Below are 72,089 nucleotides of genomic sequence, written 5' to 3'. Positions count from 1 at the left end.
GGGCAATTACCTTTACTTCCTGACTTTCATTGATGATTACTCCAGGCATGCACGGGTATTTCCGCTTAAAGCGAAGTCCGAAGTTTTTACGTGCTTCAAACAATTTCTGGCTATGGCTGAAAATGTCTCGAAATGTACTATTGGCACCCTCCGTTCCGATCGAGGGGGGGAGTATATGTCTCATGAATTCAATGCATTTCTGGCTAGTCGTGGAATATAAAACACCAATGTGCAGTGCCTTATACACCTCAGCAAAATGATGTTGCTGAGAGTTCACTTACGAAAATGGCACGATGTATGGTCAAAAGTCAAGCTTTGCCGCATTCTTTTTGGCTTGAGGCCATCATGTGTGCCACTTATGTACTAAACAGGTGTCCTACGAAAGCTTTGCAGTCTATTACTCCATATGAAGCATGGCATGATAGAAAGCCTTCTATTGAGCACATGCGTATTTTTGGTTGTTTGACATATCCTTTGGTGCCACAAACACGGCACAAAAAATTCGACGATAAGGCTGTCAAATGTATTTTTGTTGGTTATAGTGCTGAAAGCAAAGGTTACAGGTTGTATCATCCGCAAACAAAACATATTTTGGTTTCACGAGATGTAGTGTTTGTGGAAGATTCTGTTCAGCCCTTGTTTTCATGTACTAGAGACAGTAATGTAAGCTCACAAGACATTTATGACACTTTGTTGCCTCTTTTTAGTGGTGGAAATAGAAATGTAATGTAAGCTCACAAGACATTTATGACACTTTGTTGCCTCTTTTTAGTGGTGGAAATACAAATGTAATGTAAGCTCACAAGACATTTATGACACTTTGTTGCCTCTTTTTAGTGGTGGAAATACAAATGTAAGTTCCAATGAGGCAAATGTATAGCCTATGGGGTTTCTGAAAATGTTACAGATCAGCCTATTACTGATGCAAATATACATGATGTACTTGATGAGGAAAGGGCTGAAAATGAGCCGGCTAGAGGTATGCCAACATGGTTGGTGCACACTTTGCGTGACAGTAAATTGGATGCACCTTTGTCTAGTCGTACTCGTTCAGGCTCTTGCCATGCATCTTATCAAATTGTTATGCTTTGGCTGTGTCTAGCTTACATGATGTTGAGGAGCCTCTATCTTTTGATGAAGCACAGAATTCAGAAAATTGGATGGCTGCCATGCAATCAGAATATGATGCACTTATAGAAAATGACACATGGACTTTATGTGGTTTTCCTCCTGGAAAAAAGGCCATTGGTACAAAGTGTGTTTACAAGTTGAAACGCAAGCCAGATGGTGAGATCGATCGCCATAAGGGTCGACTTGTTGCAAAGGGTTATGCACAGCAAAAAGGCATAGGTTATGAAGAGACCTTTGATCCCACTTGTCATAGGACTACTGTGCGTTTTCTATGTGCATTGGCAGCTCATTTTGGTTGGGATGTACATCAATCAAACATTGTTATTGCTTCCTTGAATGGTGACATATTTGAGGAAGTTTATGTAACGCAGCCTCGCGGTTTTGTCAAGAAAGGACAAGAGGACAAAGTGTGCAAATGTAACAAGGCTTTGTATGGGTTGAAGCAATCTCCTCGTGCTTGGTATGAGAAAGCCGACACTCATTTGGTCAAACAAGGCTTTCGCAACAGTGCAACAGAAAGCACATTTTATGTAAAGCGTGACGGTGATGTACTTCTCATTGTTGTTCTTTATGTAGATGATTTGTTGATCACTGGACCAAATGAGAGACATATTGCTGAATTTAAGGCTGACTTGAATGCTACTTTCAAGATGAAAGATTTGGGGTTGTTGCATCATTATTTGGGTATACAGTTTAAGCAATGTGATGGTGGTATTGCCTTGTGTCAAAAAAGTTACATAGAGACATTGCTATGTAAGTTTGGACTTGAGGATTCCAAACCTATTGCCACTCCCATGGAAACATGTTTGAAGTCGAGTCTACATGATGCTGGCGATCCTGCTGATGTTACTCTTTACCAAATTGTTGTTGGCTGCCTCATTTATGTATGCAACATGAGGCCAGATATTTAGTTTGCAGTCTCACAGGTCTGTAGATTTATGCATAGCCCAGGGTCTAAGCATTGGCAGGCTGTCAAGAGGATTTTTTGCTACCTTAGTGGCACTTTACATCTTGGCTTGTTTTATCCCAAGGGGGGATCCTTGCCGCCAGATTTACATGCTTTTTCGGACTCAGATTGGGCTGTTTGTTTTGACACCTGAGTGTCCACAAGTGGTTTTTGTTTCATGCTTGGCAGTTCATGTATATCATGGTTGAGCAAGAAGCAACCTACTGTGGCCACTTCGAGTTGTGAGGCTGAGTACAGGGCAGTCTTCTTAGCTACTGTTGAGTGTGTATGGCTCAGACGCCTTATGGCTGATTTCGGTGTTGGGCAGGACACTGCCAACACTATCTACACTGACAATCAGAGCGCATTGACAGTTGCAAAAAACCCAGTTTTTCATGCTCACACAAAGCACATTGAGGTGCATTACCACTATGTCAGGGAGAGGCTCTCAGCAGGAGAGATCAACTTGGCTTATGTGCCAACACAGGACAACCTTGCAGATCTTTTCACAAAGGCATTGTCTCATGAGAAGCTCGAAGCTTTCCACAAAGCTTTGGGCTTACTCCCCTTTGTGGGCTGATCATGTCCTCAGGGCATGGCACTTCCCTTTACTCATGTGCCAGCTCTTGTTCATCGCATCACTCCAGGGGGGATTTGTTACCATATACATGTGGTAGTGATGTGTGTAAACACGCTAGGACCACCGGGGCATTTTTCCCCTCTTTAGGAGGATTTTGCCCCCGTGCATTGTATATACGCCCATCACTCTAGGGCTTTCTATCTTTCCATTGCACACTAAGTAACACATTCTCTATTGTGTGCTTTGAGCTTCCTTCGTCTTCTCCAAGCTGTGTGTGTTTCTCTGCAACCCTAATTCCAAAAAAATTCACTCTTTTTTATACTGATAATGTTACCATATACATGCGGTAGTGATGTGTGTGAACATACTAGGACCGCCGGGGCATTTATTCCCTCTTTAGGAGGTTTTTTCCCCCGTGCATTGTATATACGCCCATCACTCTAGGGCTATCTATCTTTCCATTGGACACTAAGTTATACACTCTCTATTGTGTGCCTTGAGCTTCCTTCGTCTTCTCCAAGCTGTGTGTGTTTCTCTGCAACCCTAATTCCAACAATTGGTATCAGAGCAAGTCACGTCCTCTCGGGCTTAGTCGCCAGCTACTCCAGTACACGCCTGCTCACTTTCTCCGATTTCAATGAGCTTTGGCGAGCGTTTGCAGGTCGACAAATACTTCGGGTGACCTCATAGAGCTCGGTCTGCTCATATTTTCGATTTGGACTCATTTCGGCCTTCGTTTCCACTACAGGCAGTACCGCACACGCTATTTCATCATTTTGTGCAGAATTTCTGTCAGTGCTGTTTTTTGCATAACAGGTGCCTTATAGTCTTCTACGATTTGTGCTATATAGCACAGGTTGTTCCAGCTCCGTTTCTCCTATTTTCGGGCAGTTTTCACATCAGGTGCAGCATTTACCATGGCTGACAACAACAACACAGATGTGTTCAAGATGTTTGATGCTGAGGACAGGTTGGATGGGTACAACTACCCTATGTGGGTTTATATGATGCAACATGTTCTTGTGTCAAAGAGTGTCTGTAACATTGTGCAGGGCATTGATGTACGTCCTGGTTCTGAGGATGTTGCAGGTCTTGCTGCAAGGATTGCAGCTGTTAGAGTTGTTTTGCCTATGGTAGAACAAGCTCGTTGGGATGTTAAGGATGCGCAGGCTCATGCATTGATTGCGTTGTGTGTGAAGCGCACCATTGTTCCTCACATCCGTTCACAAAATCTGCAAAACAGGCTTGGGATATTCTAGCAGGTATTTATGCAAGTCGCAATGAGGCTAAAATTGCTTTGTTGCGTAAAGAGCTGGAGTCGAAGATTATGCATGAGGAAGATTATATGGACACTTTTCTTGCTAGTGTCAAGGATATCAATGAGCAACTCATTCCTGCAGGTGAAGTCATTTCAGACAATTCCCTAGTGTAGACTGTTCTTGATGCCTTACAAGATTCTTACCAGACTTTTGCTAGTACTTGGAGACTTATGACCCAAGGAAATCTAGAAGTTGTCAAGTTTGATGCATTATGCACATTGTTGTTTCAAGAGTCACTTTCCCGAAAAAACAGGACTAGGCAACGTGCCGTTGAACAGGCTTTTATTGCTTCTCAAAGAAAGGGTGGTAACAGCAATGCAGCCACTTCTTATGGTTCTGCTGCGAGTGGCAAAAATTCTGTTCCTAATGCTTCTGTTGGCAACACTTCGTCTCGCAATTCTGGTGATAAGGGAAAAAAGAAGATGCGTTGCCATTATTGTAAAGCTAATGATCAATTGATCAAGATGTGTCCTAAGTTGAAGGCCAAAGAGGCTAAGAAGAAAGAGGGTGGTTCCACTGCAAATGCTGGTTCTACTACAAATGCAGCCATTGTTGAGTCTTCTGTGAAAGGAGACTGTAATGCTGATGTTGATGTAGAATGGGCTTTTAGCGCAGAGTGCACTTACAATCCTGCTGTCCATGATGCATGCTTGTCAGTTGCTACAGATTCACATGTGTGGTATTTCGATAGTGGTGCTACAAAGCACATTACCTCACATCGTGAATTGTTTACCTCTCTCAAGCCTGTCCCTCATGGGAATTCAGTCACTTGTGCCAACAAGCCTCTTATCCAGTTCAGGGAGTTGGAAAGATTGTGCTTACTACTGCTAATGGCAGTTCTTTCACAGTTGTTGATGCACTTTATGTACCTGGGATCAAGAAGAATCTCTTGTCTGTATCCGCACTTGCTAGACTTGGACTTGTAGTCAAATTTGTGGATGACAGATGTACAGTTCATGATCTCAGTTTTGGTGATGAAATTGTTGCCTCTGGCCTTTTGTGCCGTGGGCTGTATAAGCTCACTTTGTATGACAAGTGTGGACAAAATTTTGCAAATTCAACGGTTATTTTAGATGCAAAACTTCGGCATGCACGTTTTGGTCATCTGAATTTTGTCAGTTTGCTACGCTTGCAGAAATCTGATATGGTTGCTTCTTTGCCGCCTCTTGAAGCACCTGTCAAACATGTTTGTGAAGGCTATATATTGGGTAAGATGCAGCATTCTAAGTTTCCAAAGGATGGTTCAGTTCGGGCCACATGCAGGTTGCAGCTTGTGCATAGTGATGTTTGTTGGCCCATGCAAACTCTGTCCTTGGGCAATTACCTGTACTTCGTGACTTTCATTGATGATTACTGGAGGCATGCATGGGTATTTCCGCTTAAAGTGAAGTCCGAAGTTTTTATGCGCTTCAAACAATTTTTGGCTATGGCTGAAAATGTCTCTAAATGTACTATGGGCACCCTCCGTTTCGATCGAGGGGGGGAGTATATGTCTCATAAATTTAATGTATTTCTGGCTAGTCGTGGGATAAAACACCAATGTACAGTGCCTTATACACCTCAGCAAAATGGTGTTGCTGAGAGGAAAAACAGGTCACTGACGGAAATGGCACGATGTATGGTCAAAAGTCAAGCTTTGCCACATTCTTTTTGGCTTGAGGCCATCATGTGTGCCACTTGTGTACTTAACAGGTGTCCTACGAAAGCTTTGCAGTCTATTACTCCCTATGAATCATGGCATGATAGAAAGCCTTCTATTGAGCACGTGCGTGTTTTTGACTGTTTAGCATATGCTTTGGTGCCACAAGTGCAGCGCAGAAAATTGGATGATAAGGCTGTCAAATGTATTTTTGTTGGTTATAGTGCTGAAAGCAAAGGTATAGGTTGTATCATCCGCAAACAAAACGTATTCACGGGATGTAGTGTTTGTGGAAGATTCTGTTCGGCCCATGTTGTCATGTACTAGAGACAGTAATGTAAGCTCACAGGACATCTATGACACTTTGTTGCCTCTTTTCAGTGGTGGAAATACGAATGTTAGTTCCAATGAGGCAAATGTACAACCTATGGGGGTTTTTGAAAATGTTTTAGATCAGCCTATTACGGATGCGGATGTACATGATGTACTTGATGAGGAAAGGGCTGAAAATGAGCAGGCTAGAGGTATGCCAAAATGGCTGGTGCATACTTTGCGTGACAGTAAATTGGATGCACCTTTGTCTAGTCGTACTCGTTCAACCTCTCGCCATGCATCTTATGCATCACATTGTTATGCTTTGGCTGTGTCTAGTTTACATGATGTTGAGGAGCCTCTGTCTTTTGATGAAGCACATAATTCAGAAAATTGGATGGCTGCCATGCAATCAGAATATGATGCACTTATAGAAAATGACACATGGACTTTATGTGATTTGCCTCCTTGCAAAAAGGCCATTGGTACGAAGTGGGTTTACAAGTTGAAACGCAAACCGGATGGTGAGATTGATCACCGTAAGGCTCGACTTGTTGCAAAGGGTTATGCACAGCAAAAAGGCATAGACTATGAAGAGACTTTTGCTCCCACTTGTCGTATGACTACTGTGCATTTTCTATGTGCATTCGCAGCTCATTTTGGTCTATCATTTGGTAAGCACTATGTGCTTTGCATCGCAAGCAAGGAATTTCTTCATGATGGAAACTTGTAGAATTTTCCATGTCTTTGAGACCTCGCCATTGCCACAAAGGCTAGCCCACCATTGACGAGCAGACTTCTGGAAGTGCATAGCTACATGATGTAGTTTAGAGGAATTTGTGAAGCCCTCGTCTCCAAAGGCCACATCAAATTTCTGGATGAAGGCCAATACTTTTTCGGTAGCACCAAAGGTGCCATCATAGGTGAGAAAAGAGATGCTCTTTCCTCCCTCTTTGAACTTCTTGAGCTTTTGGGACCTTCGCCATGCAGAGTAAGATTTACGATGTCCTCTCCTCTTGTATTCTCAAGGAGAATAGCTATTGCTTTCATCGGAAGAGGAGGAAGGTGAAGAAGAAGGAGAAGAGGATGACCTCTTTCTTGCCATTTTCTTCCTTTGTTTCCTCTCTTCCCTTTCGGAGTGACGAGGAGAAGGATTGTGGGTTAACCGTTTCCTCTTGGGAGGAGGTGGCGATCGTCTAGACTGTTGTCTTTGTGGAGCCACATCTTCAGAGGAACGTAGCGATTTGATTTTTTCTTGTTCTTTGGATTCCTCCTCTCTTATGGGAGAGAGTCTTCTTTTGGGAGTCTCATCAAGAGGCCTCCCAATCTCTCTCTCCTCTTGGAGAGGAAGGGAAATCTCATAAGCACGAAGTTGTTGGGTAATTCAGCTTGCAAAGCAGGGTTGGCCATAGCTTGATGCAGCCTACTAGTAGTAAGGTAATTCACAAACTTGTGGGCATCATCATTAGCACCTTCATGTGTAAAATCAAAGTCATCAATATTCATTCTACTCTCTTGATTATTATCAGCCATGCTAATTAAACTTATGCATAGATTACTTTGTGCTTTGATAACTTAAAAAACCTTAGTTGCTACTCTTCTTTACCTTTGAAAATAACTTCTCAAGCAGCCACACCCGTGGTTTAGACATTGTTGATTGCAAAGACTAGTGGATAGGGTCTAACATTGCTCGCTTGATTATGGTTCCTGTTGAGCTTGCTCATAGCTCAATAATGGTTAAGCCAAAGTCAAGCCCTGAGAGGCTCCATTATTAAGACTATAGTTCCCAACAGTATACCTCAAACTAAGTCCTTCTCAACCAAGAGTATACCTCGAACTAAGACCTTCTCAACCAAGATAATAGATTCTTGTCCCACTTACACTATTTCAATGAGCAGGCCCAACCTTTCATGCAGAACTTAAGGACCTCTCTTCTTAAGCAAGAAAAGAGAAACCAATAACTCTGATACCAATGTAATGAAAATGGCCTATGAGCTTTGAGAATAATGGAATTAAGAGAATTAGAGTGAACCTTTTTGTGAGACTACTTTGAGAACATAGAGGGTGAACTTAATTGGCGGTAGCAACATAACCATAATACTTAATTAACTTGGCATGAGCAATACTTTTGCAAGAGAAAGAGTTAGAGAACTTGACAACATTTGAGGACCGATTTTATGTGGAGCCAGTCTCCCCTCCAATAGGCTTTTGTATTATGGATTCTCCCATCAAGAGAGACTTGGTACAATACAATCTTTGTGTTCCTTGTGACCTAGGTGATGCAATGAACATGGAAAACTTCATGCATCATGAGCATAACATAACCTTTGCAAAAATCATTAACCATCCCCGGCCTCAAACACCTTCAAAGGTGGAGAGAGCTAGCGGGGAATGAGGGTAGGGTAGAGCAAGAAGAAGCATTCATAGGAGAAATAAATAGTTCCTCAATTATCAACACTCTTCTTGCTTAGCATAGCATAATATCATAGTAATGAAGATGAAGAAGATAGCAAGCTTAAGCATTGAAGCATGGCTCTTGGTTGGATTTGCATTCCATAGCCAAGAGTGTTGGTGTAGGCTCTCAACTTCTCAAAAAGATTGGAGAAGGAGATAGAGCTCTTGCACTTTGCACCTCACACAATGAGATTGTGTGTGTGTGTGTGTGTGTGTGTGTGTGGGGGGGGGGGGGGGGGGGGGGGGGGGGGGGTTATACCTCCCCAAGCCAACCACCTCCTTGCTTTGGTCGACCCCCTCTTCTAGCTCAAGATGGAAGCTCATTGGACCCTTGCAAGCCTGGCCAATCACATGCAGAGTGCATATCAAGCAAGCATTCTAGCCTTGGGACAAGTGTCCCCCTCTCCCCTTTGAGAGAGAGGACTTGCTAAATGCATAATCAATTAATTTAATTAACTAAATTATCATTGGACCCCTTGAGAGGCCAACTAATAGTCTTTAGGCACACCATGAGGGCAACATGAAGAGGAACTTGACAAGTGTCCTAGTTGCCTCTTTAGACCGAGCTTGACTTGTGTGAGGGTGTGTGTGTTCTCTCTCTTGCTCCTACAATGAGGGCTCACCCCTCCCTTGAGTAGGGATCATGTTGACTTTTGGGAACACCTTGAACGCTTCAAGCTTGGGGAAGGTTCTCACTATAAGCTCAACTCAAGCGTGGAGAAGGTTCCCGCATCAAGCTCAGCCCTAGCACCTCAATCACCTTAGTTATCAAGCACGACAAGCACCTTAGTCAGCAAGCACAACAAGCACCTCAAGCTTGTGCCGGGTTCCCACCTCAAGCACAGCCCTGGCTTGCCTAAGATCAAAGGGCTTTTTAACACTAACCCTGAGGTCTTTAATGAAGCTAACCCTAAGGTCTTTGAGCTCCATTAGGTAGCATTGCTCTTTGATAGACCAACTCTCATTGGGACCCTTTTACCTTGGCCCCGTGTTAAGATGGATCTTAAGCACATGTCTATATCCTAACCCTTGTTCCCGTTTATTCTCCCACATTAAATGATCAGTTTAATATGAGAAAATCATTTGGGTTGGTTAGATATTAGATCTTATGACAAATTTTTATAAGTAAAATGAAATAAAACTAAGGAGGATAAGTCCCCCAAGCCATCACCCACACCAAGTCAAGGCCATAAGCATCACAAAAAATCCATGAGGCAAAAGAAAGATTAGCTTACACATAAATTGGAGAGCCAACCTGTGAAGGGGATGCAAGTAGCAATGCCATAGTATCGTGTTTGTGAGGAAGAACTCATCCTCCAAATAGTTGTGAGGAGGTTTTTTATGCAACCACCACTACCACCAATTCTCAATATAGCACAAAGCCTTGCAAGTCTTCTTGGAAATAAATGTGAAAATTTTATGCGACCTATCAGATGGGGATTGTCGCATAAGCTTTGATAGGGAACAAGCTTTAGATGCAGAAAGGGAGGCTCTTGTAGGTAGTCCGTGCAGACTACACAAGGTGAAGGTGCTTTAAGGGTTTGCAAAGAGCAAAATGGTGCCTCAAATAAAAGAGAGAAAACTCTAAGGAGCCTTCAAAGCAAAAAGTCGTAAGCAGCTATGTATAGAAGTAAAAGGTGAGGTGTATGTTACTAAGTCCACACATTAGAAAAGTTAGGCGGATAAGCATTAAACGTCATTAACAACAAAGGGTCTAGGATCAAAAAGATACACTTTGTGTACCTCGGATCAAAAAGAACTTTTTGTCTGTACTTGCACTTGCTAGACTTGGTCTTGTCACTCAAATTTATGGATGACATATGTATAGTTCATGATCTCAATCTTGGTAACGAAATTATTGCATCTCGTATTTTGTGTCGTGGGTATAAGCTCACTTTGTATGACAAGTGTGGGTAGAAGTTGCAAATGGAGTCATGGATTCAAAGGTGATTTCAGATGCAAAACTTTGTCATGCACGTTTTGGACATTTGAATTTTGCTAGTTTGCAAAAATCTGATACGGTTGCTTCTTTATCGCCTCGTGAAGCACCTTTGAAGCATGTTTGTGAAGGCTATATTTTGGGTAAGATACAACATTAAAATTTTCCAAAGACTGGTTCAGTAAGGGCTATATGCAGGTTGCAACTTGTGCATAGTGATGTTTGTGGGCCTAGGCCAACTCCGTCCTTAGGAAATCACCTATATACTTCGGGACTTTCCTTGATGATTACTCTAGGCATGCATGGGTGTATCCGCTTAAAGTTAAGGCCAAGTGTTCCATGTGCCTCAAGTAATCTCTGGCTATGGGTGAAGATGTCTCTAAATGTACTATGGGAACCCTCGTTCAAATCGAGGGGGGGGAGTATATGTCTCATGAGTTTAATGCATTTCTGGCTAATCATAGGATACCAATGTACAATGCCATATACATAACAGCAAAATAATGTTGTTGAAACAAAAAATGGGTCGCTTACAAAAATGGCACAATATATAGTCAAGAGTCAAGCTTTTTCACATTAATTTTGGCTTGAGGCCATCATGTGTGCTAATTATGTCCTTAACAGGTGTCCTACAAAAGTTTTGCACTCTATGACTCCTTATGAAGCATGGCTTGATAAGAAGCCGTCTATTGATCACATGCACATTTTTGGATGTTCACCTTATGGTTTGGTGCCACAAACACAGTGCAAAAAATTTGACTATAATGCACTTAAATGCATTTTTTTTTGGTTACAGTACTGAAAGAAAAGGTTACAGATAATACCATCTCCAACCAAAATTTATCTTGGTTTAACAAGATGATGTGTTTGTGGAAGATTTTTGTTCAGCCTTTGCTATCATGTAGTAGAGAGAGTAATGTAGGCTCACATGACATTTATGACACTTTATTGCCTCTTTTTAACGGTGGAAACTCGAATGTAAATTCAAATGAGACAAATGTACATCCTATGGGGGTTTTTGAAAATGCAACATATCAACCTATTACTGATGCAGATGTACATGATGTAATTGATGTGGAAAGAGCTGAGAATGAGAAGGCTAGAGGTATGCCAAAATGGCTAGTGTATACTTTGCATGACAGTAAAATGGATGCACCTATGTCTATTCGTACTCAATCAACCTATTACTGATGCAGATGTACATGACATACTTGATGTGGAAAGAGCTGAGAATGAGGAGGCTAGAGGTATGCCTAAATGGCTAGTGTATACTTTGCATGATTGTAAAATGGATGCACCTATGTCTAGTCGTACTCAATCAGGTTCTTGCCATGCATCTTATGCCTCAGATTGTTATACTTTGGCTATTTCTTGGATGGATGCCATGCGATGAGAATATGATTCACCTACAAAAAATGACACATGGACTTTATGTGATTTGTCTCCTAGAAAAAAGGCCATCCGTATGACGTGCTGAAATGTAAGATGGTGAGATAGATCACTACAAGGCTCGACTTATTGCAAAAGGTTATGCACGTCATAAAGGCATATATTATGAAGAGACTTTTGCTCCCATTTGTTGTATGGCTACTGTTCATTTTCTATGTGCATTGGCAGCTCACTTTGGATGGAATGTGCGTCAATCAGACTTCTTTCTTGAATGGTGATATATTTGAGGAAGTTTATCTAACGAAGCCTCGCGGTATTGTAAAGTATGCAATGTAAGAAAGTTTTATATAGGTTGAAGCAGTTTCCTCGTGCTTAGTATGAGAAAGCTGACACTCATTTGGTTAAACGAGGATTTCGTTTAACAGTCTCATTGAAAGCACTTTGTATGTTAAGCGTGAGGGTGATGTATTTCTCATCATTGTTCTATATATAGATGATTTGCTAATTACTCATCCGAGTGAGACACAAATTGTTGAATTCAATGCTGATTTGAATGCTACTTGAAAGACCTAGGGATTTTGCATCATTACTTGGGCATACAAATTAAGCACTATGATGGTGGTATTGCCTTGTGTCAAACAAGCTACATAGAGACATTACTATGTAAGTTTGGACTTGAGGACTGCAAACCTATTGCTACTCCCATGGAAATAGGTTTTAAATTGAGTCTTCATGATGTTGGTGATCTTGACAATGTCACTCTTGATCAAACTATTGTTATATGACTTATTTAGGTGTGCAATATGAGGCCCGATATTTCGTTTGCACTCATAAGTCAGCAGATTTATGCATAGCCTAGGGTCTAAGCATTGGCAGGTTGTCAAGAGGATTTTTTTGCTATTGAGTGTCACTTTACATCTTGGGTTGTTTTATCCCAAGGGGGATCATTGCCATCGGATTTACATTCATTATCGAACTCGGATTGGGCTGGTTGTTATGACACATGAATGTCCACAAGTAGTTTTTGTTTCATGCTAGGTAGTTCATGCATATCATGGTTGAGCAATTAGAAACCTATGATGGCCACTTCCATTGTAAGGCTAAGTACAGGGCAATCTTCACAGGTACAGCTAAGTGTGTATGGCTCAGATGCCTTATGGCCAATTTGGATGTTGGACAAGACATTGCCAACACCGTCTACAGTGACAGTTAGGGTGCATTGGCAGTTACGAGGAATCTAGTTTTACATGCTCACACAAAGCACATTGAGGTGCATTACCACTATGTCAGAGAGAGACTCTCAGCGGGAGAGATCAGTTTGGCTTATGTGCCGACACAGGACAACCTTGCAGATCTTTTCACAAAGGCATTGCCTTGTAAGAATTTTGAATCTTTCTGCAGAGCTTTGGGCTTACTCCCCTTTGTATATTGATAATGTCCTTCCTATACACTATGTGCTAGCTCTCATTCACAGCATCACTCTTAGGGGGGGGTTGTTACCATACATGAGGTAGTGGAAAACACTTAGGACCGTTGGGGGAATTTTTTTCCTCCCTAGGAGGTTTTTCCCCGGTGCTTTGTATATACGCCCATCATTCTAGGAAAAACTTATCTTTCCATTGTGCCCTAAGCAATATACTCTTTGTTGTGTGCCTTGAGCTTCTTCATCTTCTCCAAGTTGTATGTGTTTCGCTGCAACCCTATTTCTAGCACAGTCCTCAAAGTACTCTTGGCTTTTTACTGGAGAGTGGATGAGGGTGTTGATCAATTTATGCAAAAGGTAATGTACATAAATGAATCTATTTATGCTCAGGGGTTCAATGAAGCTCACCCGGCTCCAATTGTGCATCTTGAAGCCCTAGGTTTCCCACTTCTTAACATGCTTAAAATGTGTCGGCATTCATAAGCTAGAGTTTAGAACCTCATATATAGGTTATATGTGCTATAGTGCATACATTTTTATTTGTTGGTGTTGTTTTGTGGATTTGGATTCAACTTGAAGACTTCGGTTCTATCACATGGCTGAAAGGTCCAAAATAACTCACATAATTCAAAACCCCTTGAAGTTTTCACAAGAATCCAGTGGCAAAGGTGTGTACGGGTGTGTGCAAGGCTTGTTAAGATTGATCCCTCTTGGTAAAGGCTTGTGGTTTTACTTCAGTGGTAGGTTGAGGCTGCACGTATGCAATTACCCAAGCGTGAGAAGGCTCTATATACGTACAAGATCAATGAATATGCACTTCTTGGTCATGCAGCTTTCTGCCAAGTCTCTCTTTTTGCTTGTGCTACTTCTCCATCTCCATCCTCTTTATCTCCCTTTGTAATCTCCAACATGTCATTAGAGCCAAAAGTTTGTGGTTGAGATGTGTATGTTGCCACGTTTTGATTGTCTTCAATGCAAAGTACACACTGCCTAGGTTGTGACTCTTATTTTAGGTGTTTTGTCAAACAACTCCTCATGTCCACTTCACTATCGGTTTGTTAGCACTGATGTTAAGGAGGGAACGTTAGAAATCCCTCCTACTAAAGGCTTGTGGTTTTACTTTAGTGGTAGGTTGAGCATTTCATGCATGCAACCACCCAAGCATGTAAAGGCTTGTCAAAGTCTATGATGCGAAAGTACAAGGGGAGAATGCACGAGAGAGAGAGAGAGAGAGAGAGTTCCCTACACCAACCAACCTTGGAAACGAATCATTGATACATATACAATGGGGGCAATGGCTTTCATATATACCTACCCAAGGAAATGGCCCTATCCAAAATTTGACAAAATAATTGACATAAATATCTAAAAGCCAAAGTAAATATTGCGATCTCATTGGACAGTTGACTCTGTGTGTGTGTGTGTGTGTGTGTGTGTGTGTGTGTGTGTGTGTGTGTGTGTGTGTGTGTGTGTGTGTGTGTGTGTGCACATGCTCCTCCATCGCCACCCTCCCCATCTCCCTATATTATCTCCAAAAAAGCTCATCCAGCATGTTGTTCAACCTTGGAAGCTACGCGAAGATTTTTACATATACCCATGCTTTTGATGTTATCTATCTAGATGGTGGAGAAGCGGAGAGAAGACGCCCAAGGTGCTAGTATGCCAATTCCAAGGCAGATGCAAGGGACTCACATACAATCAGCATGAGTGCATTACAAAAGCCATGTACCAAAAAGAGCTTTTTAGCACTAAACTAGTCTTGCTTGGTGGATGTTTCTATAGAACATCTATTAAACATAGCAAGACATATGCAGATTCACATCAAGCATCTAGCACTGAAATAAACAAGTACAAAGTGCATTGGTGAATTTTCAAAAAAGAATTACCTATATGATGATTGGATACCTCTATAGTTGTTTGTAAAATGGTGGGCACAATTGATCACTTGGTTGTGTATGCTATCGCAACGGCTTTTGTTGTAGATAAACTAAACTTAAGGAAGCATTTGACAAACTCAAAAAATACAAAAAGCATCAACATATTATAAAAAATAAGCTGCACTATCGACCTAATAATCGTGTACGGGAGTCATCCAATTGTCCAAGCCGGAGGACAATGTTTGTGTCAAGCTACATAAAACCAATGTGAATAGTTATACATTTTTTCTTGCAATGAAGTGTCACAGAGTGAAAATGCTAGTTATACAATGCACGTAATGCGAAAGTGCCATAAAAATTTATTGTGGAGAGTTGGAATTGTGGTCTCTCCAAAAAATTTGAGGAACGGAAGTCGTGCCCTGGCCCGTAGGCTTTATGTGTCAGACCAAGCAAATGCATAGGCATGGGAAATTAGATGCAAATAACGAACCTTGCAGTATTGTCGAGATGGATTTATGGGTGCATCTCAATTGATCTTGCTTAAATCTCTGTGTTCATCATTGCCATGCTTCCAGCAAACCTTTCCCGCTTCCGAATATGAGTTTTCCATCTCTTGCCCCTTGTAACTGTGAGAACTGTTTCCAAATCTCTCTCTCTCTCTCTCTCTCTCTCTCTCTCTCTCTCTCTCTCTCTCTCTCTCTCTCTCTCTCTCTCTCTCTCTGTGTGTGTGTGTGTGTGTGTGTGTGTGTGTGTGTGTGTGTGTGTGTGTGTGTGTGTGTGTGTGTGTGTGTGTGTGTGTGTGTGCACATGCTCCTCTATCGCCACCCTCCCCATCTCCCTATATTATCTTCAAAAAAGCTCATCTAGCATGTTGTTCAACCTTGGAAGCTACGCGAAGATTTTTACATATACCAATCTAGTTGAGAAGCTACCACATGCTTTTGATGTTATCTATCTGGATGGTGGAGAAGCGGAGAGAGGACGCCCAAGGGTCTAGCATGCCAATTCCAAGGCAGATGCAAGGGGCTCACATACAATCAGCATAAGTGCATTACAAAAGCCATGTACCAAAAAGAGCTTTTTAGCACTAAACTAGTCTTGCTTGGTGGGTGTTGCTATAGAACATCTATAGAACATAGTAGGACATATGCAAATTCACATCAAGCATCTAGCACTGAAATAAACAAGTACAAAGTACATATATGATGATTGGATACCACTATAGCTATTTGGAAATGGTGGGCGCAGTTGGTCACTTGGTTGTGTATGCTATCGCAACGGCTTTTGTTGTAGATAAACTAAACTTAAGGAAGCATTTGACAAACTCAAAAAATACAAAAGGCATCAACATACTATAAAAAATAAACTGCACTATCGACCTGATAATCGTGTACGAGAGTCATCCAATTCTTCAAACCGGAGGACAATGTTTGTGTCAAGCTACATAAAACCAATGTGAATAGTTAAATATTTTTTCTTGCAATGAAGTGTCGCAGAGTGAAAATGCTAGTTATACAATGCAGGTCATGCGAAAGTGCCATAAAAAATTATGGTGGAGAGATGGAATTGTGGTCTCTCCAAAAATTTTAAGAAACGGAAGTCGTGCTCTGCCCCGTAGGCTTTATGTGTTGGACCAAGCAAATGCATAGGCATGGGAAATTGGATGCAAATAACAAACCTTGCAATATTGTAGAGATGGATTTATGGGTGTATCTCGATTGCTCTCGCTTCGATCTTTGTGTTCATCATTGCCATGCTTCCAGCAAACCTTTCCCGCTTCTCACTATTTGTGAGTTCCCCATCTCTTGCCCCCTGTAACGGTGAGAACTGTCTCCAAATCTCTCTCTCTCTCTCTCTCTCTCTCTCTCTCTCTCTCTCTCTCTCTCTCTCTCTCTCTCTCTCTCTCTCTCTCTCTCTCTCTCTCTCTCTCTCTCTATGCGCACATGCTCCTCTATCGTCACCCTCCCCATCTCCCTATGTTATCTCCAAAAAATCTCATCTAGCATGTTGTTCAACCTTGGAGGCTACGCGAAGATTTTTACATATACCAATCTAGTTAAGAAGCTACCACATGCTTTTGATGTTATCTATCTGGATGGTGGAGAAGCAGAGAGAGGACGCCCAAGGTGCTAGAATGCGAATTCCAAGGCAGATGCAAGGGACTCACATACAATCAGCATGAGTGCATTACAAAAGCCATGTACCAAAAAGAGCTTTTTATCACTAAACTAGTCTTGCTTGGTGGGTGTTGCTATAGAACATCTATAGAACATAGTAGGACATATGCAAATTCACATCAAGCATCTAGCACTGAAACAAACAACTACAAAGTGCATTGGTGAATTTTCAAAAAAGAATTACATATATGATGATTGGATACCTCTATAGCTATTTGTAAAATGGTGGGCGCAGTTGGTCACTTGGTTGTGTATGCTATCGCAACGGCTTTTGTTGTAGATAAACTAAACTTAAGGAAGCATTTCACAAACTCAAAAATACAAAAAGCATCAACATACTGCAAAAAATAAACTGCACTATCGACCTGATAATTGTGTACGGGAGTCATCCAATTTTCCAAGCCGGAGGACAACGTCTGTGTCAAGCTACATAATACCAATGTAAGTAGTTAAATATTTTTTCTTGCAATGAAGTGTCGCAGAGTGAAAATGCTAGTTATACAATGCACGTCATGCGAAGGTGCCATAAAAAATTATGGTGGAGAGTTGGAATTGTGGTCTCTCCAAAAATTTTAAGAAACGGAAGACGGAAGCCATGCCCTGCCCTGTAGGCTTTATGTGTTGGACCAAGCAAATGCATAGGCATGGGAAATTGGATCAAATAACGAACCTTGCAGATGGATTTATGGGTGCATCTCAATTGCTCTCGCTTCGATCTCTGTGTTCATCATTGCCATGCTTTCAGCAAACCTTTCCCGCTTCTCAGTATTTGTGAGTTCCCCATCTCTTGCGCCCTGTAACCCTGAGAACTCTGTGTGTGTGTGTGTGTGTGTGTGTGTGTGTGTGTGTGTGTGTGTGTGTGTGTGTGTGTGTGTGTGTGTGTGTGTGTGTGTGTGTGTGTGTGTGTGTGTGTGTGTGCACATATGCTCCTCTATCGCCACCCTCCCCATCTCCCTATATTATCTTCAAAAAAGCTCATCTAGCATGTTGTTCAACCTTGGAAGCTACGCGAAGATTTTTACATATACCAATCTAGTTGAGAAGCTACCACATGCTTTTGATGTTATCTATCTGGATGGTGGAGAAGCGGAGAGAGGACGCCCAAGGGTCTAGCATGCCAATTCCAAGGCAGATGCAAGGGATTCACATACAAGCAACATGAGTGCATTACAAAAGCCATGTACCAAAAAGAGCTTTTTAGCACTAAACTAGTCTTGCTTGGTGGGTGTTGCTATAGAACATCTATAGAACATAGCAGGACATATGCAGATTCACATCAAGCAGCTAGCACTGAAATAAACAAGTACAAAGTGCATTGGTGAATTTTCAAAAAAGAATTACATATATGATGATTGGATACCTCTATAGCTATTTGTAAAATGGTGGGCGCAGTTGGTCACTTGGTTGTGTATGCTAACTCAAAAAATACAAAAAAGTATCAACATATCATAAAAAATAAACTGCACTATCGACCTGATAATCGTGTACGCAAGTCATCCAATTTTCCAAGCCGGAGGACAATGTCTGTGTCAAGCTACATAAAACCAATGTGAATAGTTAAACATTTTTTCTTGCAATGAAGCGTCGCAGAGTGAAAATGCTAGTCATACAATGCACGTCACGCAAAAGTGCCATAAAAAATTATGGTGGAGGGTTGAAATTGTGGTCTCTCCAAATATTTTAAGAAACGGAAGCCATGCCCTGCCCCGTAAGCTTTATGTGTTGGACCAAGCAAATGCATAGGCATGGAAAATTGGATGCAAATAACGAACCTTGCAGTATTGTCGAGATGGATTTATGGGTGCATCTCGATTGCTCTCGCTTCTATCTCTGTGTTCATCATTGCCATGCTTCCAGCAAACCTTTCCCGCTTCTCACTATTTGTGAGTTCCCCATCTCTTGCCCCCTGGAACCGTGAGAACTGTCTCCAAAACTCTCTCTCTCTCTCTCTCTCTCTCTCTCTCTCTCTCTCTCTCTATCTCTACACGCTTGCTAATGGGCAGCTTTGCTTGTGTAGGGGACCCCACATCATCCATCGTCATTCCTATGTCAGAGCAACCAATGTTGGCTATATTAAGACCTTCAAAACAAGGGACAAGTACTCTTAAGGTTTCACCCCATAGTCACCCTTTTGCGTTGTGAAAAGCATGCATGAGCTACATTCCTCTTAATCCCCCTTGCGCCCGTCTCTGCATTCATCATCGTCATCACTGCCAACATATACATTGTATCTATCCCTACAATCATCGTGCTCTTTATGAGTGTTTCAATCATCATCCTTGTGGATACAATTCCTTCTCTATTCTTTCATGCTCTCTTCGTCTTTCATACCTTCTCTTTAGTCAATCATGTCTACCGCAATATCCATCATCGTGTAGATCATGCCTGTTGCAATCTACATCAGCATCTCTTCTTTGACTTTTCCCATCAAGTTATGGCATTCTCGTTTGGTATCACCGCCACTGCCTTTGTGTTCTCTCTCATCTTTCAACTTAGCCTCATGGTCAAGCTCCTTCTGCGGGTCCTTGAGTTTCCCTCTATTATCATAGCGAGACGAAAAAAAAGCCTAGGGAAGGCTGAGTTTGAATGCTTTCTTCTGCGTTTTTCCTTGTTTGTAATCTTGTTTTTAGGGAGAAGAACAGCATGAATACTAGTGACCAAACATTTGATGGAGTGCTCAGGAAGCTCATCGCCACTCTCTTGGCAAATGTTTCCTGCTTCTCACTCTTTTGGGCGAGATACATGATGAACTCTGCTAAGTACAGCATTGTCGCCCTTCGTGCATTTGCAAATCACCCGTGACTTGGTCTCTGATCTGCCGACTTGATCCACTTAGGCTCCACCCCATGCAACATCCCTCTCCTCTGCACACAAGCGTTCTCATGCCTCAGGTTGCGGCCTGCTCTGGTGGCTTTCATTAAAAATGTAACGATCACAGAAGACGCCAGTTAGTAACAATCTTAATAATAAGTTTTTAATATTACTCCCCCTGTTATGTTAAGAACATCCTACATGGGAAGATATCCAACTTCAGGCTTTACGCCTAAGATGCAAATGTGTTAGCATCTGCTACTTCATCACATAAAAAACCAAGTCTTCTTTCACATGTAAGAATCCCAGCATCTGAGCAGATTCCTAGTTTTAATCTCTTTGCAGGCACATAATCAGCAAGCGATTGAAAGCCTCAGGGGAATGTTTCATCGAGGACCAAAAAGCCCTGTTCATTTTGATGCGACAACCCACGATCATCGATGTTGATCGTACTCGTACCCAATGTTTGGTAGCCCACTTGATGTCAAGGCATCAGCTGTTTCTCAAATGAGCTACTCTAATATTTCAGAGCCAAATAAATTTTAACTATTGAAGCCCATTGGGAAAGGTTGGCCGAGCTCAGGGTAATGCCAAGCAGCAGCGATGGTGGAGACAAGACCACCACCCACAACAACAAATGCAATATCATTCCCTGCAACTCCATCTCAAAGGCCGCAAATTCACATGCTCTTTTAGGGTGCCCGAGAATGCTAAAGCACTTTCCTCCTTCACATTCATTGTACATTAGTTGGTGCTACATGCTTCATTGGTAATCAGCTTACTCACATGTGCATTATGAACCTGAAAAGTTGACAATAAACATCCCACCTTTTTAAAAAAGTGCTCCATAAATATGTAGTTGATTTCGATACCTTTGATACATCTACTTCTGTACTCAATTTGACACCATTTCTTCTATAAGCTACCTTTATTGATGCCTTTGGGAGAGGTATTTCGTCGCAAAGCATTCCACCACAATAGCGCAAATGACTTTCTTGAGAAATTCCGATTATTAGTTTGACTGGACCATTTAGGAGTTCCTGTGACAGTTGCTCGACCATTTTAAAATATATGGATGCCCGATTGAAGTCTTAAGCGCAAAGATGATTATCCTGGCATGGATAGAGCTTACATGCGACCTCATTGTACAATTAAGGTCAATTTGCATTGAACATTGCAATGCTATTGCATTACCTGCCACGTTCATCGGGCTTTTGATTGTCCCTAGAAGTGTACATCCTCTATTCTCCTTGAAAGATGTGCATATCAACTAGCTATACATCATGTTAAGTTTTAGTGCACACACACCATCGCATACAAAAACCTCTCTTTTCTATGGAGTGTAAAATGTCTTCCTCTAGGTCAACAAACATTGATCTTTCCAAGGAAGATAAACAAGTGCGACAACCCACCCGAAACCAGTGCTGACTATAGAGATTGCAAATATGCGAAGTACAGTACAAAGCATTCAGTAGCTTAAAGCCAACATATTCGATCCCTGCGGTGGATGATGAGGTTTATTTACAAAAGAGATGCATCATACTGACACAAAGATCAAACAAGCAAGCAACAGCTATGAAGCCATACTCATGCATTTCAGGGCACACAACGCCAATAAATCAACACCCCTCTCAACATATACGCCCTTAGAAAGCTTTGAAAATTAGACATAGTCCAAAATAAGACAACCAGCTCATTCCTTTTCCCGTCAGCAAGTAATAAATAACCAGACAGGTGCTGACTGAGAAATTTCAAGTATATGCTCCCTGTGCACAATGATTTAAACATCTTATGAAACCGCTGCAGTAGGTTTTTCTAGCTAGATCCTGCAGGCTCAGCTAAATAGGCTGACAAAACCTCACCGATTTACGGCACTAGAAAGAGGTTCGCAATAACAGGTTCGGTTACTGAAAAAAACAACCTACTTCAGGCAAGTTTATTTGGGGTGCGACCACCCACCATATGTCATGAGGCAAAACTCCTAGAGTGAAGACTCAAGTCCTCAATAACCTCTTCTATGCAATTTGTGTCAAGGCACCGCTCGCTCATCAATAATATACACAGACAACGAAAAGTCCTCGTTTCTCGAATGGCTAGGAAAAGCCTGAGCTTTAGCTGTTGATAATTTCCTTATCTTGACAGACTCAAAATCAGAGTTATCAAAATCAACCACAATACATATCACACAAGCATCCTTAATTGGATGACTGACGCCTTGACAGATAGACCCTGTATGCCGCTAGACCAACAACAGCAACCGCTGCACCCACTGCATACAACCAAAAAATCTTGTTAAAAAAGCACCCAAGCAACAAAATTTCATAATTCTTCAGCCCAGGACCTTACCAGAAAGTACTACAAGCGACCTGTTAACCATTTGCTTATAGTGCTGATAATTTCTTCCAGCCTCAGTAACAGGAATGCTCAAATGTGGTCGTTGAGCAGCATCAACAATCCGGCGGAAGATGCTGTTCGAATCTCCTAATTTAATACTCACAGAAATGGGACCCTCCATGCCCATATCCTGACATACCTGGATCCAAAAAACACAGGAAAAAACTCCTTGGAACAGTGAAACTAAGATGATCAGAGTCTTTCCTGTCACTATTAATCAACCATTACAGAATGGAACAGGAAAACTTACCCTTGCTGAATCAGAGATAGCTGCAGCTTGCGGACCCAGATCGTCTTTTGCTGCTACCAGTAGGCAAGGCACCTCAAAACCACTGCTCTCCCCATGAGCAGTAATCTCCAGCAACAGGTCTGATGTTTGTTTCCATGATAGCTCATCAGAGCTGTCAAAAATTTAGGACAAAGCGGTTTAATATTTGATTTTCAAATGAGATCCCATAATCTTCAGGAGGGAAGAACGACATTAATAGTAGTGTAGACAACAGCTGTTTCAGCTGACAGACAGCTTTCTGAAGTAGCATGGAACCATTAGTATAGTAGTGTGTCCCGTGTGTGTCTAAGGGTTTCTCGTTAGTTTACACGGGGGACGGGGCCCGCCGCGGGGGGAGGGGTGGGGGCCGCGGGTAACAGCAGCGAAAATGTGAACAAATAAGTGCACCAGTAGAGCCAGCTGGTGCCTATCTACCAAAGCCTAATCTCCTCAGCTGCCCTTGGAAATACCCTCACATGAACTCTCCTCTGCTGTAAAGAACCCCCTAGGAGCTGCTCTATGCCTCTCAATAATGGGCCTGGACACGACAATGGTAAATATGTTGGTGACGTAATCTGCAAGGGGTAGGAGGGCATCAAGATTTACTAATGTCTATCTCTATCTAGGAGAGTCCCATGAGTTGTAAATTGACGTGTCCTCAGGTCCTGCTGAGTGCTGCTGCCTTCGAAGAAATCTGCCCCCTGCCTCTGAATTGGTCCTGTGCTAGGGCATGTGGAACTCTGTAATAAAGCATGACTGTTCCTATGCAGCTACAGCAAGAATAGCACAAGGCATCTCTAGTCAGCATACTCCAAGAGATATCCAAAGCGCTCTCTAAAGAGAGAAAGATATAGTCCCCATTTCTCATGATATACTAGGGCTCCTTTGTCTTGGGCTCTAATTTGCATATCCACTGCTCTGGGGGTACCAAAGTGCATCTCCCTGTCTCTATCTGCAGCTCATTGGAGGAGGTGCGAAGCTGTCCATGACACATCGAAGGCCGTGCAACATGCGTGAATCCATGTATCTTGGTCGTAAAATACAAAGACCTTCAGTAATGTGAAGATGCTTTTTGTGAAAAACCGTTTTCTTCCACAACTTCTAAGCTTAGGAATCATCATCCACGTCCTCTCTATCTACGTGAGGTCCCATTTGATCACCTCGTGATCTTTGTGATGGTGCACACAAGGAGTATGAAAGGATTGCAATCTGTCCATGGTAAAGCCACGGCTGAAACCAGGCTGACATCAGTGCAAACCAACATCTAGAGTCTTCCCCCATGGCTAGATGTCGAGAAAACATGAGGGCCAATTTAGCATAACAATGACCATGTAGCTCCCATAAGCCCTGTATGTGAGATATGGATCTAGTAAAAATCCCAACCACAATTGGTGAAGCTCCCAAGTCCGCTCAGGCCGCTCAGAAGAAGGGGAAGAGAGGTGGTGGGAGGCGCGGCAGGGTTTTTTCTTTTTTTTTTGTGGGGGTGGGGAGGAGGGGGTAAACCGGCCTGTAGTCTTACTAGAGGACAGTAAACTTCGTCTTTCACCCGATCTAAACCATGTTTAGCTTTACCTGTACTATACGACACAAAGTAACTTCACAAATAAACCTGTGACTGGAATTCACCAATTCAAGACAATCCGCCACTTGGTAGCTAGAGCACTCCCAAGTAAACGACGACACCCTATAGGCCCCAAAGACTGGCGCTGCTAAATCAGCAAAAAACCTCTATTTCCTTGCTGCGAGTTCCTCTATTTCCTTGCTGCGAGTTAGTTAACGAGAAAGAAATATTGATTTTTTTCAAAAGCTAGTATTAAAAAAATCAGCTCTCTAAAAGTATCTCACTTGCACACATGCCCAGAAGAAGAAAAGGGAATATCAGTACAAAATAAGAGGAAAAAATCAGTAATTAGGTGAGTTTTTCATCAAAAATTGTACGAAAATTGAATAGCCCGACAACGATGAGCCTATAGGTGTGCACATGGTCCAATCTGTAGTCAAGCCGGCTCTAATACCATGAAACAAACACATGGGAGGATCTCCCGGCTACCAAGACCGCCTATGGACACACGTCGGACGTACGACCTGATCGCAGCCACCATCCGGTAACACCCCCTTGCTTGGGGCAAGCATCCAAGAATGTAGGCGTGCACCTATGAGACCAGGCATCCCACCTCACCTCACCTCCTCAAGTTGACCTCGTGCACTCCTAGCCTCCTGGGCTAACCACTTGTACTCTGCCAATAGTGGTCAATAACTACAAATGTGACCGGCCATATTGGCTAGGTCCCCTCTAATACCATGAAACAAACACGTGGGAGGATCTCCCGGCTACCCGGACCGCTTGTGGAGACAAGTCAAACCCAGACCTACCATCCACCACAGCAACCATCCAACAGCACCCCCTTGCTAGGGGCGAGCATCCAAGGACGTAGGAGGTACCCTCACTTGAAATCTCAAGGGCCATTGAATCATGGCATCAATCTTTGTTTTGTTTTCGGAGTCGGGTATGGCACGCCCGACCGCTCTCCTCATACACCAGAAAAGTGCACAAGAAGAACGACCAAGACTATGCACCTAGAATCTGAAGGCAGACGCTTTTGTCACTAGTTTCCTCTGGACTACTAGGCCAGAATTATCTACGCTCTTAGGGCCATGACTACTCCCTTGAGAGACCCATTTCGCCAACTTGATTTGGGCATGACAGCCATTCATTGGAGTCCATCATGTGATATGCATGGAGTTAGGTATTGTACCGTCACATGCACATGGCTCTATGTGTCACAAAACGGGAGCGTACACGAGCACTTAAAAATCTGAAAATTAAAATACTTTGCAAATGTGAGAGAAGGGAGAAGATCGACACAGTATTGGGGACCAGAAGATGGGCTGGTCCCCCCCCCCCCATTAAGAGTATTCTTTTATTCAAGGAGAATTCGTATACAAGCACGAGAACCCGAGGAAACCCCTCCGTTCTGTAATCTTAGACCCGAAGGTCGTGCTTTCCCGTAAAGGGCTTGGACACAAGGCCGTTCCTTCCCGTAAGGGACTTAGGCGCGAAGCCGACTTTCCCGTAAGTGACTTAGGCGTGAAGCAATACTTCCCGTGAAGGACCTTCCCGTAAGACGGGAGATTCCTGCAAAACAAACCACACAAACACGCGACAACAATTCGTATGGCGAATCCACAATAGATACCTGTCGCTCTTGCGCGGAAAAAAAAACGACTTCCGTGCTTCGTAGTCTCGCGATCTCTTGCGGCAGAGTCTTCTCTTGCTGACGTTGGTACCCCCTTTGAGTGAGGGCATGTGGTGCTTTTATAGCTCCCTGGCCACGGCACGAATAGCTGCTCACGTAGAGATCGCGTTTTTTCTTTTTTTTTCTTTTTTCTTTTTTTTTTTGCGCTGTTCTACCCGAAATAGGGAGAGAGAATTCGCTGGCTGGTTTTGTTGCTTTATCTTCTAAGTGGCTGCCCACTTATTAAGTGGGTGGCCGGCATATTTTAAAATTGGTCTGAACCTGCCCAAAAACTCAATAAAACCTTTTAAGTTAAAACCAATGCATTTCACAACACTTCCCAGGCGTCCCTGGATGCAACCACATGCACGAATGCAATGCAAACATAGATTCCTTGCGGGAAAGCGTCTGCCTTCCCGCGATTATTCCTGCTTTTCGTAAAAAGCTTCATTGAACCCATCTTTATTCTTGTGCTTGCGTTCTTACGCGTATTTTCTTACTCAGTTCGGATTTCCTCCTTAGCCTACAGAATGCCCCCTTTCTGATGCACCCGTCACCCATCATGTGACGCATCAGGGGCACCCGTAACCCGGCCCTTTCCACCAAACTTACGGAAACTCCTTTGCGATGTTTACCGTCACCCATCAAGTGACACATCAGAGTTGTCCGTTCCTGATGGCATTTTCTGTAGCTACAATCTTTTAACAGTTCTTAGTGTACACATTAAAATATCCTAATTTCATAAAAAGAAATTAATCATTAAAAATAAGAAATAGTCCAATTAGCAACACTATGTGCCACATGGACATGCTACTACTACATCTCCAGAGCCAAGGTGTGCCTGGAGTGTCTAAAAGATTTGGTTCGGACACTTTTTGCCGGACGAGCATGTTTAGACAAGTCCATCGGATAGGCTTTTCCACTTTTGGAATAAATGATTTGAACCGCTGGTGTTACATTGGCATCAACAGCATTAGAATAGGCCTAGCAAAACATGTCGGTCCAATTCCCAAGTCAAATGCATCACCGGTTAGTGAGTTATAAATAATACAGTATCAAGAACTCACTCGTGTGCAAATTGCACATTCCAAGGCAGTCAACTAACTTTCGGGATTCAAGACTATCTTACTCCCTATATAAACAGCCCTACCCTCACTCAGATCTTGGGCACCCCTGCAACAAGTACATCTAGCGTTTTTAGAGGCAAACGCTCTTGCACCCATCTATGGAGTTTTTGGAGTTAATGACCCTCTTCTAGATCTGGCTTTCCTCCTCCTCTGTCACCATACCATCTGTAGACCATTGGCAACCTTCCCACCGCACATTGTCCTCCTCGCCTTGACACCCCAATGCTCTGGCAATGGGCCGAGCAGCACCATTTTCAGAGTTGCATTCGCACTGCATTTTGGCATTTTAGATCTGTGTTTTTGCAGCCAGCATTCAGCCCTTGATTCCACTCACACTGACTTGCAAATCAACCCCAGATCTATCGCATGTTGGCCATCCGCAACACACATCGAGCCAGAGCTCATCAACACACCAAATCAGCCCAGATGAGCTTCATTTCAATGAGTTACCAGCAGTACCATCATCCATAGGGTCGAGTAGAGTCTTGCATTGAGGTATTGCATATGTGTAAATTCCATTTAAACAATTTAAAGCAGGTATTACATCGGGCCTTGAGAGGGTTGGTTAGGACCCCATCAGTGTGTCTTCTTCTAAGCTTAACAGTTCAAGCAGAAGCAAGGGGGCTGCTTGAAGAAGAGGCCTTGTTTCAAGCAAGCGCCCTACTTGGAGCAGAGGGGGAGGCCCTCTCTCAGTAAATACTTGTGGACACTCACCAACACATAGGAAAAGCGCAAAAAAAGGGGCGGAGGGTTTTCTTTGTTTTGCCTCCCCAAGGGGGGAGTGGGAGCCCTCTCAAGGTGGAAGCACAGCACCCCAATCTCCAACAAACATGGCCCCTACGAAGAAGACCTTCGCAACAACACTGACCTCAACCCCAATTGTTGAGCCTCCTATCAAACCACAAACTGTAACAAGCTTGAATACAGCCTGCTATCTGTGATGTTCTAACTTCTGCCACATCATCTAGTTCTGGCCCGAGTGGTCATGCCACATCATCAATTTGTGACATACCCCCTCTTGAAAGAATTGTAATCGTCCTCGATTACGCCTGCAAAATCAGACACAAGCCCAGCACTTGTACAAAGACGACAATATCACATAGACTTCATTCAAATCTAGGACAGTGATTCCTAGCAACGTATTTAGCAATCGCATCTAGATCCACACCGTACCTCACTGATGTCGAATCAACTAATTCTTATTGCGATCATGTCCATAGAATCTCAAGACCGAAATGTTGCAATCATTTCGTCTTTCAAACCTGAACTCAAACACAATCACAGGAGTGAGCACAAAAATTGTAACATTTCGTCTTTCAAACCTGCACTCAAACACAATCACATGAGTGAGCACAAAAATCATATTCATTTCGGGAATTCTCGTGTCGAAGTACTTCTTAGATAAAGTAATCCAATAGAATATTTCAACACATCAATACCCCTCAAATCCAAAGGAAAATCAATGACTTTATTATATCTAGGTAATCTGTGACAAAGGAGCGGAGTGACTCCCCTCTTGTGCGGTCCTGTCTACACCAGATATAACCATGCTTATCTCCAAAATCTCTCGGAATAATCAAAGCTAGACCATAAGTCTCAAGGTAAAGTTCCAATATCTAAGGACTATCTGCCAGGTCCTCCTCCATCCACTTCGCATTCAATGCGGGATAGTTCTTGACTAAGAATCGCCGTTCACTTTACCTTTCTCGTTCCTTTCCTTGTGAGCTAGTATCTGTTCTTGAATGAGAATCTCCTCTCTCTTTGCTACTTCAGGTTGCTCCTCAGGCTCCCTGTCAACTGGCACCTCACCCTTGAAATATTTCAATAGACTCACATAAGAAGTGTCACAAAGTGATGACGTGACTACGGACAGCAAAAACCCTAATTTCTGCCAGAAACCCTAAAATTCCTGCAAACCCTAATTTCTACCAAAAACCCTAATTTTTGAAAATCGTGGAGACTGAAAAAAATTAATAATTTTTTTTTTTAATGAGCGACGCAAATCCTAGCTTTTTGCTACGCAAGGATTTTGGATGAGAGAGAGAGAGAGAGTTGAATTGCTTTATTTTAACTCTCATTGAGGGGGAGAGAGAGAGAGAAATTGCTTTTGCTTTCAAGCTTTTGGGGCTCTGCTTTTGGGCATCCCTTGTAACCTTTAAATTAGTGGTGAGGGCCTCACTTCCCAGAGCATCTGGACGCAGAGTCTGAGAGTGAATCCCGACCCACTCTCTTGTACTTTGAACTGATTAATATAAAAAGAAATACCGAAAGGGGCGCCAGTCTTTGGGGCCAACATCTCTAGGCATGTAACTCTGCCGGACCAGCGCAAATCTATTGTGATCTATGAATTATTTTGAAGTGGTTATTTGGTGCTATCGCGGTTGATTCTTGACTTGGAGTGTCCAAGTCTATTACAGTGGTATCAGAGCACGACCGATTTCTCTTCTACGGGAAATCCAATCCCCAATTTTTTTTCCGCGGCACCTATGGCTTCACGCAAGGATCAGTCAACTCCCTCTGCATCTGGAGATGCAGGTAGGAATCACAATGGAGATTCAGACAGAGAGTATGGCCCGCCTCGGCCTACTCAGGCGGAGCAAAGAGAGATGAAGCGTCGTCAATTGATCGACGATGCAACAAAGATGATGCTCAGTTTTGTGAAGGATCCGAAATTGGCAAAATATATGAGCGAGACTTCTTTTCAAGAAGTGCATGAAGAGTGGCAGAAAAGCACTACACCACCACTGAAACCCGCTCTTAAGAAACTTTTTGATCCCAAACAGTATTCAGAGAAGGAATTAGAAGAGGTGGTTGATGCACGGATTGCTCAGCTTTTTGACGCGCAAAAGAAAGCCAAAAAGCACGACAAAAAGCAAAAGAAAAGCACTGACTTCCCGGAATATTTGGGTCGCCAGTCGACATTTGACAAGGCAAAGAAACAGAAGAAGCGTGTTCGATTTGAAGGAGTACCTAGTTCTTCTTCTTCTTTTTCTGACAGTTCTTCTAGCTCTTCAGATTCGAGCGAAGAAGACAGAAAAGGTAAAAAGCGAAGCAAGAAACAAGGCTTCGGAAAGGGCAAGAAAAAGGCAAAGAAGACTAAATCTCGCCCAGAGACTGACAGTTCTACTGAGGACTCGTCTACAGACAGCTCAGATTCTGATGATGGAAACTTCTACGCGAACAAGAAGAATTTTTACAAAGCCAACCAGTATGACTTTCTCGAACATAAAAGCAAGAAAGTCCGAGAGTTTAAGGAAGGTGGCCACTCGATCAAGTTTGATACTTTTTCAGGATACTCAAATGCTTCAAAGGCTTTGTCTTTTATACAGCAGTTTGACATTGCTTTCGCGGGAGGACACTATTCAGAGCACTCCAAGATTCGGAGAGCTACCTCTTACTTTAAGGGAAATGCTCGTACTTGGTGGTCCACGCTTCTTTTAAACAAGACTGCGTCAGTTAAATGACTGAAATTTAAAAAGCTTTTTATTTCTTCTTCGTTGACGCAAGAATATGAACGAGATGTACGAGCTGCTTGGAACCATCTTCGGATAACCAAGAAAGATACAATCAATGCTTATTGTGAAAGATTCTAGAGCTCTTTTCTACCCGCCTCTTCATTCAAGAAGATCTCGTTCAGAGAACAGATTGAGCGGTTCACCTTGGGTCTACCTACAGAGATCCGAGATCACTGCTTGGAACAAAAGTCAGCTTCTATTCAGGAGTTAGTGAGACATGCGAAGCGGGGCTTTGCCATTCACTCTGGCAGTCTGAGCTACCCCACAAATGAGGCCATGACACAACGAGCCGAACAAACTTTTGGGAATGAAAGTAGAAAGAAAAAGAGCAACCCAGAGAAAAAAAATGCACAACCCAAGCTTACTCCTGAGGAGCAAGCTCGCTTCATTAGAGAGGGGAAGTGCTTTGGATGCGAGGAACATGGACATATCTCCGTGAAGTGCCCTAAAAAGGCACAGAAAGAACAGAATGATAAAGACGAGGACATGCCTGAGAGTTCGAGAGCAACTGAGGAACATGGCAGAAAAGGCAGATAGAAAAGCAAAACTGGTACCACATGGCGTGGGACCTGCACCGAATCTAATGAATGTAAGTACAAACTTTGCCGCTTTTTGGGCAAAGTGAAGGAATCATGAAGCTCTTTTGAAGGAGCCAAGGCAAACTTCTTTTCACTGGGAATTGGCGGCTCGATTTGGAATTACGCCCGACAGACTGACGCCACAGGCGGAGGTAGTTCGATTTGCACTCAGATTGGATGTTGCCATTACACCGAGCATTGGCAAACTTCGTTTGCAATGACAGGGGTGTTCAGGGCACGCGAGTGACGTTCTACTCAGGATCCCTTGGTACCACAAAAACTACGCCGTGGTTGACTACCGGGCCGAGAAAGCGACTTTGATAAATGAAGGGCTTAGAGATTGTACTTGATGAACTTCAGTTTCTTATTCATTCTTTTGGGAAAGAACTGAACGATGGATAAAGGTTGAATATGTTTTGACTTGATCAAAAGAACGCCAAGATTTTTCTCCACACTCATGCCGATTGCTTTTCAGAGGGCCTGAAGATCAAACCATTGATCTGATACCTGGAAGCACGCCACCGAACCGGCCACCTTACCGTGTGAGCCGAGTACAGAATGAAAAGATTATGAACCCAATGAAAGACCTCTTGGAAAAGGGTCTTGTCCAACATAGTACTTCATCGTATTGCTCTCCATTGTTGTTGCATTTGAAGAAAGACGGATCTTGGGCAATGTGCATCGATTATAGCGCTCTCAACAAAATCACCATCAAGAACAGATTTCCGATTCCTAGGATCGATGATATACTCGACAGATTACACGGATCCTCGTGCTTTAGCAAGATTGACTTGAAGAGTGAATATCATCAGATCCGAATCGCGTCGGGAGACGTCTACAAGACAACCTTTCGGACTACTTTTTGGATTATTTGAGTTTTTGGTGATGCCTTTTGGCTTAACCAATGCTCTTGCGACATTTAACCGGATGATGGACAAGATTTTTCGAGAGTACACGCTATTTGTTGGCACTTTTTTTGATGATATCATTGTTTCTCCAAGAATGAGGCAGAACATAGAGATCATCTGCTTCAGAGACTTTTTGGGACACTTTGTCTCAGCAGCAGGAGTGCAAGTGGATTCGGCCAAGATAGACACTATCCGTGATTGGCCCGATTTGAAGAATGTGTTCGTACTACAGGCGGTTCTTTCGAAAGTTTGCAAAGGTTGCTTCCCCTTTGCATATCTTGATACAGAAAGGAGTCCCTTTCTCGTGGGGATCCACAGAGGTGACTGTCTTTCAGACATTGAAAGAGAAATTGACTACAGGACCAGATTTGACTTTGTCGGACTTGCAGAAGTCATTTGAAGTATTTTGTGATGCTTATGGTCGTAGTCTGGGTGCGGTCTTGATGCAAGAAGGCCATGTCATTGCTTACGAGAGCAGATTGTTCTCTAGGCAAGATGACAGCACAGATTTATGAGAGACTTTTGGTGGTTATCCATGCTCTTACTCAATGGCGGCATTACCTACTCGGAGCGGATTTTACTGTCTTTACAGACCATCAGAGTTTGCGCTACTTCTTGCCACAGAAGTAGCTTTCGGAAAAGCAGATGCGGTGGGCGAACATCTTGTCACAGTTTCACTTCCAGATTGTCCATGTGCAGGGACAGAAGAAGGTGATGGCAGATGCTTTGTCTCGAAAGCCGTAAGTTCTGGCTCTTTCCGAGATACATGGTAGATCAGTATACCACAGATACAGATTTTGCAGATATTTTCACACGGATACGGAATGGGGAGACAATAGCTAGATACTCCCTTCGGGAAGGCTACTTGATGAGAAAGACAATGTTGTGTGTTACACAGCCATTGCAAGAAAAGGTTATGACTGAATGCCACTGTCCACCTTTTACAGGTCACCACACCATGAAGGGGTAGAGAGATACTTCTTTTGGCCGAGACTCAAAAAGGATGTGGAAGAGTTTGTGCGCAGTATGCCAGAAGGTCAAGTTTGACAGGCATAAGGCACAGGAATTGTTACAGCCTTTACCCATACCCACCCGCCCCTGGGAATGGATTTCATTTTTGATCTCTCGAGAACACAGAATGATCACGATGATTTTTCGATTACATGGCACGTTTGAGACGATAGTCTCCGACAGAGACCCAGATTTATCAGTCTTAGATTTATGAGATTGTTTTGAAAGGCAATTTGGGAGAACATTGGCACGCGGTTGCAGTTCTCGTCATCGTTCCACTTGTAGACTGACGGGCAATCTGAGATTGCCAATTCAGTGGTTTTAGATTTATTGAAGTCTTGAAGACTTACCTTTGGTGGAATTTGCCTACAATAACAAGATACACTCTTCGACGGGGAAGATGCCATTTGAGATTGTTAAAAGTGCTACGAAGGTTCCATCCTTCCTGAGCACGAAAGATTAGATATTTGAAGCGGATGATTATTCGCGAGATTTGGATACGGCTTTTGCCGAGGTTCGCGAGACTTTGCAGAGTCTAAAGAACGACAAAAAAAGGCAGCGGATCGCCATCGTCGCGACTTGAAACTGAAGGAGGATGATTGGGTGCTCTTATGTTTTGAAAAGGCACGCCTACGAAGAAAAAGGGAAAGGAGAGGCTTTTTCCAAAGCTTAGTATGCGATACTACGGACCTTTCCAGATCATTGAAAAGATAAATGATGTCTCCTTTCGATTGAAACTGCCAGATACTTGGAGGATCCATAATGCATTCCATGTGAGTCTCTTGAAACCTTTTATAGGTGATGTGCCTGACGATGGGGAGCCTAATGAGCAACCCGCAGTGAAAGAAAACGAGGAGATCCTTGTTTCTGAACAGATTTTGGTACATAAGGATACGAAGACTAAAGGTAAAGTCCGAAGGCGGTTCTTGGTTAAGTTCAAGAACTTTCCTGCATTTGATGCGAAGTGGATGGAGGAGGAGGACCTAACAGATACTCCTCGCATCGTGAAACTTTACCTCAATGTTTTGGTTTAGCATAGTCTACTCCAAACAGAACCTAGAAATTCAGCTTGGCCGAAGATCTGGTGCAGTGGGATGCACAAGAGGGGAGTTACTCCGCTCCTTTGTCAACAGATGCCTTGATTTTGATACTAAAGTCACTTGATGTCTCTTTGAGCTTCAGGGATACTGAGAGCTGACAGTATTCTACTGAATGACTTTATGAAATGGAATTCAAGATAATGATACTGATTTGTTCTTGACTTCTTTTGAGTGCAGGAACTGATAGACGAAATGACTACAGCATTTTGGTCTGATTGATCTCGAATAGACATGGTTGCAATAGGGATTAGTCAATCGGGCATCGATGAGGTCCCGATTGGACCTAGATGTGATTGCTAGCTACATTGCCGATAAATCATGGTCTAAGATCCGCATCAATGTTGAATGACATGTGATGTCATGTGATGTCCTGTGATGTCGTGTGATGTGACTGTCGATTTTGTACATGTACTAGATGTGTGTTCCTAGTACGTAGGTACTAACAATCAGTGTCTGCTAAGATGGTTTCTCGCTTTTGTCGGTTTTGCAGGCGTAATCGCGGTCGATTACAATGCTTTCAAGAGGGGGTAATGTCACAAAGTGATGAGTCATGACGTGGCTACGGACAGCAAAAACCCTAATTTTTGCCAAAAGCCCTAAAATTCTTGCAAACCCTAATTTCAGCCAAAAACCCTAATTTTCGAAAATCGCAAAGACTGAAAAAAATAATAATAATTTATTTTTTTTAAATGAGCGACGCAAATCCTAGCTTTTCGCTACGCAAGGATTTTGGATGAGAGAGTTGAATTGCTTTATTTTAACTCTCATTGAGAGAGAGAGAGAGAGAGAATTTGATTTTGCTTTCAAGCTTTTGGGGCTCTGCTTTTGGGCATCCCTTGTAACCTTTAAATTAGTGGTGAGGGCCTCACTTCCAAGAGCATCTGGACGCAGAGTCTGAGAGTGAATCCCGACCCACTCTCTTGTACTTTGAACTGATTAATATAAAAAGAAATACCGAAAGGGGCGCCAATTTTTGGGGCCAATATCTCTAGGCACGGAACTCCGCCGGGCCAGTGCAAATCTATTGTGATCTGTGAATTGTTTTGAAGTGGTTATTTAGTGATGTCGCGGTTGATTCTTGACTTTGAGTGTCCAAGTCTGTTACAAGAAGCATTGTGAATCTTCTAAAATTTGGCAATTTCAGTCCAAAAGATACATCATTTATCTTCTTTTGAATATGGAAAGAGCCATAGTCTCATATTATAAGTTTTAAAAAAGAAGTTCCTTTTCCTTTCGTATTCTTAGGCGTGCCTTCTCAAACCGTAAGAGCACCCCATCATCTTCCTTCAGCTGCAAGTCGCATCGATTCTTGTCGGCTGCCTTCTTATGCCATGCTTGAGACTTCTCAAGAGTCTCGTGCACCTTGACAAAAGCAATATCCAGATCTAGATCATACTGATCTGCTTCAAAATCCTTATCCTGGGTCTAGGGAATTTTCTGACCTACCAGCTGATCCCCTTTCCTTTCCATCCTTGTGCCTTGAGACCTGTGGGTGGCTTCGCTAGCTTCCCCTATCCATTGACACGTTAATCTCAATCATGTCTTTATATTTCCTAAGTAAGATGCCGCCTTTCGCACAGCGGAGTGTTCTGTGAACCGTCCTCCAGAGAAGGCGACGTCAAACTGTTGTACAAACTCAAGGGCTCGATGGGTGTCCTTGTAGCCTAAAAACGTCTCAAACCTGACAGCTTGATTGCCTTCTCTAACTCCTTGGTTTTCTTGTTGATCTGGTCACTATCAAAAGAGGACGAGCTCTCCTCCCCTGAACTGCTAGCTGGCCTTCCATGCCTTCTAGACTTTTTCAAAAGTTTGCTTCAAAAAATGAATCTTATCTTTAGTGCTTAGAAATTTAGAAACCTTCTTAGCACCCTCAAATACTTCAAATGGCGCTTTCCCTGTGTGTTGTTGTGGGCAAACTCTACCAAGGGCAAATATTTTCCCATCAAGTCTCTTTATCCGAAATATAAATCCAAAACCGTTGAATTAGCCATCTCAAATTGCCCATCTGTCTGCGGGTGGAACGAGGACGATAATTGCAATCGTGTGCTAATGTTCCCCCAAATTGCCCTCTGCGGGTGGAATGAGGACGATAATTACAATCGCGTGCTAATGTTCTCCCAAATTGCCCTCCAAAACAAACCACTAAACCGAGGATCTTTGTCCAAAACAATGGACTCAATCAAGCATGCCATATATTCGAAAAATCTTCGAGACACAGTTTCGCCAAATGATCGGAGTTAGCTGTCTGCTTTTACGGAATGAAGTGGGCCTATTTATTGAATTTACCGATGACTGTCCAAATGTCATCATGCCTACGTTGAGTCTTGAGAAGATCAAAAATAAAATCGATGGAAATGCTTTCCCAAGGACGGGAGGGTGTGGGTAAAGGCTGTAGAAATCCTGGTGCCTTATGCTTGTCAAACTTGACCTTTTGGCATACTAAGCAACTACCAACAAACTCGTCCACATCCTTTTTGAGTCTCGGCTAGTAAAAGTAACGCTCAACACCCTTCAAGGTGATATCTATGCTGCGGTGGTTGAAAAAGATGGGACAATGGCACTCTGTCAAAACCTTTTCCCTCAAAGGTTGTAGCCGTCCCGTATGGAAAATGCTGCAATTGTCTCTTCACTCTAAATCGGTGAAAGATATCTGCAAAATCAGGATCTGTGGCATACTTATCTACCATATCCTCGAAGCTTCAATGATGTATCGCGAAAATAGCCAGAACCAAGGGCTTTCTAGACAACGCATTTGCCACTAAATTCCTCTGTCTCTAAACAAGGACTATCTCGAAGTGGAACTGTGACAAGATGTTAGCCCACCTCATTTGCTTTCTCGAAAACTGCTTCTATGACAAGTAGCGTAAACTTGGATGATTTGTAAAGAATGTAAAGTCGGCTCGGTGTAAAAAGTGTCGCCTTTGCGTAAGAGCATGGAGAACTACCAAAAGCTCTTTTTCATAAATCTATGCAACCAACTCAGGACATAAAGACATCCTACTTTCGTAAGCTATGACATGGCCTTCTTGCATCAAGACTGCTCCCAAACTGCGACCACACGCACCGCAATAAACGTCAAAGGGCTTTTGCAAGTCTAATAAAGTCAATATTGTTTCGATTGTCAACTTTTCCTTGAGAGTTTGAAAGGTTGCAGTCTTTGATTGTCCCCAAGTAGAAGGAACCCCTTTCTCATGAACATTCTTCAAATTAAGCCAATCACAAATAGTCTCAATTTTGGTTGGTTTCATTTTACCCCTTTTGATGAGACGATGAAAATTTCGCTCATTCTCGCATTTATAACCAATTTCATGCTTCCGCAGTGCCTGGAAAACTTGCAATAGATGGTGTCTATGTTCTGCTTCATTCTTGAAGAAAACCATAATGTTGTCAAAGAAAGTTGCAAGAAATGATCGGTACCCTCTGAAAATCCTATCCATGATACGATTGAATATAGCCGGAGCATTCGTAAGACCAAAAGGCATCACCAAAAATTCATACAAACCAAAAGTATTCCTGAAACTTTGAAAGTTGTCTTGTAGACGTCTCCAGAGCAATTCGGAGTTGATGATAACCACTCTTCATATCAATTCGGCAAGTAGAACCCTGAAGTCTGTCGAGTATATCATCGATCCTCAGAATGGGAAATTTATTCCGGTTCATTATTTCTTCATGTTGGGCTTGGCTAGGTCGGTAAGATGGCCGATTCGAGATGTACTACTATCGGGAATCAAATCAATCGTGTGATCTTCATGACGTGAAGGAGGCAACTTGCCCTGTAAGCCCTCAAAGAAACAATCATTCTGAGCTTGCAAAAAATCTTGTCATTCCTTTTTCAAGCTCTGACATATTCGACCTTTGATCACCATTCAGTTCTTTCAAGAAAATCGGGTAAACAAAAAAAAAACAAGATTTCATCAAATGGGACGGACTTGACTTTCAGTTTGCCCTTCTTATTCTTCAAGATTACTTTCTCTGCCTTATAATCGATCACGGCACTGTTCTTAAGAAACCTAAGGATTCCTCAGAAAACATCACCCCAAAGGCATGATGTAAAAATCCTCCTGCCGTAAATACCTCTGACAATGCAAACGTAGTTTGCCAACGTTAGGTGTAATAGCAACATCTCGTCAGGGTTTTGCTAGAGCAACCTCGACTTGTGGCCCCATTTCCTTGAGCGTAATTCCAAATCGAGCCGCCAATTCAATTGATGTTGGCCTTGGCTTCTCCATCAAAGAAGTTAAGGGCTTCCTGGTCTCGCACTTTTCCCCATGCTATGCAAAGTTCAGTACTTTCGTTCATCTGATCAAGGTTGGCGGTCCCCACAAAATCTGATACCAGTTCTGCTTTCGTCTTTCTTTTTCTTCCACACTCGGCTACTGCTCTATAACTCTCTGGCTTATCTTCTGGTGGCCCTATGGTTCATCTTCTTTTCAAGCGTTTTGTCCAACTCTTTCTGCAAGTGCAAGTTCCGCTTGTGTGCACTCATGTGTCCTTTCAGCTTTCCTCTTGACCTAAGAGGAGAATCATTGGCCTCACGCCATCTCGAGTAAATCTCATCAGTAATCCTTCAAGTGTTTCACAAATCTTGTGTCTTTGGAGTACTTGATCAATCTTCACACACACGTATCAACCTGCAGGTGATGCTTGTACTTCGTTCTGGTAAACTTCTCCACCAAAAAAGTTGCCCAAGTCTTCATTCATTTCTTCAGTCCCCGCATCGAACTTCAACTTTTCTTTGCCTTTCCGCTTAGAGGTGTTATCTCTATCAGATTCTCCACGAGAACCCATGTGTAATCTGGGATTCTTTATGGCTTATGCACTTTAAGAAAGAGCGATGAAGAAGGGAGCGTGCTCGATGCGCAACATACAAAGGGTGGGAGTGGCTAATAAGTTCAGGGTCGGGACACGAAGATTCTTTCGCAAAAACCTGCATGTGCTGCAAAAAGGATCGGATCCTCCGTAGAAGAAGAATCCTTTTGAGCTCTGATACCACTTTAACAAGCTTGGACACTCCAAGCGAGAAATCAATAGCAGCACACAAACAGAAACTTTAAAATCTCTGAATTTTCATAGAGAGAGAGAGAGAGAGAGAGAGAGAGTCAACATGGCTCGGCATGGTTCCGTGCACAAAGGTATTGGCCGCAAAGTCTGGCGCCCCTTTCGGTATTTCTTTATCATTAAACATTGCAAAGTACAACCCCTGAGGGACCTCTGCTCTCAGACTCTACGTCCGGATGCCCTGCAGAGTGAGGCTCCTGGGCAAAAGCTGCCAACAGAATTTGCGAAAATCCGTATTGCTGCCACATAAGCATGTGTCAGGCTTTCTACAGAAATCTGTACGGCAGTCCACGTCAAAATGTCAACGCCATTTCCGGGCCTGTCTGTACAGCCTGCTGTCCATACTGTTCTGCCACGCCATCTGGTCCTGGCCAGGGTGGTCATGCGACATCATCAGTTTGTGACACAAACCCCTTCGAAAAACTACATCATTAGCGAAATGAAGAAGCTGCAACAGAAGTAACAAGTCTTGAATCTGAACTACTTCGCAAAGAATCTGAAGGGGTTTGTGTACCATATCAGCTACCTCATTACTCTTCCCAACAGAGAATAAAACAATGCCTCTTAGCTTATCCATCTACACCTCTACTAGCATAAATTCGCTTGGACCAATTGCCAAAACCCACCAGAGTGAGAGCTTATCTTGCAGCTACCCTTGAAAGAAAAAGAAAAAGAAAAAGCTATTGGACCATAAGATTGGCAATTAGATAGTCAACTGCAGGATAAACAAAACACAAGGTTTCAATGATGGTGTCATCTGTCTTGCCATAACTCTCAGGTCGCTACAGACTGGAAATAGACATAGGCCTGGATTAACCTTGAAAAGTCCACATCCAACTTTACAGAGGGAAAAGCAAGTTAAAGTTTATTGGTACACATGACTGAAACAAACATATAATATCTGAGACAATGAAGCAAGCATATTTATGAGACCAAAAACATAATGTCACTCCCAACATCCAAACTAAAAACATACATTAACACCAGAATTCAAACCATACCTTCCATTGGCACAGACAGACCATGTGTTAAAACATAAAATGTTGATAAGACAGAAACCTGAGTTTTGAGCCAGAATGAGACTTTAACCTGTCATATACAAAAGCTGCCACATCACAAGAAGCCAAAGCATCCTTCTTAGTCAGAAGCACTGGGACAAGGTCCATTGAAATTTCCCGCAAAATTAACGTTTTCTTTGAGCCCTACAGCATACACAGCACAATACAAGCTCTCAGATAAACTGTGAGGACATTGGCAGAACAGCACAGCATAGCAGCTAAAAATAACTCACCCCTATTGGTTCTACGACGTGCACACTGTATTGCTCTTCTTGTGTATGAGTATACAAATCAACATAAGGCCTGTCAGCACCAGCAAACACAAATTCACAAACTCTAAAATTCAAGGCTCGTATCATAATGGTAGCATTTGATCGGTTGCATGTGCAAAAAGGGATATAAAATGAGTACTTCTGAGAATAACCTGCCAACTAATGCTCGAAGAAGTGCACTTTTGCCAGCCCTTGCTGGTCCAAAAACAAAGCAAGTCAGAACGTTACGTAGAGAACGCTGTCTCTTACGATCTAAACGCCGTCTCCGAGTTATTTGAAAAGCGGTAGAGACATCGCCGGGGTAATTGAGATACAATAAGTGAGCAAGACTCTTTACAGGATCTAGCAAGGTCAGCAAAGCCCACTACAAGACAAGAAAAAAAAAAGCCTCAGACTAGAGAGAGAAATTAAACTAAAGTGACAAAGATCACTCAAACCCATATCTTACATACTGACCTGTGATAAAAATCCATTAAGTGTAAGGCCACCCATAGCATTCTTCTCTGCACAGTCACTGTAGATGGCATCCTCCCATGGACTGAGCACCCAAAACGTATATAAGTTTGTTTTCAAGATCTTTCTTCGTAGAAAAGAACGACAAGCACAAATATCAATATACAGCACAACAAAGAGCTCTCAAAGCAATCAAGATGACTGGACGAGAAGTATTGAACTCATTTTGTGATTGATTTGAGAGTAAACAGAGAAGATTGAGATAGCTTTGTTCAACAACTACAGATCATATGAGAGCGCTAAACAATGACAAAAATGTGAAAATTCCAAGGTTACAGGAAATGGCCATTTTTGGGTCTCTCTTCCCCGTTCCCATTCTAGCTTCACGTTCCGAATGTCCGTTCCATGTTTCAGACATGAGTATCAATGGCATTCCATGCCAGTTGCCGTTCCTCATTCCGATTTCCCATTCCGGGTAACTATGTGTGCAACCTGTACGATAAAGCATGGAGCTTAAGACCAACACAATCACGCATGAAGCACGACGAGGATATAACATGCATCATATTAAACTACATTGTGTCCCTCCCTAACTTGTTTTGAGTGTGAGATGCTACACTAGTTAAGTTGTAGATGGCCCAAAAGACTTCTCTGATAATAATGCTATCGGTGACCCGGCACTCTCTTTGCACACGAGACCCAAATATCAGTGGTCAAAGTATTTATATGCTGAAAAAAAAACAATATAAGACAAACTATGACTAAGCACTAGGATGAAATATATTATACCAGTCAAGAACTTTAGAAGGCAACCGATACAACATAATATAAATAGATGAACAATGAAATACCTTGAAGGAGCAGTAGAGAACAGGTCCTCGACTTCTTGAGGTCGCAATGCCCCATCCTGTAGTGAGACAAAAGGAAAAGTCCACATATCAACAAGTCATTCTGCAGACATGATTACTGAATTTGCTTTCCACCAGCAACGTCATCAGATTCAGAGGTAAAGTGATAAGGTATACGCTAGACGTTGAGAGAAGAGGGAGAAGACTTGCAATCAGATTTGCGAACTAACACTTGAGAGAGATCATCTCCCTAACCATGTATCAAACAACTGAGACAAAACCCACCAGTTTTTTGTACTTTTCTTTTGTCTATGTTGCACGCAGACATGGATAGTTTGTAAAATGATTTAAGAAGACCTATTTAGCCCCTAGCAGGCATTCGAAAGCTACCATTTTTTCTTCATTTGTTTCTTTCCACGTCCAATCCACCAGGGGGGGAAGAGCCAGAAACATCACATAGAACAGAGTTCTATCCAGCACCATAGGGGGAGGATACGAATGCCATCTCAGCCACATAAAGAAACATATGAAACAGATATCCCATTAACAGAGTGAATTCACTGGTCTCTTCGACTACACGTGCACTAAAAGATAGGCAGCTAATAGCCATAAGCTTCAGGCTTGTTTTCTTTCACTCTTACATGACATTTACATTTTGTTCCATGTGCTTTTTAGTCTCATAGGCCACATTGGCCTTTAGAGACCATTTTTATCATAGTTTGCTTGTATCCCATCAAACCAGTGTGTTTATACACCACTACTTGGAGCAAAGACCTGGTTGAAACGATCGAAGCTGCTCCAAACACTCCCAAATGAATAAGCTATGATCAAAAATGAATTAAAACCGGCAGCACCACGTCAAAATCAATGCAAAGTCTTACCCCATCAAGATCATACGCAGAGAAGGCTCGTCTCAAAAAATCGATTGCTTTGTCTGTCAACTCCACGCTCTAGTTACAAGCACCAACCATTTAGCCCCTTGACAAAACTAGAACATCAACTTGAGCGAGAAAATTCATTACCTGATCAGGAGCTCGTTTAAACGAAGGAGTTTGTAAAAGGTCATCTCGCAGTTTAACCTCATCATCATAGCCAAATTTCCTGAGAACTGTCCAAGTCGTCTCTAAGCGACCACGTTCAATAAATAGGGCATGCAGGAATAGAAAACCAGTCAAAGTGAGGCCACTATCATTGACGCCTTCTGGAAGCTTTTCGGCCACAACTTTCTTAACCCCCACCACTTCAGAAGGTTGCAAGGGAGCATTAAAGCATTTGACCTGCACCACCAATCAGGTGAAGAAAAGAGAACTCGGACTATTGATATCCCTCAAAGCAGAACCATAGCAACAAAAACCTCAACCAACCCTAATTCCCAATACTGACCTGAAAATCATTGAGCTCTGCATCACTTAGAGCACCATCTCTGTCATGATCACACAACATAAAAATCCTCTTCAAGGCTCGCACACAGCGAGGCTTCAATGTCTGTGATTCCTGATCAAAAAGAGGTGCCGTGGGATGCAACACTGCTTTCTGGGCATAGTAAAATACTTCAGCAACCTACAATTTACAGAGCAGGGTGTCTCCATAAGCCACGATGGAAGTCGGAACACACATTTCAAAATAAACATCAAAATTAACTGGCATGGTCGGTGGCCAAGTATTTGGTGTGAGAGAGTCTGTGTATGGTTGTCTCTTTGCAGCATCAATAGTGCAATGACAAAAGCCAGTCCCAAAAAGGATGAGGCAAAAAGATTTAACCAACAAGTGGAATACAACGGACTTAATAAGAAACCTTACAAAGGACTTAATAAGAAAGCTGGAGATTGCAAGGTAGTGCAGATACAGTTGTATACTCTTATTAAATGTTATTTTCACACTTGTGAACGTTCTCTTGCACCCCTAGAAAGTTAATTCAGTTGACTAGGTTCATGGAGAACATGCAAGTACAAAACCTAGCTACATCTAGGAACGTTTCTTTAGCACTAAGCACAGAAGTTCATTGATCACCTTGACTTGACCATAGACTATGGGGTGGCTCAAGTGGAATCAATTGTGCAAAGCGCAAATAACATCTGCTTGCAAACACTTGTTTTTCTCTTGCCAATAGATAGGGAGACAATGGATATGAGTTTTTCTTGACAACACTAATGCATATTTCCACTAATCACTCCTTTCAAAAGCTTGAATTGGTTTGATTCTAATTCCAAACATAGGGAGAAATACAGTTTAGTGATATCAATACATGATTGAACCTCTTTTATATTATGATGTGTACATTGGTAGCCAAACGTCTTTCAAGGATGGATGTGAGAAGGTCATGTTGGTCTTCTTCTTATTTTGCACACATGTGAGAGTAATGTTCTTGAACATAATTCATCCATGCATTTGTAAAATCGTTTCACTATTGAATTTTTGCACACGCGCACCAAAGGGGTGGATGTCACAATAAAAATGTAGACTTTTCTTATTTCACATTTTAGATTGCCGAGTATTTTGACTTCTTGAGAGCCTACATACTTTAGTAAGAGGGCCAAATGTACAAGCATCAATACCATTATACTTAAATCCGTAGTTGCCATAAAACCATTTCTTCCATAAAAGTTCTTGGAAAAACAGTTCAAAAACCTCTCGTTTCGGAAACTCCGTTTCTTTGAAGACCAAAATAGTCGCATGTGTGGCTCCTATCTATTCTATTTGAATTTTAAAGTTTCAAGCCAGCCATAAGCACTCTATTGCATGCTACACCTAATTTATGCCTTAATCTAACATGTTGTGCAATGTGTTGAAGCTTTCCACGAAGCCTGTAAATGGCGTTTCAAATTTACCGAAGCCTTCTGAAACTTCCAAATCTGTGTTGAAACTCCATGGCTACTATGGTTAAACCTCTATATCTTTTTAACAAATATACCTTCTAAGGTCAAAATAGTATGAACCATAGTTTTTTTCAGAGACGTACAACAAAGCATCCGTATTGCTGTACAAGTCGAGTACGGAAAAGGATTCCGAGCTCCCAGGCCCCAAGCAAAAAAATTTGGGGCAAAATTTATTCTGGCTGAATGCTTATTGCCGCGCGAGCATTCTGTAGAGACGTTTTTGCAGAGAGTGCTCCATGTGAGAGATATGGGCACATCAGCCCATCCTCTCTCTCTTGCTCACCTCCCACGAACCTTGCAAATGTAATTTTTGTGGGCATATTCACGCGACGGTGGTCCCTTACGTATTTGCGCGCATATACTAGGCATTGCTGGCCATGGTGTGGGTGACCCATGTGATCAGGCTCCAGCCAATGTCGTAGAGATCGTCACAAAATTGCATGCAAATGTAAGTCCGGAGGGAGGGGAGAAGACAGAGGTACTTTTGCAGATGCATTGGTCAAATGATCTGGGAGGAGATGCCTCTCAAGCTCAAGGAGGTGCTTCAATGAGTACGCATCATAGTTACCCGGAACGGGGAACGGGAACGTCAAGGAGCATGAAATGCCGTTCCTTGTTACTCACATCTGAACACAGAACGGGGAACAGAGACTTGAAAATGGCCATTCCATGTAACTATGGTACGCATGTTGAGGGAAGGACTAGCTCTTCCAAGTCCAATGTGGGGTCCTTGAGCAAGAAGAGGAAGGTTGAAGGGGGTTTGGCAACTGCATTCGGCTGCACGCAAGCAAGCAAACCAAGACTTGCACATGTTCTCTTATGCTAAGGATGTTCCTACATGGAAAGTAAGGAGCCCTTACTTTTTGGAGATGGTGAAAGCAATTGAACAAGTAGCTGCTTCGTATGTTCCCCCCTCTTACCATGCTTTGCGCACCACAGACTGAGATCGTGGGTGTACGCAAGAAATGGAAGATACACGGATGCTCTATTGTATGTCATGGATGGTCTGATACTAGACGCAAGCCTATCATTCACTTTCTTGCATGCTCTATCATGGGTCAATATTTTTGAAAGTTGCACACACATCTGGGAAATGAAGACATCGGAATTTATTTTTAGGCATCTCAAGAAGGTTATCATTGAGGTTGGCCCAGCAATTGTTCTACACGTATGCCCAGACAATGCAACCACTTGTGTTGGTGTTATGGAGATGGTTGAAAGGGAGGGGAAACACATTTTTTTTACCAAATGTGCTTGCCATTGCTCGGACCTTTTGTTCGAGGACATTGGCAAGATTGGTTGGGTTGCAAAAGTGTGCAACCGAGCTTGTCACGTTTGTGAGAAGAAAGTCTATTGTGCATGCATTATTTCAACCGCTTGACAAGGACTAGGTGAAGCTGTCAACAGCCACATGATTTGCGTACTACTTTATTATGTTGGCCAATCTTGTAGATGAGAGATGGATGCAAGGTGTGAGCAAGCTTATGATAATGATAAATTTGTGAAGATGAAGACATCCAAGACTACAAAGGCTGTTGAGGTCTCGAACATTGTGTTTAATGCATTCTTTTGGCAAGAGGCCAGGCTGATTTTCAAAATTTGTGCTCCCATTTTGAAAATTATTTGTTTCGTTGATAGGGAAGGAGCCACCGTGGGGCTTATGTACGAGCTTACAAATCGCACGGTAGAACAAATTGAAAACATGCAAGGCATAGATGCTGCAAGGACGCGAGAGATTAGGGATCTATGCATTGAAAGATGGAATATGATGCACACACAATTACATGTTGTGAAATACATGTTGCATCCTATATGGCGAGAGAGAGGGCAAGACAATGACAGAGAGGTGCATGAAGAATGGATGACATTCTTGGACAAGTACACCAAGGGTGATTTGACCTTGCAAGGCACCCTAATTGACATTTATAAGGTAGAAAGAAAGTCATTTGCTCATCCAATTGCAAAAGATCAAAACATGATGCGAGAGGAAGAAGCAGCAGCAACGAAAGACTTTACCAACTAATTGAAGAAGGCCAAGAGGCCTAAAAGACAAAGTGGGTTAGTGTCACAAACGGGAGCACATATGGATAATCAACAAGCTGAAAATGAATAAACTTTCAACTCAAAAGATATGAGGGAGACAATATTTGGGACCAGAAGATAGAATGGTCTCCCCTCCTTAAAGAGAATCTTTTTACAAGCACAAGAATAGGAGTGACCCCTTCGTTCTAGATTATCAGACTCAATGATCAATTCCTTCACGTGCGGGAAGTTCTCAAGAGACGAAGCAATATAAAGGAACACCAAAAGGGACGCTTGGGTTTAAGGCAATTGCAGTCTAAGAGTGGAACTCCGCCACTCTCTCTCTCTCTCTCTCTCTCTCTCTCTCTCTCTCTCTCTCTCTCTCTCTCTAAATGGACTATTTTCTTTATTTTGAGTAATTTCTATTTATAAAATTAGGATATTTAAATGTGTACACTTAAACTGTAAAGGTTAGGAACTCTAGACCTACTCGAATTGATAAAAGCTATCAAGAACGGACGACCCTAATTTCTAAAAAGCGGAATTATTTTAAGTGCTTTCCAGGGAAAGTAGATGCTTTCCCGCAAGGAATATGTGTATTGCATTTGTGCTTAAGAATTGCATCCAAGGACGCTTAAGAAGTCTGGTGTGGCGTCGATTTTCAGCTCACCGAGTTTTTGAAGAGTTTTTAACAAGTCACATATTTTATTAAGCGACCAACCACCCACTTAGTAAGTGGGCAGCCCCTTAATTAAATTAGAAGCCAAGTACATGGGAAAAAAAAACAGCACACCTATACGGTTGGTTTCAACCGACGATCTCTCTCTCCTCTCTCTAAAAACTAGAGCTAGCATTCTCTATCCTCTCCCTACTATTCTAGCGCTTCCCTCCCCCTGCTATTATTGCCAACACTTCATCGGCTATTCCTACCGGTTCCAGAAGTCTATACAAGCTGCCAACTCTCCCCCTCTTGCTCCCAGAATTGCCAGTGCTAGCTGTTGAAGACACAGTCGTCTGAATTTTGCAAGTGATCTTGAAAAGCCAACGTGTGAAGATAGCTTTTCCGCACTTGGAGCAACAGGTATAGATTGTGAATACGCTTTTCAAGTTGTGGTTCGTGTTTGTGCTTTTTGTAGGTACTCCATTATGGAGAAGGAGCAAGGAGGCCTCGGCCTATGCTCCAAAATTCTGGAAACAGAATCAAGAATAGTCTGCAGAGTTTCCTACTTCAGATAGAGACGAAATTGAGAGTTCGCCTCTCAAAATTTCATGCATGGGAAGGAATGGTCTGAGATTAAAAACAGATGGATTTCTCTTGTCACAAAGTGATGACGTGGCATACCCAACTAGAAGAGAAATGGCCGAATGGACAAGAGAAATTGAGCAAACCAATTCAAATACCTTATGAAGCACTACCCAAGGGGCCTAAATCACGTGTGCGGAAGCAGAGAAAGAGCTCCCTAGCATTTGTACCTTTGTGAAGCAATATAAAAGGAAAAATGGAAGGGGTGCTAGGGTTTTGGGGCCAGTGCTCTGGGAGTGAAACTCTGCCACTCCGTGTCCACCATGTGGACTCTCTCTCTCTCTCTCTCTCTCTCTCTCTCTCTCTCTCTCTCTCTCTCTCTCTCTCTCTCTCTCTCTCTCTCTCTCTCTCTCTCTCTAATGTTTTAAAGTACTAAAACTATGTTCCAACTATTCTTTTCAACCGGCAAATGGTGCCCTTCCGTTACAATGGTATCAGTGTTGTTCTGACAAGCAAACCGGTCCTACATAACCTACATCGGCAAGCTATGGAGTTGGATAAAGAAGAAACGACAACAACGGGAGGAGATGCTTCTAAAAACATGCTTTTTTTGCAAAGGCCTCTAAAAATATCTTCAAAAGCTAAGAGTTTGGATATACAACTGAAGTCCAAGTTGATCCTCTTGATGAGCCCTACACATTGACGTGAATAAATTTTGACACTGATCATACTAACATAGAAAAACATTTCGGTCCTCCGAAACCTCAAATCAGACGAAATAAGTTGATTTAATTTTTTAGCCCCCTTTTGAACAATTACCTCAAACCACCCGTTTTGAGGATTTTTTAACCCGTGTACAAAGGCCACCTCAAAAAATCGATACCTTGTTCACTCATGTCTCAAGTCTCATAATCTAGATTTTGGTATTTTTACATGTCTTGACAAGTTAATTTGTATGTACATTTTGAATATATAATTATAGGTACATACATGTAAAACGAAACTTGTGTTTCGCTTCTTTGAGCCTCGAAACGCGCAAAACCCCCAAACATTTCACGTCACATTGACTCTGTTTACAAAAGACACCCAAAACATAATTTTGACACATGCCATAAAAACCCTAATTTGCTAATTGAAAACATTAATTTTTGAGAGTTGTCAATAGGCAGCGGAATGAAGAAACTTGGGAGTTACAAACATGGAAGATATACCAGCATGTGTCAAAATTATGTTTTGGGTGTTTTTTTGCAACCAATAGGTAGCAAAACTGAAGAAACATGGAGATGAAGAACCAACGAGAAGAACCAAAACAACCTTTTTTGCCATTCCCAATCTAGCTTCTATTTCTCTCTTAATGTTTGGATTAAATGTATATCGCTTTTAATATTGTTCACAAGCCTCCACTTGTGACAATAATGTACATAGTTGATACCTAGGCTACTGGGCATGTAAAATTCAAAAGCACTTCACCGTTTCTCTATCCGAGAGAGAGAGAGAGAGAGAGAGAGAGAGAGAGAGAGATTGTCCCTTGTCATTAAGCGACTGCAAAAGAAAAAAGTAACGTACCATATAATTCTACCCATTCAATAGTTTTAACATGTTTTAAAGCTGATATCAAAAATAAAATTTCTCGTGTTCATGTGCACCTGCATGTACATGTATAGAATACAAGGAATGCTTACTCTAGTTACATTTTTTCATACTCATCATCCTTTTTGTACATGCAAAGTGGACCCATACCAAAAGACACATTTCTACAACTTGTTTTTTTTTGGAGCAGCCTTCAGCTAAACCACCAATACAAGCTAGATAACCTTTGCATCTACACAATTTTATTCCTCTATTTGTCAACCTACAAGAGCATTTAACTCGAAGTGCAAAATCAAGCCATTTATTTGATGCAAAAGGCATCTGAAATCAAGTGGACGACCAAGGATATTGTTGTACATCTATAGAAGAAAGCATGTTTTAAAACCAAAAAAATCGTTCATCATAGCACCTGAATCTGTCGCATAGCTGAACATTCTATGCAAGTCTCGATTTCTCTAAATTCTTGCATTATAGGTGTCATCATTTGCTCAAGGCTCTGTTGTTGATCATTTCGTAAATCTAGCTTACAGCCAACAATAATTACTGGCACTCTCACCTAGAAAAAGAGCAGGAAGATTCAGTATCTCCAAAATAAGGTAAGAAAGACATTTTATAAACAGTCATAAGTTAACATACACCCATGTCGCGTAATTCAGGTAACCAGTGGGAAGACAGCCGGTCAAGTGTTTCTGGCCTATCACAAGCATATGTAAGCACAACTGCATCTGCCTTCCTACATTCAGCTTCAAGCTTCCCTCTGTCCTCCAATCTGTGTCCAACATGACAATTTATTTGCGGAATAACTAAGCACTGGCATGAAGGAAGCCTCACTTCATTGGTTGTACCATTATGAAAAAGTGCTGAATTATCTTTTAGCAAGGGAAAAACGATTTACACAAAAGGTTAACCAAAGAAAAACTCTGTGTTTTTTGGCTCCAGCTCTAAATTTTGACAAACAGCAACCACCGAGAGCTATGCAAAACAAGATACAAAGTGATGGAAGAGATGATCCTTGAATGCAATCAAGGAAGCAAAGTCTCTCTCTCTCTCTCTCTCTCTCTCTCTCTCTCTCTCTCTCTCTCTCTCTCTCTCATGCAATGACAACACACATAACAAACAAAGAGAGGGACCTGGAGGAAGTATCGATGATGTTAAGGGGAACTCTGTCAGGGTAGAAGTCGGCAGGAAGCCGGGTGGAGGGTAGGACTGGAGGGACACCCGCGGGGAAGGAGTCGGTGGCTACAGCGACAATGAGACTCGTTTTTCCGGTGCCGCTGTCGCCAGCTACCACCACTCTAACGCTGCTGATGTTGCTTGAGCTCGCCATCGCCGCCTAACTCTCTCTGGCCCCTGCTGTAGGTTTCTCTCAGAGAAAACCCTTCCCCACTATATTTCTTTGGTGAGCTTGCCGCGAAAGTAGCTAACTCTTTTAGTTACACAAAAGCAGAAGAATAAGACGAGGAAACCATAAATAATAAATAAAGTGCACTGAAGGAGGACGGGAAAAGAAAAAATAAAATTATATATATATATATATATATATATATATATATATATATATATAATTCTATACTATAGATGAAGGAGAGAGGAATTCAGGCGGCCAGGTGTCAGCATTAGCTTCATCCGGTAGCTTTCAAAATCCAAGCCAGTGTGCCTTTTGCCCTGCGCGAAGTGAAACAATGGACAGAGGAGAGCACAGAGACACTTAGAGAGAGAGAGAGCCTCAGCCCAGTGTTTGACGCGGAGAGAGAGAGAGAGAGAGAGAGAGAGAGAAAGAGAATCGTGACAGTGCAAGCCTCACGTTCAGCACACACAGTGTGGAAGCCGATGACGAGGGCAACAATGATGAAGCAGGCCCCAGGGCCGGCGGTAGTCAGGTGCGCTCACTGAGGTGCTAAGACCGGTGTCGTCTGTGTGCGTATGAGAGAGAGAGAGAGAGAATCAAGAGAATCGTGATAGTCACGCCAGCGCTTTGATGCGGAGAGAGAGAGAGAGAGAGAGAGAGAGAGAGAGAGAGAGAGACATAATTCCTTTCCTTGAATTTTACCAAAGATACAAAATTTCTTTCCTTGAATTTGCCAAGATGAATTTTTTAAAAATTACATTGTTTTTTGGGGTCTTACACTTTTTTTCTCTATTTTTGAGCGGAAATTCTCCTTTTTTGCTTGCCCTCCACCATCATTTTTGAAATTGAAAACGGCACGATATTAAGTTGAGACACATTTTTTCCCGAACATTGCCTCCCTTCAATAGGTTGTTTTGATTTTTCAACCGGCTCAAGGCTAAGTTGAGGCACACTTTTCCTCTACACTATCAATGACAATGACATTGTCACACACACACACACACACACACACACACACACACACACACACAGAGAGATTGTGTTCCCCATGGAGAGGAATTGATGATGACCATTGCTATCGCAAAAACCATTTTCCCAAACATATAAAATTCCTTTTCTTAAATTTGTCAAGAGGAAAAATTTAAAAGTAAGGTCATTTTTTCAAATTTTTCTCTATTCTGAGGCGGAATTCTCCTTTACGCTTGCCTTCAACCGGCATTTTTGAAATTGAAAACGACACGATATTAAGCTTTGACACATTTTTCCTGAACATTGTATCGCAGTAATTAGGCGGGATGACTTGCATTCAATAGTAGAGCGGGGGAGGCGACTCCAGGGAAGCAAACTTAGGACTCGAGGAGGACAATTGAGGTCAGTGCAACTCGAGCATGACCATAGAGGTCCAGTCTTTCAATGGAAAGGCTGCTCTCATCAAACCTTGCATCAGACAACGTCTGGTCTTTCAATGAGAAAGCTACTATGAGGTCAGCATCCCGCCTTTCCGTGCGAAAGCTACTCCGAGGTCAACATCCCTTCAGTGACAAGGGCAATGATGAGGAAGATGATGTTGTTGGTGATGATGATGCAGATGAGGACCCAACTCTTGCAAAGCTCCGAAGAGTTGAATAATTACACTTGCTCAATCATATTTTAGCCAATAAGTATACGCAATTGATGGAGTTGCATTGCAAATGGAGGTAGGGTCGATCGTTGGAAGATGAACTTAGTGGATGTGAAAAAATATATGGGCTTTTGCTTTGCCGTGGAAACAACTTAACTTTGCACTGTGGTTGCCCTTAGGAACTAGCGCTCCTACAAGATCATTGATGTGTGTGTGTGTGTGTGGTGAGAGAGAGAGAGAGAGGAGAGAGAGATGAGAAGAGAGTGGAGAGTGTGAGAGGGGAGAAAGAGAGAGATGAGAGATGAGAGATAGATGAGGAGATGCGAGAGTGAGAGAGAAGAGAGAGAGGTTGCACTAGTCGCTACTTGCATCAACAAAAAACTACTTTAGAGTAATACCACATTCAAATTTGAATTTGAAAAAAAACTGCAAAATTATTTTAACTTTGAAGTTGAAAAAATCCCCACAATTTAGCAAGATTTAGAGGACACCTCCTATAGCCAATTTACTTGTAAGGTCTCAAAGGAGGCCAAACCTTGAAAAAGATAGAGAAAAACCTTTAAGAAGAATGTTATACAACATGGTTGCCGCCTCCAGACCGAGCAAAGTTGCCTATAAGAGATTTAAAAACCAAATTATAGTTTCAGAGAGTGTTAGCTTATTGGTTCAAGTTCTTATGCATTTTCAAATTCAATGATAAGATGTAGGTTCCTCACTAAGTGATAGGTATGGTTCAAGTTCTTATGCGTTTTGATTCAATGCTCTCGTAAGAGAAGGAAAAATTGGATGGGTGCTCTCTCTCTCTCTCTCTCTCTCTCTCTCTCTCTCTCTCTAATTGAAGGTAGAGAGAGAAAGGAGCAATCCGTATAAAATGTTTGCAAGAATAAGTGAAAATGCAATAACTCGCATGAATCTTCTCCCTCCAAAACTTGATTTCTCCCTCCTATCATCTCTCTCACTCAACCAAAATGGAGTGGAATAAATCGAATTTCACATCATGTAAACAAGTATCATCAAATTAATTTAATTTGTGTCATAGTAAGAGCGAGTGAGACCGCCGGTAGGCGGGTCGCGCAAGCTAGTATATATAGAAAGCGAGGAACAATTTTGAAAGAATAAATTGCCAATGCGAGGAAACCATAAATAAGGAGCACTAAAGGAGGATCAGAATATATATATATATATATATAATATATATATATATATATATATAAAGGACAATTGATAAGCGCACACTATTAAATACCTTCTACGTAGTGGCTACTTGGAGAATGGCGTCTCATGGTGTTGGCTAGCCTTTGCAATATACCTCTTGGAAAATGGCGTCTCGTGATGGACAATGGCGTCTCGTGGTGTTGGCTAGCCCTTGCAATTCTTTCTTACAAAGTTATAGATGAGCACAATAAGCCAAATTAGCATGTATATACCTCTTTTGACATAGAATAAGTTCGACTCCTCATACACAAATTCGATTAAAAATTTGGCTTCAGTATCTTATTTTCTAATCTCTTCTTCTTCTTCTCCTGTGTGTGTGTGTGTGTGTGTGTGTGTGTGTACCTGCATGGATGATGGGTGCCCTTCACTGAGTGAGTCCGCAATCTATAGCTTGGTCAACCTCCCTCCCCCATCCAATTTTTGGTTGTCGTCCGTGAGCATTGAATTCAAAACGCATAAGATACTTGAACCAGTACGCTAACACTTAGTGAGGAACTACATATTAGCATTGAATTTGAAATGCATAAGATACTTGAACCAATAAGCTAACACTTAGTGAGAAACTATAGATTGGTTTTTAAAGTTTTTAAAGGGCAACTTTGCACGGTGCTGGAGGCGGCACCATGTTGTATAACATTATTCTTAAAGGTTTTCTCTATTAATTTTGGAAGGTTTGTCGCCTTTGAGACCTTACCAAGGTAAATTGGCTATATTGGAGGGTTGTCCTCTAAATCTTGCTAAATTTGTGGGATTTTTTCAACTTCATAGTTAAATATGTTTTGCATGTTATTTCAACTTCAAATTTGTATGTGGTATTACACTAAAGTAGGTTTTTGTTGATGCAAGTAGCTACTAGTGCAACCTCTCTCTCTCTCTCTCTCTCTCTCTCTCTCTCTCTCTCTCTCTCTCTCTCTCTCTCTCTCTCTCTCTCTCTCTCTCTCTCTCTCTCTCTCTCTCTCTCACACACACACACACACACACGATCATGATCATTGTAGGAGCGCTAGTTCCTAGAGGGCAATCCACAGTGCATTGTTAGTTGTTCCACGTGGCAAAGCAATAGCCCATATATTTTTCACAGCCACTAAGCTTCATCTTCCAACGATCGACTACCTCCATTGCAATGCCAACTCCATCAATGGCGTATTCTTCTCCAACTACAATAATCATTTACCAATATTTTTGTAGTTAAACATTCGCAACTCAAAGCTAGGGGATGGAGTGGTACACGAATGTCATCGGGATTATCAAATTCGCATAAAAAATGAACGCAACGGAGAAGCTAACAAACGAGCAATTATGGTGGATGTTGGCTAATACCGCCTGGCTCGACTCTACCATCGATAGACTGCCACAAAGAACCAATGAGATTGCTAGCCTAGTTGATATATACCAAAGAATAGATGATGCCATTGAAGATATAATTATGGGCAACCCCATGGCTGAGGTCTAGAATAAAAAATATGAGAGCAATTGAAGTCAGCAAGCTAGATCGATCGCCAGAGAGAGAGAGAGAGAGAGAGAGAGAGAGAGAGAGAGAGAGAGAGAGAGAGAGAGAGAGAGAGAGAGAGAGAGAGAGAGGAGCTTGCTGATTAGATTGAGCTCCACAAAGTAGCCACAATAATGGCATTGAATAAGTGCACTACGAGAGAGAGAGAGAGAGAGAGAGAGAGAGAGAGACAAAGAACAAACTTAACATTTTATAACAATTAATTATCAATAAACAAAGAGACAAATTGATTAGACAAATGACTCATTATCAGGAGGGGAGCCGCCCGCACGGCGCGACGAAGGGAAAGCGTCCCTCCCTCGTGCCCCGCCGTGCGGCCGACGGACTGCCCCACCCCAGCAACTCGCCCACTATGTCCTGGCTCCAGCATGAGGGCAAGGCGGGATGAGGTGCAGCCCCTCGCGTATGTCACGGTTCACGTCGTTTTGATGGGATGTATGTCAATGATCCTTTGACAGGTTCACCTACGAAAACCTTGTTACGACTTCTCCTTCCTCTAAATGATAAGGCTTAATGAACTTCTCACAACGTCACAGGCGGCGAACGCAACGGATGTTAAGAGCTTGGACATCCCTCAGATTGGTGAGTACATTGACTCTCACATTATTGTTCTCTAGTTAGGTGCTGAAAACACTTGAAATATTTAATGTTTTATTGATACAGGAGAATCTATTGTCTTTTGGGAGTGGTTGTGGATCAAGGTTTTTTGGTCATCAATTGTAAAAAAGGCCGACAACGTATACAGTAGTATCCGAAGTATACATTTGAAATCAATGTCGGGTCTTGCCCTTGACTCGTTCCTCGAAGACGCTAAATTCATGCAGATAGGGGAAAGACCTTTGCTTATGATCTAGGTCTTATGATGATAAAAGGATCACAATCTGAGGTGTGCAAGGCATTGGTGGATGCAAGGAAAAGATTTCTTTGCAGGTATGCACAATATATAATTACATTAAGTGTAATACCGAATCAGGTTTTGGAAAAAAAAAATGGTGCCTTCAGTTTATCTTGCAAAGTATCAAACTAGAGAAATTGTACCAATTTTGGCTCTTTTCTATATCTAGAAAAGTTCCTAATTTGGTTCTCTGTATCCAGTTTTTAATTATGCAATATACAAAAAAGTACCAATTTGGTACTATGTAGGTTACTTTAGGTATGTCTGCATACTCCTAAAGGGATCCACAATACCAATTTTAGTTTCTTTCGCTTCTGAAAGATTCCCTAACCTGGCATTGACTCTTTTGAATTGCACAACAGCTACAGTACAAGCCTTTTTGGCCTTTTAGGAATGACATCCATGTTGTACCAGATTACTCTACCTCCTGAAAGGCCTTGATGCATGTGAACATCATGTGGAATATCTCTATGAGCATAATACAAGCTTAATCTGGTAAACTCTTGAACATTTTTGTAGCCTCTGTGAGTGTCTTGATCATATGGGCTTTGGAGGGTTTCCCATTCCTTGGTGGTGAGAGCCTTGGATAGTTTAGCCAAGTTGGATGTTTCCTTTGTATGACTTTATGGCTGCTCCAGCTTACTACTCTTGGCACGGGGCATTGTGTTGGATCTTTTCTAATATCTTCAGGTGCATTCATGTGGAGTATCATGTACCTGGGATACTTTGTCAACCAGATTTGTCTACACCTTGGGTGCACCAAGGTTGAGTCAGTCTCATGTCCCTTCAATAGCCTCTCTTTAATGGATAGTACTCAACCTTTTTGAGAAGATAAGGTAGTGATTGTTCAGGCCAATCTACTTCTTTCTTTTTGGGAGTAATCTGAGTGTCGTCGAGGAAGTGTAGCGCCCTCTTTTCCCATTGCATTGCTTCTTTGCATATTTGTTTTGTTTCTTCAAGAATGTTGACCTTGAGCTTTTTCTCGGCTACAACATTCACATTTTGGTGCCCTGCAAAAGGTTCAGCTTCTATTTTTGTGAGTGTTATCTCTCACAATTTTGATGAATAACCACTGGCTTTTGTCAAGCATTGGGCAAACTATAGAGCTTTAGATACATCCGTGGTGATTATAGCTGTGCATCTTCCCTTGGCACTTGCTCTCCTTTGTCTTGTGCCATCTTTATAAGCTTTCTATCTCCTATTGGTAGGCTTGCTCCTTCTGCATAAAACTGATGGCGATCTCTTGCCATTGCATTTGCTCTACCTTAAGCTTCATCTCCAAATCATTGTTTCTATTTTCCAATGCTTGATAGGACATGTCAATCCCTTGGATGGTTAATATGGTAGGATTGGTCCTTAGCTTTTTGAGGAGCTTAGTATGATCTTTAATTCTCTGATTGTGCTACCTAAAGATTAGTTGCATCTAATTGTACTTGTAGCCATTGGGCATGGACACTTGTGTCCAAGACATAAATGTTTTGCTCTTTTATCTTCTTCTCCTACTCTTTGTTTGCTATTGAGCGCCATGACCATACTCATGTCAGTCATTTCTTCTAGGTGCTTTTGGTTGGCCTCTTGCAAACTTTTGATCTCTTACTGGATTGGTCATGTAAGCTGTTGTATTCTTCCAAGAATGCTTCTACCACTTTGAGACGTGTGGTCAAGTAGTGGTGTGAACTCCCTATTTCATGGATACGCTCTTAGAGGGTGTACACTCTTCATTTTGTCTATGACGTGGTGAGCAAAGCTTGTGTGATCTTCAATGTCCTTCATGGGAACTATGTGGCATGTACTAGCTTCCCCTTGTCTGTCCACATCTTCATCTTTTTGCTCATCTCGCTCCTCTCTATTGTCTCCAGGTGTTTGGTTCTTTTCTTGGTCTTGTTTGATCAGATCATCTTTGCTTGTATCCCCTTTAATTTTCATACAGTTATGTGTTTCCTCTAGAGATGCTTCTTTAGGGAGATTTCCCTCACGAGGTTCTGCAAGGATCGATGATCATGTGGTTTGTTGGGTTGTTGACTCCTTGGCAGTAGGTGTGGTTTGCATTTTCATTGAATCAACTTTTGCTTCTTCTTTCTTGCATCTCCTTCCTGGGCCCTTTCTCTCTCCTCTAAACCATCGACAAACTCCAACTCTACTAGTGGATCTTCTTCTTGTCGGAACATAGGGTTCTTTGCTCTAAGTTTCTGGGGTTGGTTGCCAAAACTCCTCTCTCCCTCATAAATGGTTCCTTTTCCCTTTAGAGCCTAGCAACTCATTATGAAGGCTCCTCAACTTTGACAGGTGGTGGCACTTTGGTGTGCTTGCTGCTACTTTCCTTTAGCACCCCTTCTCTTTTCTTCTTCTATCTTTGAAGGTCCATGTGCACCTTTGATGGGTTTTGATGGAGCTTTATCCATGATAATATTTTTTAACCCTTCATCCTCAGATTCCTCGTCATCCTCTCCTCCTTCGTCTTTGTCTTTATAGAGTTCCATCAGCTTTCTCTTGGAGTATGTAGCTGAAGATTTAGCCGTTTTGGCTTCTTCATCTTTGGCTTCTTCATTCTTTACTCGGGCTATGAGCCATACATTCTAATATAGTTCCGGTGGTAGATTATTTGCCATCCCAACATCGTGATATGCAATTCCAATGAGGACTTTTGAAGCCCTAGGTATGAGATTGTGCTACTCTTCTTGGTGCTCTTCAAGGTGTTTAACACATATAATAGATACTCAATTTGCATTAGCTATGTGTCTTCATCAATGCGGTGGTGAATGCTGATGCGACTGCATGGTTTGGAGTGGTGTACCATGGTGGCCTTTTGCCGTAAAATGAAAGTGCTATTGATACAACTTGGAAGGATCCTCAACAAGTTTGTGGATCATGCCAGAGCAGGTGGTGGTTGTAGTGTTCTTGGTGAATAACCTTGTTCTCTTCTTTTTTTCGGATCTCGTAGAGACCCCTTTTGTTGGTAGCCTTACAGGTCCTACCACTATTTCCTTTGTAATATTCACCTTGATGGCTTGCCGTATGGAGTCATTGATCTTGGCAGTACCATAATCTTGAATGTTGCTCAAGAGCTGGTGTCATAAAATCTAATATCTAGCTAACCCAAATGATTTTCTCATATTAAAGTGATCATTTAATGTGGGAGAATAAACATGAACAAGAGTTAGAATAGAGACATGTGCTTTTAGACCTATCTCAACAGGGGGCCAAAAGGAGAGATGGTTACATCTCAATAGGGGTCCAAAAGGAGATTGACTACCAAAAGGCAATGTGTAATAAGTGCTTATAGGCTTATCTCAATAGGGGACCAAGAGGAGAGATGGTTACATCTCAATAGGGTTCTAAAGGAGATTGTCTACCAAAGAGCAATGTGTAATAAGTGCTTCTAGACTTATCTTAGTAGGGGACCAAGAGGAGAGATGGTTATATCTCAATAGGGATCCAAAAGGAGATAATCTATCAAAGAGCAACATGCATCTAATGGAGCTTAAAAGACCTTAGGTTTAGCTTCATTAAAAACCTCCAAAGGTTAGTGTTAAAAGTCCTTAGACCTAGGACCTTAGGCAAGATAGGGTTGAGCTTGAGGTGGGAACCTGACCCAAGCTTCAGGTGCTTGTCGTGCTTGGTGACTAAGGTGCTTGAGGTGCTTGTCATGCTTGGTGACGAAGGTGCTTGAGGTGCTTGTCATGCTTGATGAGTAAGGTGCTTCAGGTGCTTTTTGACTAAGGTGCTTGAGGTGCTTGTCATGCTTGATGAGTAAGGTGCTTCAGGTGCTTTTTGACTAAGGTGCTTCAGGTGCTTTTCATGCTTGACGAGGAAGGTGCTTGAGAAGCTTCCCATGCATGGGGGGTAAGGTGCTGGAGCCAAAAAGAGACCCTACAAAGGAGGGGAAAAGCCCAAATTTAGGGGAATCTTTTACTTAACCTTCCACTCACACAAAGGGCACCCCCTTTTTCAAGGGGCACATGGACACGTGTCAAGCTCTCCCTATGCTTAGCCACATGGTGTGCTTGAATCCTATTGGCTTGGCTAAAAAGGGGTCCAATGAGCTTCTAGTTCAATTCAACAAATATCTAGACATGGGCAGATCATCACTACTAATGAATATAGTTGAGACTCACAAGAATCTTTTCCAAAGATTAAAGAGGTTATATCCATCTCACAGCAAAGGCAAAAAGGGATGTTGCTAATAAGCACAGAAGAGCCTTAACCTTTAAGGAAAATGATTGGGTCTTGCTAAAATTTCTCAAGGCTCATCTAAGACATACTACGGGCAAGAATCTTACGAGCCACCAAGAGTATTATGCTAAACTAGCAAAAAGATACTATGGTCCTTTTTAAATTCTTAAGCCAATCAATGAGATGGCTTATCAATTAACGTTTTCCAACCATTGGCACATGCACAATGTTTTCCATGAGAGCCTACGTAAGCCTTACAAAGGAGCGCCACCCAAAGAAGGAATAGTTGCAGACCCTCCAAAAATCGACGATCAAGACGAAGTACTTCAATCCGAGTCCATCCTATGAATGGAAGACAAGGTATTAAGAAATAGTAAGATTATTCGATGGAATCTTATTAAGTTAAGGATTATCCTTTTAAAGATGCTAGATGGATGCAAGGAACTTAGCTTAAGGATAATACGAGCCTGGTCAATGCTTACAATGCTACACTAGAGTGTAATGGAAATGGCCTATGAACTTTGAGAGTAGCGGAATTAGGAATTTAGGTGAAGCACTTTTGTGAAATTACTTTGTGAGCATAGCGGGTGAACTTAATTGATGGTAGCAACATAAATACGGTACTTAGTTAACTTGGCATGAACAATACTTTTGCAAGAGAGAGAGTTTAGAGAACATGACAATAGTTGAGGACCGGATTCATACGGGGCCGGTCCCCCCTCCAATAGGCAATTGTATTATAGTTTCTCCCATCAAGAGAGACTTGGTACAATACAATCTTTGTGTTCCTTGTGACCTAGGTGACGCAATGAAGATGGAAAGCTTCATGCATCACAAACATAACATAAACTTTGTAAAAGCATTAACTATCCCAAGCCTCAGTCCCAAGGCCTCAAACACCTTCGAAGGTGGAGAGAGCTAGCGGGGAATCAGGGTAGGGAAGAGGAAGAAGAAACATTCCATAAGAGAAAGAAATAGTTCCTCACTTATCATCACTCTTTTTGCTAGCATACATAATAGCATAGTAATGAAGATGGAGAAGATGGTAAGCTTAAGCATTGAAGCATGGCTCTTGGTTGGATTTGCAATCCATAGCCAAGAGTGTTGGTGTAGGCTCTCACTTCTCACAAGCTTGGAGAAGGAGGTGGAGTTCCTCAACTTTCACCAAGTGAGAATGAATCCTCAAAATGAGTGTGTGTGTGTGTGGTGTATATCCCTCCAGCACCCCCCTTGCTTGCTTGGGGCGAGTTGTAGCTTTTACACGTTTTAAGCTCATTGGATCCCTCTCCCCCCTAGCCAATCACAACATGCATTCAAGTACATGGGTAGTCTTTAGACAAGTGTCCTCCTTACCCCTTAGAGAGAGAGAGAGAGCTTGAAAATATCTAGATATTTGTTGGATGGAGCTAGAAGCTCATTGGACCCCTCTTTAGCCCAACCAATAGCATTCAAGCACACCATGTGGTTAAGCATAGGGAGAGTCTGACATGGGTCTCATGTGCCCTTTGGGTGAGTGGAAAGTTAAGTCACAGATTCCCTAAACTTTGGGACTTTCATGCATAGGAAGATTCTCAAGCACCTTCCTCATTAAGTTTGTAGGGTCTCTTTTTGACTCAAGCACCTTACCCCCTATGTATGGGAAGCTTCTCAAGCACCTTCCTTATTAAATTTGTAGGGTCTCTTTTTGACTCAAGCACCTTACCCCCCATGTATGAGAAGCTTCTCAAACACCTTCCTCATTAAGTTTGTAGGGTCTCTTTTTCACTCAAGCACCTTACCCCCCATTAAGTATGACAAGCACCTCAAGTACCTTAGTCATCAAGCATGACAAGCACCTCAAGCACCTTACTCATCAAGCACACACCTTAGTCATCAAGCACGACAAGCACCTCAAGCTTAGGTCGGGTTCCCACCTCAAGCTCAGCCCTAGCTTGCCTAAGGTCAAAGGACTTTTAACACTAAAATTGGAGGTCTTTAATGAAGCTAACCCTAAGGTCTTTTAAGCTCCATCAGATGCACATTTCTCTTTGATAGTCTACCTCCTTTTGGACCCTTATTGAGATGTAACCATCTCTCTTCTTGGTCCCTTGCTGAGGTAAGTCTAGAAGCACTTATTGCATATTGCTCTTTGATAGACCATCTCCTTTTGGACCCCTATTGAGATGCAACCATCTCTCCTTTTGGTCCCTTGTTGAGATAGGTCTAGAAGCACATGTCTCTATTCTAACTCTTGTTCCCGTTTATTTTCCCACATTAAATGATCAGTTTGACATGAGAAAATCATTTGGTAAAGTTAGATATTATATTTTATGACATTACCTCTCTCTTGAAATCATAGTTGTCCTCGACTATGAGGTAGAGAAGATAAAGCCTAGTCATTAATCCATGTTACTTAGTGGGTAGAGGATCCCTTTTTACCCTTCGACTTCATTCCAAGATGGATGACTAATCCATTTGGTGCTTGGGAGACGTAGTTGCCGCAAGCATGTCTGCTCTTTAGTCCATATCATACTTCCAAAGTAGAGTGACAAGTTCTACTTGGTGTTTGGGAAACGTCGTCACCACAAGCATGATTTTAAGCATGCATACTTCTTAAATTTGCGCACAATAAAAAGAGAACTAGTCTTATAAGACAAAAACATTTTTCATTTAAATGCCTTTTCATATGCTTACTCTAGTGTAAGCATTGACGAAGTTCATATTATCCTGAAGCTAGGTTCTTTGCATCCATCTAGCATCTTTAAAAGAATAATTCTTAAACTTAATAAGATACCGTCAGATAATCTTATCGTTTCTTAATACCTTGTCTTCATGTCATAGAATGGACTGAGGTTGAAGTATTTCTTTTTGATCTTCGATTTTTGGAGGGTCTGCAAACAACTTTTGCTTCTTTTGATGGCGCTCCTTTGTAAGGCTTACGTAGGCTCTCATGGAAAACATGGTGCATCAGCCAATGGTTGGGAAAATTTAATTAATAAACCATCTCATTGATTCGCTTAAGAATTTAAAAAGGACCATAATATCTTTTTGCTAGTTTAATATCATGTTCTTGGTGGTTCATAGAAATCTTGCCCGTAGTATGCCTCAGATGAGCCTTGAGAAACTTTAGCAAGATCCAATCATTTTCCTTAAAGGCTAAGGCTCTTCTATACTTATTAGCAGCAACTCTTTTTGTCTTTCCTATGAGATGGGTATAATCCCTTTAATCTTTGGAAAAGATTCTTGTAGGTCTCAGCTATATTCATCAGCAGCGAAGATCTTCCCATGTACTTTAAGTAGTAAGGGACTTTTGGATCTTCCTTCTTTAACCTCAAAAGGTACTTTCCCCATAGAAGTATGTACAATATCATTGTACGCATACTCTATAAGAGGTATGTACTTCTATCGCTAAGAACATTGATCTACTTCCATGACATAGGGTTTTAGTATATCAAGAATCATTAGATTAGTTATTTCACTTTGGTCATCCGTTTGTGGATGATAGACCGAAAGAGAAATTTAATCTACTTCCTAGATTCTCAAAGAGACCCTTCTAGAAATTATTGGTCATTCTAAGATCTTTGTTCGACACTATGGGTATTGGAAATCCATGATGCTTGATAATTTGAGATCTGAAGAGGGTTGCCATTTGATGTGCTTTAATAGTCTTTTTGACAGGCATAGAGTGCGTTTTCTTGTTAAGCCTGTCGACTGAAATAATTGAAGCTGCTTCCCTCGATCAAATTTCAACTTTTGGTATACCACGCATTTTGGAACATACTCTTGTATGTTTACTTTTCATGGTAGACCAACAGAAATACATTTCTACTCCTTGAAGAGTAGATTATGGATTCCCTCTTTGCCCCACATAAGGAGAAGTATGGGATTCATACATGACTTTCTTATTGTATGGGTGAGTAACACATAGCCTATTGCATTTGGAAGATAACCATCCTTCAAGGTGAATGGTTCTTTTTTTTCTTCCCTAATGCAAAGGCTCTAATTACATACTTAAAGTCTCAATCAGTAACATACTTATCTATAAAAGATAGATCATGTGAGTTGCTATAGACACCACATTTATCCTTGGTCGTTGTGAAAGTGCATCGACCACTTGATTGTGCTTGCCAACAATGTGAGCAATATGACATTTAAATTGCAAAAGAAAATTTTCCCACCTCGTTTGTTTGTCGGAGAGCTTGGTTTGCGTCATGAAGTTCTTGAGGCTTTATGATCCATTCCTAGGATGAATGGAGTCCCCAAGAGATAATGTTTCCACGTGTTTAGGGTATATAGAATAACTAGTAGCTCGCTTTCGTATTTGCCCAATATACACTTATCGAAGTTGAGTCTTTGACTCTCATATGGGATGGCATGCCCTTCTTGAAGCAAAATAGCTCCAAGGCAATTACCACAAGCGTCACATTGGACCTCAAATGGCTTTGAGAGATCTAATAGTGTGAGCACATGTTGAGAGATAAGATTCTCCTTAAGCTTCTTCAAAAGCTTCTTACACTTTTGCAATCCATGAACACTTAAGGTTCTTTTTTGTTAAGTCGTTTAATGGGCTTGCTATTAGCGAGAATTTTTTTAATGAAGCATCTATAGTATGCACACATACCTATGAAGCTTCGTACCTCTTGTAGATTCCTTGGATTAGGCCATCCTTTTATTATCTCTAACTTTGTTGGATCCATACGGCTGCCATCTTTAGAGATAATGTGACCTAAATATTGAATCTCTTGTACGAAAAATTCACTTTTCTTTTGATTAATGAAAAGCTTATTCTCTCTCACAACTTGAAAGATTACCTGGAGGTGTCACTTGTACTCCTCAAGAGAATTTGAATGGCGTGAAGATTTTTGTCCATCATGAGTTTGAATGCGTCTGGAGCATTTGTTAGGGCAAACTTGTAAATTATCAAATAGATCTTCTATCCGTGGCACGGGAAATCTATTGTTTGATAGTAATATTATTTAGTACACTATAATCAACACACATGGGATATGTGTCGTCTTTCTTTTGCGCTAAAAGCAATCTGGTGAACAAAATGGAGAGGAGCTAGACCTCACCATCCCTTTTTCCACCAATTCATGCACTTGCCTCATGATCTCCTTTTGTTGAGCTTGTGGAACTTGATAAGGAGGCTTGTTAGGCAGTGATCTTCCTGGTAGGAGCTCAATTGCATGGGCATCATCCCTCATTTTAGAGGTAGCTCACTAGGGATGTCATCAATGAAAACATCTTGGGATCCAGTTAGGAAATTAGACAACTCTCATTCCTCTTGATTCCCTTTATTGCAAGGATATGGTGTTTCTCAACTCATTAGCATCTATGTACATGCTCTCTTCCCTGTAGTTAGGTGAAGTAGATTCTCCTTTGAAGGAACTTCTTGTTGGAAGCCATGCAGTTAAATCGTGGTGCCCCAATGATAACATTCTCATGTTTGAGAGGGAAGATGAAGAAATCCTTTTTGTCCACATAGCTTTGGACATGAAGCCTTAATTTTCCAATGAAAGAAATAATTAAGACGTCTTGTCCCTTGATAGCTCCATTGGCTTTCAATGCATCTCCTATCTTGTGGGCTTGTATGCCTAGCTTAGTGGTCAACTCCGTGGATATGAAGTTGTGAGTTAAACTAGAGTCACAAAATAAAGTCATCATGCTCTTGCATCTTTCCCCAAGCATAGGAAAGGACAAATCCTTGGCAATGAGCATCCTCTTTTGGAGCTTCAAACATAGAGACTCTAGGAGTCTCATTATGGGCAATTCTCTTGGGGCAAGGACGATAGCCATGGCCTTGCTCCCCACACATAAAACATTTGTGGTCCTTACTAAAAGCTTCTAGCTCTTTAGGAGAGAGTTTATATTTACCTTTGTAAACTCCCTTCTCCTTGGATCGATTGTTGTTGTTGTTGGAATAGCCTTGGTAAGAATTTTGGGCATTGGTTTTCCTCTTGGCATCACTTTTGTCTTTATTTTCCATGGGCTTGACATTCCGTCTAGCCCCTTGTTGGAAATTGATGTGCGAAGCAACCATGGTGTGGTGGATTACTTCAGTGATAGGACCAACTCGTTGAGAGTTGACATACTCGGCCATCTCTTTGGGTAATCCCGCACATAATTGTTGCTTTTGCTTGGCAAAGTCTATCTTTTGAAAGACAATAGCCTTGAGATATAAATCCCAAAACTTATCCACATATGTGGATAGACTCATGTGAGAGAAGCTTTAAATTTCGCCATTTGGTAAACACTTTGTCCTTTGCATCACTTGCAAGGAATTGCTTCATGATGGAAACTCGTAGAGTTTTCCATGTCTTTGGGGCTTTGCCATTGCCACGACGGATAGCCCACCATTGACGAGCCAATTTTTGGAAGTGCATAGCTACATGGTGTAGCTTGGAGGACTCCATGAAGCCCTCATCTCCAAAGGCTGCATCAAATTGTTGGATGAAGGCCAATACTTTGTCGGTAGCACCAAAGGTGCCATCATAGGTGAGAAAAGAGATACTCTTTCCTCCCTCTTTGAACTTCTTTAGCTTTTGTGACCTTCACCATGCAGGGTAAGATTTGCGGTGTCCTCCCCTCTTGTATTCTTTAGGAGAATAGCCATAGCTTTCATCATTAGAGGAGGAAGGTGAAGAAGAAGAAGGAGAAGAAGGTGACCTCTTTCTTGCCCTTTTCTTCCTTGGTTTCCTCTCTTCCCTTTTGGAGTGACGAGGAGAACGACTATGGGTTAACCGTTTCCTCTTGGGAGGAGTTGGCAATTGTTTAGTCCTCTTCTTTGTGGAGCCACGTCTTCGGAGGAATTTAGGGATTCATTACTTTCTGGATCTTTGGATTCCTCCTCTCGTATGGGAGAGAGTCTTCTTTTGGGGGTCTCATCAAGAGGCCTCCTAAGCTCTCTCTCCTCTTGGAGGGCAAAGGAAATCCCATAAGCACGAAGTTGTTGAGTAACTTTGGTTTGCAAAGCGGGGTTGCCCATAGCTTGTTGCAACCTAGTGACAAGATAATTAACAAACATGGGGGCATCATCATTAGCACCTTCATGTGCAAAATCAAAGTTATCATCAATGTACATTCTACTTCCTTGGTTATTGTCAGCCATGTTAATTAAACTTATGTGTTTACTTAGTGTAAGCTTTGGCAATTCAAAACCTTAGTTGCTACTCCTCTTAGCGTTTGAAAATAGGCAGTTAAGTATCTACACCCACGGCTCGAATTGGTTAATTATAGAGAGTAGTGGAGTGAGTCTAACGTAGCAAAGTTGCCGAGGGATAGCTCCTTTTGGACTTCTTATGGTTTAATAATGGTAAAGTTGTAGGCAAGTCTAAAAAGACTCCATTATTAAGACCAAAGCTCCCAAGGTGTGCACCATATCCCACATAGTGGGCTCAACAAAATCGACAATAGATTCTAGTCCCACTTACCCTAATATAGTTAACAAAATCAACCATTAATAGGCTACTTAAGGACCTCTGTTCTTAAGCAAGATGAGAGAAACCAAATGCTCTGATACCAATGTAATGGAAATGACCTATGAACTTTGAGAGTAGCGGAATTAGGAAATTAGGTGAAGCACTTTTGTGAGATTACTTTGTGAGCATAGCGGGTGAACTTAATTGATGGTAGCAACATGAATATGGTACTTAGTTAACTTCGCATGAATAATACTTTTGCAAGAGAGAGTTTAGAGAACATGACAATAGTTGAGGACCGGATTCATACGGAGCCGTTCCCCCTCCAATAGGCAATTGTATTATAGTTTCTCCCATCAAGAGAGACTTGGTACAATACAATCTTTGTGTTCATTGTGACCTAGGTGACGCAATGAAGACGGAAAGCTTCATGCATCACAAACATAACATAAACTTTGTAGAAAGCATTAACTATCCCAAGCCTCAGTCCCAAGGCCTCAAACACCTTCGAAGGTGGACAGAGCTAGCGGGGAATCAGGGTAGGAAAGAGGAAGAAGAAACATTCCATAGGAGAAAGAAATAGTTCCTCACTTATCATCACTCTTCTTGCTAGCATACATAATAGCATAGTAATGAAGATGGAGAAGATGGTAAGCTTAAGCATTGAAGCATGGCTCTTGGTTGGATTTGCAATCCATAGCCAAGAGTGTTGGTGTAGGCTCTCACTTCTCACAAGCTTGGAGAAGGAGTTGGAGTTCCTCAACTTTCACCGAGTGAGAATGAATCCAGAAAATGAGTGTGTGTGTGGTGTATATCCCCGCAGCACCTCCCTTGCTTGCTTGGGACGAGTTGTAGCCTTTACACATGTTTCAAGCTCATTGGACTCCTCTCCCCCTTAGCCAATCACATGCAGCATGAATTCAAGTACATGGGTAGTCTTTGGACAAGTGTCCTCCTTACCCCTTAGAGAGAGAGAGCTTGAAAATATCTAGATATTTGTTGGATGGAGCTAGAAGCTCATTGGACCCCTCTTTAGCCCAACCAATAACATTCAAGCACACCATGTGGTTAAGCATAGGGAGAGTCTGACATGTGTCCCATGTACCCTTTGAAAAAGGGGTGTGCTTTGGGTGAGTGGAAAGTTAAGTCAAAGATTCCCCTAACTTTGGGACTTTCATGCATAGGAAGCTTCTCAAGCACCTTTCTCATTAAGTTTGTAGGGTCTCTTTTTGACTCAAGCACCTTACCCCCCATTAAGTATGACAAGCACCTCAAGTACATTACTCATCAAGCATGACAAGCACCTCAAGCACCTTAGTCATCAAGCACGCACCTTAGACATCAAGCACGACAAGCACCTCAAGCTTAGGTCGGGTTCCCACCTCAAGCTCGGCCCTAGCTTGCCTAAGGTCAAAGTACTTTTAACACTAACCATTGGAGGTCTTTAATGAAGCTAACCCTAAGGTATTTTAAGCTCCATTAGATGCACATTTCTCTTTGATAGACTACCTCCTTTTGGACCCTTATTGAGATGTAACCATCTCTCCTCTTGGCCCCCTGCTGAGGTAAGTTTAGAAGCACTTATTGCACATTGCTCTTTGATAGACCATCTCCTTTTGGACCCCTATTGAGATGCAACCATCTCTCCTTTTGGTCCCGTGTTGAGATAGGTCTAGAAGCACATGTCTCTATTCTAACTCTTGTTCCCGTTTATTCTCCCACATTAAATGATGAGTTTAATATGAGAAAATCAATTGGTAAAGTTAGATATTATATTTTATGACACTAGAGTACGCAAAGGAAATTGCATTTAAATGAACAATGTTTTTGTATTAGAAGACTCATTCTCTTTCTTTTAGTGTGCACAAAATTTAAGAAGTATGCATGCTTAGGATCATGTTTGTGATGACAACGTCTCTCAAACACCAAGTAGAATTTGTCATTCTACTTTGAAACTATGATATGGACTAAAGAGTAGACATGCTTGCGGTAGCTAAGTCTGCCAAGCACCAAATGGATTAGTCATCCATCTTGGAATGATGACGTAGGGTAAAAAGGGATCCTCTACCCGCTACTAAGAAACATGGACTAATGACTAGGCTTGATCTTCTCTACCTCATAGTCGAGGACGACTATGATGTCAAGAGAGAGGTAATGTCATAAAATCCTATATCTAGTTAACCCAAATGATTTTCTCATATTAAACCGATCATTTAATGTGGGAGAATAAACAAGAACAAGAGTTAGAATAGAGACATGTGGTTCTAGACCTATCTCAGCAGGGGACCAAAAGGAGAGATGGTTACATCTCAATAGGGGTCCAAAAGGAGATTGTCTACCAAAGAGTAATGTGTAATAAGTGCTTCTAGTCTTATCTGAAAAGGGGACCAAGAGGAGAGATAGTTACATCTCAATAGGGGTGCAAAAGGAGATTGTCTACCAAAGAGCAATGTGTTATAAGTGCTTCTAAACTTATCTCAACAGGGGACCAAGAGGAGAGATTGTTACATCTCAATAGGGGTCCAAAAGGAGATATTCTATCAAAGAGAAACATGCATCTAATGGGGCTTTAAAGACCGTAGGGTTAGCTTCATGAAAGGCCTCCACAAAGGTTAGTGTTAAAAGTCCTTAGACCTAGGACCTTAGGCAAGCTAGGGCTGAGCTTGAGGTGGAAACCCGACCGTACTTGTCGTGCTTGCTGACTAAGGTGCTTGAGGTGCTTGTCATGCTCGGTGGCTAAGGTGCTTGTCGTGCTTGATGAGGAAGGTGCTTGTCGTGCTTGCTGACTAAGGTGCTTGAGGTGCTTGTCATGCTTGATGAGGAAGAGGCTTGAGAAGATTTTTATGTATGGGGGGTAAGGAGCTTGAGTAAAAAAAAGACCCTATAAAGGAGGGGGAAAGCCCCAAAGTTAGGGAAATCTTTGACTTAACATCCCCTTTTTCAAGGGGCACATGGACACATGTCAAGCTCTCCCTATGCTTAGCCACATGGTGTGCTTGAATCCTATTACTTAGATAAAGAGGGGTCCAATGAGCTTCTAGTTCAATTCAACAAATATCTAGACATGGTAAGATCTTCGCTACACTGATAAATATGGTCGAGACTCACAAGAATCTTTTCCAAATATTCAAGAGGTTATATCCATCTCACAACAAAGGCAAAAAGGGCTGCTGCTAATAAGCACAGAAGAGCCTTAACCTTTAAGGAGAATGATTGGGTCTTGCTAAATTTTCTCAAGGCTCATCTAAGGCGTACTACGGGCAATAATCCTACGGGCCACCAAGAGAATTATGCTAAACTAGCAAAAAGATACTATGGTCCTTTTTAAATTCTTAAGCCAATCATTGAGATGGCTTATCAATTAAAGTTGCCCAACCATTGGCTCATGCACAATGTTTTCCATGAGAGCCTATGTAAACCTTACAAAGGAGCGCCACCAAAAGAAGCAATAGTTGTGCAGATCCTCCAAAAATTGACGATCAAGACGAAGTACTTCAATTTGCGTCCATCCTATGAATGGAAAACAAGGTATTAAGAAACAGTACGATTATGCAACAAAATCTTATTAAGTTTTAGGATTATCCTTTTGAAGATGCTGAATGGATGCAAGGAACCTAGCTTAAGGATAATATGAGCCTTGTCAATGCTTACAATGCTACACTAGACTACGCAAATGAAAATGCATTTTAAATGAACAACGTTTTTGTCTTATAAGACTCATTCTCTTTCTTTTATTGTGCACAAAATTTAAGAAGTATGCATGCTTAGGATCATGTTTGTGATGACGACGTCTCTCAAACACCGAGCATTAGGAAAAATTTGGACTCACAAAGGGGCCCTTTAAGGAGTTTGACTTTACCTCTCTCTACCAAAACGAGCGCACGGATAAATTTTTGCAAACAAACTCCAAAGTTGACGGAGGTTTGACAATTAGAATGTCCTCTTCAAGCTCTATCTACTGATATATAGCACGCCATGAGATTCTTCATATTTTAAAAGATTCTTTTTTTGATTCACCTATGATGGGACAACTCTGTCGGAATCTAAGTGAAATTTCACTTAGATTCCGACAGAGTTGTCCCATCATAGGTGAATCAAAAAAAGAATCTTCTAAAATATGAGGAATCTCATGGCGTGCTATATATCAGTAGATAGAGCTTGAAGAGGACATTCTAATTGTCAAACCTCCGTCAACTTTGGAGTTTGTTTGCAAAAATTTATCCGTGCGCCCGTTTTGGTAGAGAGAGGTAAAGTCAAACTCCTTAAAGGGCCCCTTTGGGAGTCCAAATTTTGCCTAATGTAAAGTTTGTCACTCTACTTGGAACTATGACATGGACTAAAGAGCGAACATGCTTCCGGCAACTAAGTCTCCCAAG

At 41.9% G+C, this 72,089-nt stretch overlaps 1 protein-coding gene across 1 annotated transcript; it reads right to left on the bottom strand.

The window, feature by feature from the left end:
* Positions 1-21,784: 21,784 nt before the first annotated feature.
* MIRO1 (MIRO-related GTP-ase 1) lies at positions 21,785-50,984 on the bottom strand. Its single transcript, XM_086484801.1, has 14 exons — positions 50,685-50,984; positions 50,191-50,323; positions 49,964-50,110; positions 43,207-43,383; positions 42,846-43,100; positions 42,705-42,773; positions 41,827-41,882; positions 40,979-41,060; positions 40,675-40,886; positions 40,484-40,553; positions 40,282-40,394; positions 22,642-22,792; positions 22,344-22,530; positions 21,785-22,266 (listed from the first exon to the last, which is right to left on the bottom strand). The coding sequence occupies exons 1-14, from the start codon at positions 50,879-50,881 to the stop codon at positions 22,193-22,195; spliced, it is 1,923 nt and encodes a 640-aa protein (XP_086340927.1). The 5' UTR covers positions 50,882-50,984; the 3' UTR covers positions 21,785-22,192.
* Between the last annotated feature and the right edge of the window lie 21,105 nt (positions 50,985-72,089).

This window comes from Adiantum capillus-veneris, chromosome 16, assembly GCF_014529385.1.
Source record: "Adiantum capillus-veneris isolate H3 chromosome 16, ASM1452938v2, whole genome shotgun sequence".
NCBI lineage: Eukaryota > Viridiplantae > Streptophyta > Polypodiopsida > Polypodiales > Pteridaceae > Adiantum > Adiantum capillus-veneris.
Note: the sequence above shows the minus strand (reverse complement) of the source record. Positions and strands in the feature narration are given on the sequence as shown.

Coding starts and splice junctions, on each gene's coding strand:
- MIRO1 (XM_086484801.1), bottom strand. CDS start 50,881: ATGGCGAGCTCAAGCAACATCAGCAGCGTTAGAGTGGTGGTAGCTGGC. Junction 41,061..41,826: donor TTCTCTACTGCTCCTTCAAG/GTATTTCATTGT, acceptor TTGGGTGCTCAG/TCCATGGGAGGATGCCATCT. Junction 22,793..40,281: donor GCAGCTTTTGTATATGACAG/GTTAAAGTCTCA, acceptor AATTTTTGACAG/CTCTGATGAGCTATCATGGA.